The sequence below is a fragment of the Melitaea cinxia genome, chromosome 10 (assembly GCF_905220565.1).
Source record: "Melitaea cinxia chromosome 10, ilMelCinx1.1, whole genome shotgun sequence".
Classification (NCBI taxonomy): Eukaryota; Metazoa; Arthropoda; class Insecta; order Lepidoptera; family Nymphalidae; genus Melitaea; species Melitaea cinxia.
Genome location: NC_059403.1, coordinates 17,426,300 through 17,498,388, shown reverse-complemented (window position 1 = coordinate 17,498,388; position 72,089 = coordinate 17,426,300). Strand labels below are relative to the sequence as shown.

At 35.3% G+C, this 72,089-nt stretch overlaps 3 protein-coding genes across 3 annotated transcripts; all 3 read left to right on the top strand.

Moving 5' to 3' along the window:
• Positions 1–15,340: 15,340 nt before the first annotated feature.
• On the top strand, positions 15,341–17,176 carry LOC123657050. Its single transcript, XM_045592647.1, has 2 exons — positions 15,341–15,581; positions 15,915–17,176. The coding sequence occupies exons 1-2, from the start codon at positions 15,449–15,451 to the stop codon at positions 17,159–17,161; spliced, it is 1,380 nt and encodes a 459-aa protein (XP_045448603.1). The 5' UTR covers positions 15,341–15,448; the 3' UTR covers positions 17,162–17,176.
• A 15,954-nt stretch (positions 17,177–33,130) lies between these two features.
• LOC123657513 lies at positions 33,131–34,563 on the top strand. The gene is made up of 3 exons (XM_045593054.1): positions 33,131–33,218; positions 33,458–33,716; positions 34,417–34,563. The coding sequence occupies exons 1-3, from the start codon at positions 33,184–33,186 to the stop codon at positions 34,477–34,479; spliced, it is 357 nt and encodes a 118-aa protein (XP_045449010.1). The 5' UTR covers positions 33,131–33,183; the 3' UTR covers positions 34,480–34,563.
• A 4,249-nt stretch (positions 34,564–38,812) lies between these two features.
• Positions 38,813–39,973, top strand: LOC123657498 (alpha-1,6-mannosyl-glycoprotein 2-beta-N-acetylglucosaminyltransferase-like). The gene has a single exon (XM_045593041.1). The coding sequence runs from the start codon at positions 38,813–38,815 to the stop codon at positions 39,971–39,973; it is 1,161 nt and encodes a 386-aa protein (XP_045448997.1).
• Positions 39,974–72,089: the final 32,116 nt, after the last annotated feature.

The window sequence follows — 72,089 nt, the reverse complement described above, 5'->3', positions numbered from 1 at the left end:
GTAGTATATTAAATGGTGCGAAATTAGAAAAAGTTTTTTGGGGTGACGCGGTATTAACTGCTGTATATTTAATTAATATTACTCCAACAAAGGCTTTAAAAGAATTTCGCACACCATATGAGTTATGGCATAATAGGAAACCTACAATAAAATATTTAAAAGTATTTGGTTCCACCGCTTATGTCCATAACAAAACCAGTACATCGAAATTTGATGACAAATCTTGGAAAGGAATACTGGTAGGCTATGAACCAAATGGTTACAGAGTTTGGAATGTAGAATGCGAAAAATATGTTACTGTAAGGGATGTTATTGTTGATGAGACAACTTTTATGGAAACCAGGCCAGCTATAGGGCTTGAAAGGAATAGTAAAGAATATTCCTGTAATGAAACTGATGCATTTAAATCAGTGTTATTAAAGTCTCAGGAGCCTAGTAGCTCTAAATCAGATGCAAATAAATCTGATGAAATATATAACAGTCCCATAAAAATTCGCAAAGTTAATACTAAAAATGTAACTTCACAATTAAGTAACAATCAAAGTGAAAACGCAGTTGACACGCAGGAACTTAGAAGGAGTGATAGATTAAAAAATAAGCGCCCTATCCGTTATGATAGAATTGAAAATGATTATCTAATGTATGTAGGATGTAATATACCTAATTCATATAGTGAAATAGAATCTCGTGATGATAAAATCTTATGGGAAAATGCTATCAAGGATGAGTTAAATTCACTTTTAATCAATAATACTTGGACTTTAGTTCCTAAACCGATAGGTAAAAATATTGTAGATTGCAAATGGATCTTTAATATTAAAAATGATGAATTTGGACAACCTTTAAGATATAAAGCTAGATTAGTGGCTAGAGGTTTTAGTCAAAAATATCTTTGCGATTATGATGAAACTTTTGCACCAGTTGCCAGAATAGCTAGTTTTCGTTTTATCGTTGCCTTTGCTAATCAATTTAGTTTATTAATTCACCATTTAGACGTAAAAACTGCATTTTTAAATGGTGAACTAAGTGAGGAAATTTACATGAAAGTACCTGAAGGTATACAAAGTAAAGATAATTATGTATGTAAATTACATAAAGCTTTATATGGTCTTAAGCAAGCGGCTAGATGCTGGTTTCAAGTTTTTGAACAATTTATTAAAGAAAAAGGTTTCCAAAATTCATTAGTAGACAGGTGTATATACATTTTAGACAATAGGAATATAAATAAAAACGTTTATTTAGTATTGTATGTTGATGATTTAGTGATAGCTTGTGGTGATATTATTATAATGAATGAGGTAAAGAATTATTTAATGAAAAAATTTCAAATGACAGATTCACAAGATATTAAATTATTTCTTGGTATTAAAGTCACTAGAGAAAATGATAAAATAACTTTGGATCAGAGTTCTTACATAAAATCAATATTAAACAAATATGGTATGCAAGATTGTAACCCTATAGGTACTCCATTAGAAACTAAACTTAATTATGAAGCATTAAATTCAGATGTCGTATGTAATGCGCCGTGTAGAAATTTAGTAGGGAATTTAATGTATCTTATGGTATGTACTCGTCCTGATTTAAGTGCATGTGTAAATATATTAAGTAGATATACCAATAAAAATAATGAGGAATTGTGGAAATGTCTAAAACGGGTGTTAAGATACTTAAAGGGCACAATTAATTTAAAACTGACATACCGAAAATGTAGCAACTATGATAATATACTAAGTGGTTATGTAGATTCTGACTGGGGTGGCTATGATAATAGTGATAGAAAAAGCACTACAGGATACTTGTTTATGTTATTCGATCAATGTACGATTACCTGGAATACAAAGAGGCAAACATCAGTAGCTGCTTCTTCTACTGAAGCTGAATATATGGCTTTATATGAAGCTGTTAAAGAGGCATTGTGGCTCAAGTCACTGGCGAACAGCATTAATTTTTGTATTGAAAAACCTATACCGATTTATGAGGATAATAATGGGTGTATTTGTATTGCCAGTAATCCAAGTAATCATAAAAGATCAAAACATATTGATATAAAGTATCATTTTTCAAGAGAGCAAGTAGAAAGAAATATAATTAAACTAAATTATATTCCCACAGGTCAGCAGCTTGCAGATATCCTAACGAAGCCACTTCCAGCTGTGTCTTTTCAATACTTAAGACCTAAAATTGGTTTAGAATAATCCATTGATTTATATTGTTTAATTTATAATTACTGTTATAAATGATTTATGGTCTGGTCAGGTTTTCCCTGGTTTTCCTGATCCTTTGCAACAAATGTTGGACCATTGTAAATATATTTTACTCCCAGGGTAGCACTAGGAAGATAAGACTGATATAATATACAAAAATTGCATTGTAATAAATAAGGATTAATTTTTGAGGGGGCGTGTTGGTTTATATGAATAAAATATACAAAAATTAGCTCCTTATTAATATAGTTGTGAATATGACTTCCTTCAGAAAAATATAAATTCACTCTAATTTAATAATATCTGTTCAGTTTATAACTACGTCTTGAAGTGTTAACATTGCAATATTGTAACTTCCTAGTGCCTCGAAATTAAATCAAATATTTAAAAATTGAAGTGTTTTAATTAATAAGCCCAACAATATAGAAATACATTATCTGTACCGTCGAACTCCATTTTAGCTGTATGATATTTCAATTTGCACCGTTGTAGTCAATTAGTTAAAATAAAAAAAGACCTGATTAAAACAGACCAAGTAAAACAAAGCCCCTATTTAATCTCCTGTTGATAATGGCTATCTGTAACTTACGTGATTAACTTTTTCAGCAAAGGGTAAAACTTTAGTGTTATAATTTCATTTGTATAGATTTTACGTACTTTTGTAAAATAAAACATCTCAGTAACATTAGTTTGTGATACATTTTTTATCACTTCAGCCTATCGCAGTCCACCGCTGGATATAGGCCTCCCCAAGTTCGCGCCACACATCCCGGTCTTCCGCAATCCTCATCCAGCCTACACCGGCAATCTTACGCGGATCGTCGGTCCAACGGGCCGGAGGACGTCCCACACTGCGTTTGCCAAGACGTGGTCTCCACTCTAGGACCCGTCTACTCCAACGGCCATCGGTCCTGCGACACAGATGACCAGCCCACTGCCACTTCAACTTGCTAATTCTGTGGGCTGTGTCGGTTACTTTCGTTCTCTCGCGGATAGTCTCATATTTTTATATTTCATATCATATATTTTATATTCTCATATTTTCATTTTTTATAAAATTTTGTGTTTAAAACACTTGAGTTTTTATTTATATACATGCTTTTATTCCATAAACTATTCATAAGAATGTGTTTAATAAGTTTCTGTGCTCGCCTCTCATATAAATAATAAATAAATAAATAAATATCTACAAATTACACACACGGTCGTCTGTTGCTAAAGTAAGCAACTTAATGCTTGTGTTATAGGTAACAGCCGACTGGTATAGCTACATTTTTTTTTTCGATAAACATACATATAAATAATAAATAAATATTTACATTACACCCAAACTCGAGGTGGGAATCGAACCCGCAACCCGCGGAACAGAAAGCAGGTTCACTACAAACTGCGCTAACGGGCTAGTCACACAGAGTACATTGAATATATAGGTAGCTAGTCAAGTGTGTTATTATAGATATCAAGTTACCACAGTCTTAAAGTGACCGCTATTGGTTTAAAAGTTTTGACACGAAAGAATATTTTAATTTGTCTCTATAATATGTATGTCTGGTATAATATGTGTATTTATATATTTATACTAGCTGACCCGGCGAACTTCGTATCGCCTAACAGTGATTTTTAAGTATTATCACAAATCTTTTGTATGGGAGTATAGAAAAGTTTTGTATTTAGACTTTTTCAGGAAATTTAAATTTTTTTTTTTTTTAGAATTTTTCTCTCCGTAAGAACCATCCTCGTACTTTAAGGAATATTTTAAAAAAAGAATTAGCGAAATTGGTCGAACCGTTCTCGAGTTTTGCGCTTAGCAACACATTCAGCGACTCATTTTTATATTATAGATGTGTATTATTTCTATGTATATTTATCAAAAAAAAAGATATAACGCAAGTATTAAGTCGCTTAACATAGGAACAGACGACTGTGTGTGTCTGTTATATTTGTCTACGCTTATATGAATAATTGATTTTTAAAATTGAATAAAGTTTTTTACGTGTCAATGATATAATGGCAAATGTGTAAATGGCGGTACATAGAAAAATGAATATAAATATAATCTTCAAATGACGCGACGACAAAACGGCAAAGCGCCTGTACAAATTAAGAAGCAATAAAAATCAGAACTTCGCATTGGTTACAGATTATAAGACACTTGACAGATTATAAGATAATAATACATTATATTAATTCCTACAAGATGAGAATTTTCTTGAGGAAAACCGTTGGTACCATAATTATGTTATCTACATAGCAAATAAGGTCAATGTCGTGTAATTAGGACGAGAGTCGTGTGTGGGTCACGTATGTCCGTATTGTGATTATAATTAATTCCATTCTTGCATGCTCGCGTGGAGCGCTGTGCTAGTGATAGTGTAGTTGTGTTAATGAAAGCAAATGGCGGTAATTTTTAACCGACTTCCAAAAAAGGAGGAGGTTCTCAATTCGACTGTATCTTTTTTTTTTTTTTTTTTTTATGTATGTTACATCAGAACTTTTGACCGGGTAGACCGATTTCGACTAATTTTGTTTTAATCGAAAGGTGGTGTGTGCCAATTGGTCCCATTTAAATTTATTTGAGATCTAATAACTACTTTTCGAGTTATATCTAATAATGCGTTTTTACTTGACGCTTTTTTCGTCGACCTACGTTGTATTATACCGCATAACTTTCTACTGGATGTACCGATTTTGATAATTCTTTTTTTGTTGAAAAGGGGATATCCCTAGTTTGGTACCGTGATAAGGAAACTAGGATCTGATGATGGGATCCCAGAGAAATCGAGGGAAACTCTCGAAAATCCGTAATAACTTTTTACTGGGTGTACCGATTTTGATAATTTTTAATTTAATCGAAAGCTGGTGTTTATCATGTCTTCACATATAAATTTTATCGAGATCTGATAACTACTTTTTGAGTAATCTTTGATAACGCGTAGTTGCTTGACTATTTTTTCGTCGATCTACGTTGTATTACTTGTCGATGTAATTGAAGTCGGTTTTTTTTTCGTTTGCGAGCAAACACAATTATGTGGTACAACACTAGCTGTGACGTGTCGTTATTAAAATATTTAATGGAATACACAGCTCTTGTTATAAAGTAGTTCAAGTTGTCTTTGTTTGAAGTTTTTAATCTGAAATTTTTTTGTATCAAATATTATATTTTTTAACCGACTTCAAAAAAGGAGGAGGTTACTCAATTCGACCGTATATATTTTTTTTTGTATGTTCGAGGATAACTTCGTCGTTTATGAACCGATTTTGATAATTCTTTTTTTGTTAGAAAGGTGATATTCTAAGTGTGATATCATGATAAGGAAACCAGGATCTGATGATGGGATCCCAGAGAAATCGAGGGAAACACTCTAAAATCCGCATAATTTTTACTGGGTGTACCGATTTTCATGATTTATAATTTAATCGAAAGCCGATGTTTATCATGTGGTCACATTTAAATTTCATCGAGATCTGATTACAACTTTTGGAGTAATCTTTGATAATGCGTATTGACTTGACTATTTTTTCGTCTACTTACGTTGTATTACTTGTCGATGTAATTGAAGTCGGTTTTTTTCGTTTGCCAGCAAACACAATTATATCATTATATCATCGTTGCTGGGGAATAACAAGTTAACTACATATTTTTCTTGATTTCACCAACTGAACTAAACTGAACTGATCCAACCTTCAACTGGGCAAACCTCCTCAGATTTCGATCACGATCACAACTCAGCCTGTAACATCCCACTGCTGGGGATCGCTCTTTCTCCGTATAGGAGAAAAATTGGAGCTCAATCCACCACGCTACTTCACTGCGGGTATGATAACAATCAGGAGCGACAGCTTAACTTGTTCTCTGAGATACAGTGGAGAGAGCCACAAGGACAGACATCCGAACTAATCAAATTTATCAAATGAAGAATCAAAAATTAAAGTTTACTAACTACAAAAATTTAAGCTTAATACTGTTAATTTGTTGTAATAAAATAATACTGTTTTCAAGCAGTATTGTGTTCCTGTTGGTGAGTAGGGTGACCAGAGCTCCTGGGGGGGATTAGGGATTGGGTCGGCAACGCGCTTGCGATGCTTCTGGTGTTGCAGGTCTATAAGCTACGGTAATCTCTTACCATCAGGTGAGCCGTACGCTTGTTTGCCGAACTAGTGATATAAAAAAAAGCTTACTTGAATAAAGAAATTATCATTTTCGAAGTAAAACTTCTTTACCCACGCTTAACCTGGGGAGTAAGTCGCTGAATGCGTGGTGAGAGCGTTACGAAAAGTGTGATCGGGCAAGGCGAACGGAGTAAGAGACAGAGGTGAGAGTACATATCTTCTTTCTCTCATAGCTAGTTACGTTTCGTATATCTAAGAAACAGTGGAGGCCTATTGATATAGAAATTTCACTTCAGTCGTGTGGTCTAAAGCACACTCGTTTTTTTTTAATACATGGATATCAAACACCTCAAATTTCACGGCGTCCAGAAGGATAAGAATCTTACGCCGAACGACTGGAACTAAACCTCTATAAATATTAATCATTGAACCTGCAACCGTTAACGCATTATTGTGACCCATTCGCCAACACGTCCTTATTTACGCAAATGTCACCTTCGACTCCTTCAAATCACGATCGTCTGAATTAATGGAACGTTCATCTCAGCAAAATAATAATCTTCTTAAATAAATATAAATATACATGTTGCTACATTTCATGTTTCAAAACCACCGATCCCTTCAATCGTTTCGAAGACAAAATCTAATATTTGCTATTCAAACGGCGCAGCTGCGCGGACCCGCCGTACAAACGATAAGCAAACGAAAGACGAACGCTATCTTAAGACTGAATTCTCTGAATTTCTATTTTCATATCGTTCAGCATAATCTTTTTTAAAATTACTAAAAAATAAATTTATTTCTGTCGATTGCCTCAAAAAGGCTTTTCTCTGAAATAGGTTATGACCTATTAGCTATGGCTAAATAATACTGTTTTTAACTAGCATTGTGTTTCTGTGATGAGTTAGGTGACCAGAATTCCTGGTGCAGGTTAGGGGTCGGCAACGCATCGACAACGCACTTGCGATGCTTCTGGTTTTGCAGGTCTATAAGAAAAAGTAATTGCTTCCCATCAGGTGAGCCGTACGTAAGCGATTACCGTAGCTTATAGACGCCTGCAACACCAGAAGCATCGCAAGCGCGTTGCCGATCGAATCCCCAATCCGCCCAGGAGCTCGGTTACCTTACTCACCAACAGGAACACAATACTGCTTGAAAACAGTATTACTTTGCTGTGATCTTCTGTAAGGTCGAGATACTACCCCAGTCGGGCTGCTCCATATTTTGAGCAGGAAATTCCTGCTGTGCCCTACCTCATGTAACATAAAATAGCCTTAAACATTTTTTTTACTAAATTTTTTTCTTAATGTCGTGACGACGCTTAAGCGCGACGCATCGGCGCTGGCGGTCGAAGGTTGGATCCCCGCACATGGCACACGCTTGTATAGCCTATGCAAACGAATATGCAAACGTTGCATAGCTCATACAAACGTTTACTGTGATCACGGCGTTTCTGTATTGTATTTCGTATAAAGCGGTTTTTATTCATTTATTTATTTACCCTCTTAATACTAAAGTTAATACGAGTAGCTTAGTCACGTAATACTTTCTTAATTATAATAACTCTTTTTCGAAAGCTCAAAAGACCATCTCTATAAAATATTCATTATTTATCGTTGCGTCCATTTGCTATGAGTACTCTTTGACGGTTCGCAGGAAAGTGGACATAAGGTGCCAATCAAACCACTAATTGCAAATTCATGCGACGTTTCGATCCTTTATTGGACCATCATCAGGCATCTAAAATAAACATTGAAAAAAGCTGTACAACTAATTAAGCCCTACACATATACATTTGGTTTGTTGTTATATGGATTAATTAGTTGTACAGCTTTCTTCAATGTTTATTTTAGATGCTTAATGATGGTCCAATAAAAGATCGAAACGTCGCATGAATTTGCAATTAGTGGTTTGATTGGCACCTTTTGTCCACTTTCCTGCGAACCGTCAAAGAGTATCTATAAAATATGTTGTACATTTTGTCATTTATAACTTGAATGTCAATTGACTGAGTAGGCGGCGTAACTGGCAACGACCCTGTTTTCTGCTGTCGGGTTAAGGGTTTTATGCCCTCTTGAGTCTAGACTTGCTATTTGTTGATTTATCATCTTGATGTACATTCATATGTATATACATTTATCTTTGAAAAAAAACGAACGTTTATATGTTAAAGATAATATTTATTTAAAAAAAATTAACAAATATTTCGTCTTACACTCACATTATACCAATTTTAACCCTCCCGTGATGTTTTACGTCTCATCAAACATCGCTTCACAAGTGTTTACCTCATAAAACCCGGTCACATTTATCTTCCTTGAAAGCAGAAACTGTAAATCTCAACCTCTAATATTAGTAGTGTATTCCGCGCGCGTGCGTTGCCTCCATGTGTAACACAATATCAGGTATAGAGCGGGCGACAGTTTAAGGCTGACTAAGACGAATGGTTTTGTCTCTTCGACGCCGCAAAGGAAGAGTGATGAACATCGGATCGCTTCTCACATAACGCTCAACGTAAACACCATTAAGGAATTTTATAAAAAGCATATTTCTACGAAGTCTTAAAGTTTTAAATCAGTGTATAATATAATATTTTTATTTATGTAATCGTGATCACAAATATATATTAAACTCCGTCTTCCCAATGAGTTATCGGCGACACTTGCTATAGGAATGACTCGCAACTTCCCAATGAAGAAATAGTCAATTAAATACACATCTTCAGGAATAACTAACAAAATACTAGTTAGATCTCGTTCAATTTAAACGTGACAACATGATAATCTTCAACATTTCAGCATTCATAAGAACCTCATCCTTTCTTTTTGAAGTCGGCTAAAAAGTGAACAAATAACCATATTAACTGGCCCTCTTCATAACAGTACAGAATAGTTTGACTAGCCCGTTGGCGCAGTTTGTAGAGCTTTCTACTTTGGGAGCTATAAGATCGATTCCCTTCTCATCTTAGTGTGATATATTTATTTATTTATGTACTAGCGACCCGCCCCGGTTTCGCACGGGTGCAATGCTGATACTAAATATACGACAGAATGTCTTTATTTTTGGTGTGAAGCTAGCTTATAGCATGGTTATTAACATAATAACAACATTCAAATATGCGTCGCCGTCGTTAGATTACACGTTGTTACAAAATGCGTTGAGGAAATAAAGGTTCTCTGTTCCCCGTAGGTGATAGCGTGATAACATGTAGCCTATACGTTGACCCGACTTCTTGATAATATTCATGGCAAATTTGAAGTAAATCCATGCGGTACTTTTTGAGTTTATCTCGAACAAACAGAAAAACAGAAAAAAATTCTAAAAACTATATTTTTGGCTTCGGTATCCATTGTAGATCACACCCCAAGTATTCTTTAAAAAAAAATATTCAATGTACAGTTTTGACTTTCCTACAATTTTATTATATGTACTCGTATAATAGATGACTACGATACTGTGATAAGGACTTAATGAAATTTCTTCCAATCAAACTAAATAAAAATAATATTCAAGTTGACTTCAACGGTACTTTCGAATCACCATTTAACGAATTAAAATTGATTGACTTTTTAACCGACTTCCAAAAAAAAAAAGAGGAGGCTCTCAATTCGGCTGTATTTTTTTCATGTTACTTCAGAACTTTTTACTGAGTAGACAGATTTCAATGATTTTTTTAATTGAAAGGTTGTGCTTGTCATGTGGTCCCATTTAAATTTAATCCAGACCTGATGAGTACTTTTAGAGTTATATCTAATAGTGCGTATTTACTTGACAATTTTTTCGTCGATCTACGTTATATTATTTGTCGATGTAATTGAAGTCGACATTTTTTGGCGAGCAAACACAATTATCAAGTAAAATCGCTCTCCTGGGCATAGACCTATTTCTATATACGTAGGAGAAGTGAGCATATTCCACCACACATTTTCGCTTGCGGGTGGACGAATGTATATCTACTACGCGTAATGATCAATACCCAATTAAACTAAGACGTGTGTATGAAAAAAACCGGGAGCGATAACTTTACGTGTCTTTAATTTCAGCGAATGTAAAGCTACTATTAACACCAAGTATTATTTGGAGTCCCGATAGGCTATTTTGTCTCAAAGTAACGACGAGATATTTATTTCACAACAATATTGCGGTCCAGGACAGTCTCCCGAAAGCTGCGGTATCATCGGCTTGTCGACAGTGGCGGGGACAAGTGACAATGTCGAGATGAAATACGACGTTCTTAACAGACAAATCTTAGAGTTTCACTTTGCAAGATGAAGTATTTTTATTGTAAAGGTTTACTAATTTATTATTTGATTAGCCCGTTGGCACAGTGTCCAGTGCTTTTTGCTCCGAGGATTGTGAGTTCGATTTTCATCCCGAATCTGGATGTTTTTGTCATACAACTAGATCGACAACAACAAAAAACAAACAAGTTTTATTTTATTTACTAAAAGATATAACATTCATGAGTCACACACAAACAACATAAAGATTTCAAAGAGAAAACGTATGAGAACATTTAGCGGAATGCGTCTTCGGGGAGTCATTGAAGCAAGCGTGACCGTAAATAACCGTCCTCGGAGACGAGCGGAGTTGGATTGCAGGTTAGCGTAGCCGGCCTACGAGCGTAACGGTTACGTGCTACGGGACGCTACGCACTGCTACACAACGCTACGAGATTCACCATCTATGCTAGCCACATATATGTAAATAAATATCTTTTGATATACACACACTGGTGTTCCTTTCTACGGTAAGTAACTTAATGCTAGTGATAACAGACGACTGATATAGCTAAATATTGTTTTAGATATATACGTATACTAGCTGTGCCCGCGGCTTCGCCCGCGTTGAAATTAGTGTGTCACAAAGTTTTGCCGGCAAACTTCCAGTGAAACTCTCATCAAAATCGGCTTAGCCGTTCCGTAAACCTTCCTCTTGCCAATGGTGGAGCCCTCTACAATGGTGAAACTGCATGAAAATCCGTTCAGTAAATTTTGAGCGAATCGATCACATACACTTTTGGGAACTTTGTTTATAATACCCTAACTGTTGCCCGCGATTACGTCCTCGTGGTTATGAAGATATGTATTACTATTAAGATGTTTAACGCAAATTATTTTTTATTTCAGTCACTTGAAATGCTTATCAAACTGAGTAACTTTTTAAAAGGCACAATTTAGCATAATTTAATAGTTATTTTTATAAAACCTCTCTATACACCACATTTTTAGTTTTATTTTCAGGCTGCAGGATAAATAACCTATCAGGCGAACTTATAGCTGCTGTATATGTTTCATACAGACTGTCAACCCCAAATAAACCCCCTTAGCGATGGAATATCGTAAAATCCGTTCTTAGCGGACGTCTGCTAACTATAATCTACATCCCTGCCAAACTTTATCTTTGTCCAACCTGGATGGATAGACCATCCAGCGGTTTTTGAGTTCTCGTGATGAGTGAGTCAGTGACCTTTCTCTTATATATATATATAGATTACGATGCATTATTTGGACACCTCCTCACCATCTATAGAGCATATATTTTAAATTTCAAGTCTCTTACTTCAAAAACTACTTTCATACAAACTTCCGAACCCCGTTTTATTCCCTTAGGAGTCGGTTTTCGTAAAATCAGTTCTTAGCGGATGTTTACGCCCCATAAGGAACCTACCTGCCAAATTCCAAGTTTGTAGCTGTTATAGTTTCGGAGGTTTCGTGATGAGTGTGTCAACCTACCATCCCCCGTTTTAACTCCAAAAGAGAGTTGATTTCTAAAGATACATTATTTCGTCACCTTTCTACCATCTATAGAGCATACATTTTAAATTTCAAGTCTCTTATTTCAAAAACATAGGACTTTCATACAAACTTCCAACCCCCGTTTTATCCCTTTAAGGGTCGAGTTTCATAAAATCAGCTCTTAGCGGATGTTTAAGCCCTATAAGGAACCTACCTGCCAAATTTCAAGTTTTTAGCTGTTATAGTTTCGGAGAATTCGTAATGAGGGAGTCAACCTACCATTCCCCGTTTTAACCCCAAAAAGGAGTTAACTTCTAAAGATACATTATTTGGACACCTTCTCACTATCTAAAGAGCGTACATTTTAAATTTCAAGTCTCTTACTTCAAAAACATAAGACTTTCATACAAACTTCCGACCCCCTTTTTACCCCTTTAGGGGTTGAATTTCGTAAAACCCATTCTTAGCGAATGTTTTCTCCCTAAAAGGAGCCTATTTGCCAAATTTCAAGTTTGTAGGTGATATAGTTTCGGAGATTCCGTGATGAGTGAGTAAACCTACCATCCCCCGTTTGAACCCCAAAAGGGAGTTGATTTCTAAAGACACATTATTTGGACACCTTCTCATCATCTATAAGGCATACATTTTAAATTTCAAGTCTCTTACTTCAAAAACATGGGACTTTCACACAAACTTTCAACCCCTGTTTAACCCCTTTAAGGGTCGAATTTTGTAAAATCCGTTCTTAGCGGATGTCTACGCCCTATAAGGAGCCTTCCTGCCAAGTTTCAAGTTTGTAGCTATTATAGTTTTGGAGATTTCGCGATGAGTGAGTCAGCCTACCATCCCCCGTTTTAACCCCAAAAGGGAGTTAATTTCTAAAAATACATTATTTAGACAACTTTTCACCATCTATAGAGCTTATATTTTAAATTTCAAGTCTCTTACTTCAAAAACATAGGACTTTCATACAAACTTCCAACCCCCGTTTTACCCCCTTAGGGGTCGAGTTTCATAAAATCAGCTCTTAGCGGATGTTTAAGCCCTATAAGGAACCTACCTGCCAAATTTCAAGTTTTTAGCTGTTATAGTTTCGGAGAATTCGTAATGAGGGAGTCAACCTACCATTCCCCGTTTTAACCCCAAAAAGGAGTTAACTTCTAAAGATACATTATTTGGACACCTTCTCACTATCTAAAGAGCGTACATTTTAAATTTCAAGTCTCTTACTTCAAAAACATAAGACTTTCATACAAACTTCCGACCCCCTTTTTACCCCTTTAGGGGTTGAATTTCGTAAAACCCATTCTTAGCGAATGTTTTCTCCCTAAAAGGAGCCTATTTGCCAAATTTCAAGTTTGTAGGTGATATAGTTTCGGAGATTCCGTGATGAGTGAGTAAACCTACCATCCCCCGTTTGAACCCCAAAAGGGAGTTGATTTCTAAAGACACATTATTTGGACACCTTCTCATCATCTATAAGGCATACATTTTAAATTTCAAGTCTCTTACTTCAAAAACATGGGACTTTCATACAAACTTCCAACCCCCTTTTTACCCCCTTAAGAGTCGAATTTTATAAAATTCGTTCTTAGCGGATGTCTACGCCCTATAAGGAGCCTTTCTGCCAAATTTCAAGTTTGTAACTGTTATAGTTTCGGAGATTTCGTGATCAGTGAGCCGACCTACTATCCCCCGTTTTAACCCAAAAAGGGGTTGATTTCTAAAGATACATTATTTGGACACCTTTTCACCATCTATCTATAGAGCTTACATTTTAAATTTCAAGTCTCTTACTTCAAAATCATAGGACGTTCATACAAACTTGCAACCCCCATTTCACCCCCTTAGGGGTCGAGTTTCGTAAAATCCGTTCTTAGCGGATGCCTACGTCTTATAAGGAGCCTACCTGCCAAATTTCAAGTTTGTAGGTGTTATAGTTTCGGAGATTTCGTGATGAATGACCTTTCGCGTTTATATATATTATAGATAGATATAATACTTATCTATACATACGAGTATAATAAAATGGTAGAAAAGTAAAACTGCACATTGAATATTTTTTTAAAAGAATACTTGGGGTGTGATCCATAATCGATATCGAAGCCAAAAATATAGTTTTTAGAATTTTTGTCTGTTTGTCTGTTTGTCTGTATGTATATCCAGAATAAATAAAAAAGCACCGCATGGATTTACTTCAAATTTGGCAGGAATATTATTAAGAAGTCGGGTCAACATATAGGCTACATATTATCACGCTATCACCTACGGGGAACGAGCAGTGAACCTTTATTTCTTCAACGCATTCTGTAACAACGCGTAATCTAACGACGCATATTTGAATGTTGTTGTTATTATGTTAATAACCATGCTATAAGCTAGCTTCACACTATAAATAAAGACATTCTGTAGTATATTTAGTATCAGTATTGCACCCGTGCGAAGCCGGGGCGGGTCGCTAGTTAAAGTATAAAAAAATCTCATGTTTGGTGCTGGAAGAAAAAAATCGTGAAACGATTGCACGATTTGAAAAAAAATTCTGACACACGAATGTACGTTAATGTGCATTAAAATAAAGTCATGGATTAAGTTCTCAGCTCTGTGATATTTATTAAAATTAATTTATCGTTTGCCGTATATGCTTATTAAATAAAATAATTCAATTTAATAAACTAAATCCATTTTACATAAAATTTTTTAAACTTTCATTACAAAGCTGAAAAGTTCGATTATTATTGTAAGATCACATGGATTACCGTGGATAATAATTCATTGGAAAATTTAAGGTCTTTAGCAATATAAAAAAATCATTCTGGAAGGTTTTAAATGAAACATCCCGAAAACCATAATCATTCAACTGTAGAGCAACAGTGCAATATGGAGTCAAATCCCTTAGAGTGTCCATTTAAAGTTGTAATAATAATAATAATATAAGCCTTTTATTTCAGACACTTAAAATTATTTTTTTTTACTTAACTAACTTATCTCTAAATTATCGACACCGTGTCCGTTTGCCCTTGTTTGGCATAGGCCTCTTCCAGCTTCTTCCAACATTTTCTTTCTCGAGCTATTCTCGACCACATTAAAGTCGTAAGGGAATATGTAAATATGTCGCACATTGTAATTCTTAATCCTATTGTGAATGAACAAACTGAGTTAGACAAGTTGCCCAGCGTTTTAGACAAGAGCGTGATAGTGCTATCGGAATTGTAAGCATATTGCGAGCGAACACGTCACTGTAGGATTAAAAGTTATTTCTATTGTCCGTTCATCGTAACTTGACGCGTGACTAATTGGTAGCACTGTTTCCTCAGTCGCCATCTTACTTTCAGTTTGATAGCTTGCTGTTTGTGTGCTCTTTTGGTTTATAATAAGTTAATCTGAGTGTTAAAAATGCCGAAGGTGGTAAAAAGTGTTAAAAGACAAACTATTCTTCAAGTTTACGCATTTTGTGAGAAAGAAAAGACTGAGAACAAGCTGATTATTCCATTGCAACAAGTTCGTGCCCGAGTTGCCGCCATGACCGGTATGTTTTATAGGGTTACCAGTTAAAAAGATAATTAGCCCATAGTGGCGAGACATTTTTTTTATTAATTTCTTTAATCTCATTTCATAGATGATACTAAAATTAACAATAATATAATAACCTAACCTATTTGTACCTATTTAAGGAAGTAATTTACCAACTTGAATCGAGGCTCATTTAAGTTTGTCGTGATCTGCATTTTAAGCATATTTGATTACTCGTAAGTAATCAAATATGCTTAAAACGTCGCTTTACTAAAATATTCTAATTTTATAAACTAAGTATCTAGTAAAATAAAATTGCATTATTATTTATTTTTTTTGATGATTACAGATGTATCCGAATCTACTGTGACCAGGATTTTGAGACAAGAAAGAGAGTCCAGTTCTGTTTCGGGTGTGCCTGGTCCGTCAAAAGTAACGACACCAGGAAAGACGCGACCAAATCGCGATAAGAAGATCAAGATTGATGACTTCGATGCTAGTGCAATTCGACAAAAAATTATGTCATTTTACGCTGTAAGAAAAGAAATCCCTACATTAAACAAATTACTTGTCGAATTACGAGAGGAAATAAATTTTGAAGGTGGGCGTACTACACTATGGAAAATATTAAAACAACTTGGATATAAATATAAAAAGTGTCAATCAAAACGAAAAATGTTAGTGGAGCGAACAGATATAGCTACCTGGCGATTTAATTATTTAAGTGAAATTAAAAAATACCGAGAAGAGGGGCGGACTATAGTTTATTTAGACGAAACTTTTATACATTCGTCATATAGTGTGCAAAAATGTTGGCAGTCAGAGTCTGAAGAAGGTGCATTGGTCAGAGATTATGGTATGGGTAGGCGATGGATAATTGCACACGCAGGAACTACAGATGGCTTCATTAATAAAGCATTACTGCTATTCAAATCGCAAACAAAATCATCCGACTACCATGACGACATGAATAGCGATAACTTTATAAAATGGCTGGAAAAACAAGTTTTACCAAACCTGCCACCTAAATGTGTGATTGTGATGGACAATGCCCCATATCATACTGTGCAAACAAATAAAAGCCCTAATATGACAAGCCTCAAAGCAGATATGGTAGAGTGGCTTCAAAACAAGGGGCTGTTGTTTTCACCAAATTTGACAAAAAATGTTTTGTATGAATTAATTAAAAAAAATAAACCAGAGCCTATATATAAAGCCGACGAATTAATAAAATTACATGGTCATGATGTTTTACGACTGCCCCCATATCATGCAGATTTAAATCCGATCGAATTAGTATGGAGTGTAATGAAGAGACGGTTTGCAGAAAAAAATGTGGGCCAGAGGGATGATCAAGTGGAATCACTTATACGAGAATCATTTGGCTCAATAAGCAATGATATTTGGAAAAAAGAGTGCTCTCATGTAATAAAAATTGAAGATGATTACATACTTAAAGATAAAATAATAGACGAAGGAAGCGATCGCTTTTTATTGTGGGTTGGTAGTGAAGAAAGTGATAGTGACAGTGAGCATTCAAGCAACATTGAAGAAGATATGATTCCTTTACACCTTATTGATCATAATTATTATTAAAGTGGTTATTTTTTACCCTGTTTTGTTTAATTTATCCTGAATGCTCCTAGTGATGTATGAATAATTTTAAAGAGTACACTATCACCGAGTTGTGGGAAAAATCCAAAAATTTAAGTAGAGGTTAAACTAATAAAATAGCAAGAATTGTAAATAAGAAATGAAATCTTGTGAATAAATTAGTTTAATCACTACTTAAATTTTTAATTATGTTTCACACACTTAATAAGTCTTGTGTATACTTAAAAGTACGTCAGTAGTAATCGTAGTAACAGTGAATTACGAAATTAATGCCCTTACTTGTAGATATATGTACATGCTATTCCGGTTCTTTAGACTTGTCCCTACATTTCGGGATCGCTTTTCGTATAAACACATGCAACACTGCAAATTTCAGTGCTACCAATCAGATTACGCGTCAAGTTACGATGAACGGATAATAGAAGGCTTCCTGCTCGGAATGTCATTTGTGTCACTTCTGTATATAACAAAGAGGATTTATTACAAATTATTGCGTACAATTCCTCGTGTGCACTTTATATGGTGAAAATATTACTTAGAACATCACTTCCGGAGATTATCCTTGCATACATGTTGAAGTTATGCATATTCTTGTATATAAAATTCTCGTGTCACAATGTTAATTAGAATACTCCTCCGAAACAACTGGACCGATTTTTATGAAATTTTGTGTGCATATCGATTAGGTCTGAGGATCGGCATCTAATTTTCATACCCTAGAGTTATATAAGAGGGTGGGATTAAGGGGGTTAATAACAATATATATGGCAAAACAGCGTTTGCGGGATCAACTAGTATATAATCATATAATCCTCTTTATTACGCTTTTTTTTCTTGTAATAAAAATAATAATAGTTTACTGCAATGTTTATTATATTGAACTTATAAAAAAGTAACTGAGCTAGCTTAACAAAGTAGTAAAAATTTGTCATATTTTGAAATCGAACCGCGTTGTGTCACTGGTCTTACCTCTGAGCCAGTATAACACTTTGTATATAACATCTAACGCATTATGTTGGCCGTCGGAAACTAAAACGACTAAGTTTTCAAACGACTAATTATACTATTCCTTATTTAAAAAAAAAAAATCTGTTAAAAAATCATACGATATTCAATAAACCTGCATTTCTTACTGTTTTTACTTAAAAAGATCTACAAACAAGCATACGGCTCACCTGGTGGTAAAGGATTACCGTAGCTTAAAGACTCCTGCAAAACCAGAAGCATCGCAAGTGTGTTGCTGACCGTACCTCTAACCCTCCCCAGCAGCTCTGGTCACCTTACTCATCACAGGAACACAACACTGCTTGAGGGCAGTATTATTTAGCTGTGATTATCTGTAAGGTAAGCAGCCCGGCTCAGGGAAGTATGACGTACTTCCCTTAGCCGGGCTGCTCTAGATTTTTAACAGGATTGTTAGTAATATTGGAACGCAACCATTTTTAGTTTGTTATTTTTCCAAAGTTTTCAATCGTCTTTCCGTTTCCTTTTTAATCTGTAATGCGTTTTCACTGTTTGCCGCTCACTGTATGACCGCCAAATAAATAATTTAGTATAATTAGTGCTTTTATTACCACATCCACGCAATTTCCCTACAAGGATATATCCTGCTTTGCCCTACCACACCATAATTTTAATTTTACTATTATACAAATATTTTCTAATGTAATGCAGAACACGGATATTCTATTTGAGCCACGTCTTCATGTTCTATTTCAATAAGTTCAGGTTAAGTTAATACACTGACTTATCCTAGAATTTCTAAACATAAACGCCATATTTCGATGAAAGTCTACGCCACTGTAAGACATTACATCCACTGAGCGTCTGAGCTATTATAAAAGTATTTTATATCTTCGCGACGTACATTAAAAAATCCATTTATAAATTGAACACGAACAATAAAAGGAATGAAAGTTTGAAACGTAAGAATTTATTCGCAACATTAACTTTAGCTCGTGATTCCTTCGTCTGATTAATCGTAGCTGACGCGTCGAATTTCTTTCATACGCCCACACCGCCTGGAACTTCTTCTCAATTTTGATTATTAAATTTTGTCCTTCGACGTAATTACATTATATTTACTGGAAGACTGAACTTTGAATGAAATGTAATTCGTTCGTTTTATCTCTACCATTTCAATTATTGTTATTATTTATGAGAATGTCTAATTAATTCCCTCAAATGATTTTCGTACTCAATAAATACTTATTATATATTAGCTGTGCCTTAGATTTATTATTCAATCAATTTATAAAATTTCAAAGGCCAAACAACTTAACCAATAACATACTGAACAGACGTTAAAAATAAAATAATTGTGTTTGCAGGCAAACGAAGAAAACCGCCTTCAATTATATCGACAAGTAATACAACGTAGGTAGACAAAAATATAGTTTTTTTTTTCGTTTACTGGCAAACAATTATTTTATGTATATCTTTTGTCTTAAAATAGAAACGATATGAATAAAATAATAAAAGAAAATACGTGTATAGCCTCCTACCTATATAGCAACATGTATCCCGAGCCAGTATGGTACAATTTCTGTTCTGTATTTAATTAGCAAAAACGAACGTTTCATTTTAAACTATTCCCTTAATTGTTTTCATTAAAGAAGCTTGATGATAAAAAGGCCATTTATAGCCGAGCTTGTGCCCGAGCTCGCCTTCTTTTCAATTATATCGTCAGTTGTAAATGGGCCACTCTCGACCCTGCTTTAAATTTCATCGGAACGAGTTTCAAACTAAATGCATTTAGCTTCGATATCGAGCTGTCTCGGTGTTTTCATTAATTTTAAACTAGTCCCGCTCCGCTGCTATCAGTGCAGTCGGAGACGTCTCGGATAGATTCGTTCACAATGGACAGTGATACAGTATAAATAGTTTGAAGCGCTCTCGTTACGATATTAACTTATTTACACTTTATTGTACACCAAACAAGAAATAAAATAAACAAGCAACATCTATACATATAATAAAATGGTAGGAAAGTCAAAGCTGTACATTGAAGATTTTTTTAAAAGAATACTTGGGGTGTGATCTACAATCGATTCCGAAGCCAAAAATATAGTTTTTAGAATTTTTGTCTGTTTGTCTGTATGTATGTCCGGGATAAACTCAAAAAGTACTGCATGGATTTACTTCAAATTTGGCACGAATATTATTAAAAAATCGGGTCAACATATAGGCTACATATTATCACGCTATTACCTACGGGGAACGAGCAGTGAACCTTTATTTCTTCAACGCATTCTGTAACAACGCGTAATCTAACGACGCATATTTGAATGTTGTTGTTATTATGTTAATAATAACCATGCTATAAGCTAGCTTCACACTATAAATATCACGCAATATAAGTAACTTAGGCCGATAAACATAATTAAATGAATATAAGTAGTATCAAGACAATTTTAAAGCAGCGCCATCTATGAGATTTTTCTGTAGATATGAAATGTAAAGAAGAAACGGGTAAATGAATGTTATTTTAAAAGGTATAATCGTAGGTATTTTTGGTGCTTTATAGCGTTCACGCAGACGACGTTGCGGGCAGCAGCTAGTTAAGAATAAAATTAGTAGAAAAATGTTTGCAACCTTATTATGTTGTTATCGTATTATATATATGTAAGGGTCAGCGCACATTAATCAATATGATTGTCGTGCAAATATATAACCTCTTTAATTTAGCTTATTTATTACGAGATCGTTATTTGACTAATGCAGATTTCTAATGAAATTGTCATTTGTTTGCTACGAATGACGTCAAATGACGTCTGTACTTCTTCCTATATATACTCGAAATAATAATAATGTTAGATAAACTTAATGTTAGATCGACTTTCATTGGATTTGATTTCCCTCATACCTTCTCTCACATGTCATCTCTCACTCAATCATAGACTGTACCGTCATCATTGGCCTTAGTCCGTCTATTGCAGACGATTTAGACAGTGTCAGACAGACACTGTTTCGCCTAGGACAACTCTTCAGGAAAACGCAGAGTTGACCTGTGAGATTGAACCATACAATATATGATATTTCAATATCGTATTTCATTTTTAAACTTTATTGAAACTGCAGATATATCTCCGTATATTTTATTATTTTACAAATCTGTATAGATAGTTCTCATCCGCCAACCCGCATTGGAACAGCGTAGTGGATTCGGCTCTGATCCTTCTCCTACATGGAGAAAGAAGCCTATGCCCATTACTGGGCTATTACAGGCTGAAGCGAAGCGTGTAATTCTCATTTGTGATCTTATGCATGTAGACTTTATTCTGCTTCTCTAGCAAGAACGGAACACCTTAATAATCGATGTAGAAATGGTTCGATAAATATCCTAAAATAGTTATGTAATATATATATATATATATATATATATATAATTTTGTGTAAATTTTGTTATATTTTTTTTTTTTTGTTTGTTTTAATATTAAAATAATCTTTATATCGCTATATATACAAAAAGGATTAAAGTAGATAAATACAAAATAATATTCATACGCTACGCTTCAGCCTATAATATCCCACTACTGGGCATAGGCCTCTTTCCCCACGTAGGAGAAGGATCAGAGCTTAATCCACCACACTGCTCTAATGCGGATTGGCGAATATATTCCCTACTACGACTAACGATCGCTATCAGGTGAACATGATAACAACCGGGACCGACGGACCGAAGGACTGCACAAACAACCAGACCACAGCAAGAATTTTTATGGCCAATACAAATGTTTGTCATGTGCGGGGATTGAACCCGCAACCGCCAGCGCATCAGCCACAAAAAAACCAATGCTGTGATATTATATTATTAACACACAATAATATTCTTATATTTTATCTAAATTTAATTAAATATATCATAGGATAAAACTAGACATCTAAAACTACGCTGGCTGAAACTCGTTTGAGGTCTTTTTACAATTTTAAATACATCTTAAAACATATAATTTTCAATTTTCCTTGCGTATACAATGGCGTTTTCTTCAATAACATATTGTCAATTAACTCCATATAGGTTTATAACCTTAAAATTTGAAGATTGGATTTTGATTAACTGCAATTTTTTTTTTCGTTTAACCATCTTTTGTCTAACATACAACGCTAACGTTAAATTCACATCAAAATGAGATGTAATTATACTCGTAATTGAAAATGACTTTGAAGTAACGGTTTCAGAGTGGACCAGTAACGAAGTTAATATTTTATACATAAACAGGCACGAATCACTTCGGCGAGTAACGGTACATTAAGCAATTAACCTCTCGACGGGCCCGGAGACAAATGACGAGCGTTTCCACGGTGACCAGACCCAGCGTACAAAATGTAATATGAATATCTTTTACATACAAACACGGTCGTCTGTTCCTACTTTTAACAAAATAATTCTTGTGTTATAGGTAACTGCCAATATTATAACAACAGTTTTTTAATACACATACATACGAGCATACATAAAATAATAAAACAAATGAGGAGTGTACAAAAGGGGATCTCCACTTTATCATTTTTTTATTTTATTTTATTTGTACTTTATTGTACACCACATCATCATCATCATCATCATCATCATCACTTCAGCCTATCGCAGTCCACTGCTGGACATAGCCCTCCCCAAGTTCGCGCCAGACATCCCGGTCTTCCGCAATCCTCATCCAGCCTACACCGGCAATCTTACGTAGATCGTCGGTCCAACGGGCTGGAGGACGTCCCACATTGCGTTTGCCAAGACGCGGTGTTGGACACACCACAACTACATGTTAAACCATAAACACATTTAAAAAAAACATTTACAGACTGTGAAGTACAATGGGCGGACTTATGGCTATTTAGCCATTACTTCCAGACAACCCAATTTTTCCAGAAAATGAAAATAGCTATGTAGATTCTATGTAAAAAGATAAATAGAAAATATATTTTAAAAAAATATTTGACTTTCTAATTTAGTGGTACAAAATAAACAAAAAATGAAATATCACCTTTTGCACAGAAATCTTAATGATGTCCCCATCTGTTATGTTCTAGTTATAAATATCCCCTTAAGTTGTGTACTCAGAACTTTTGACTGGGTGAACCGATTTCGATTATTCTTTTTTTTAATCGAAAGGTGTGTCACGTGGTCCCAATTAAATTTAATTAAGATCTAACGAGTACTATTTGAGTTATATCTAATCATATATTTAAGTATTTATAAAAATCAAAAATGAAGGAGCTAAACAATAGACTTGTTGCTAGTAAACATTTAATGCGTAACTATATGTAATATCCACATCACAGCAGCCTTTCGCAGTCCACTACTGGACATAGGCCTCCACAAGTTCACGCCAAAAATGGCGCGAACTCATGTGTCTTGCCCATAGTCACCACACTGAATACCCACATAAAACATAATAATTTAATACAATAATATTTCGTAGTACTTGCACGTAGTACCAAGTTAACATGTAACTTGGTACTTACAAATGTATATATATCATCTAATAATGCGTTTTTGTTTGACTATTTTTTCCTCGACCTACATTGTATTATAACGCATAACTTTTCACTGAGTATACTGATTTTGATGATTCTTGTTATAATCATAATTGTGTTTGCTCGCAAACGAAAAAAACCGACTTCAATTACATCGACGAGTAATACAACGTAGATCGACGAAAAAATAGTCAAGCAACTACGCGTTATCAAAGACTACACAAAAAGTAGTTATCAGATCTCAATGAAATTTATATGTGACCACATGACAAACATCAGCTTTCGATTAAATTAAAAATTATTAAAATCGGTACACCCCGTAAAAAGTTATTGCGGATTTTCAAGAGTTTCCCTCGATTTCTCTGGGGTCCCATCATCAGATCCTGGTTTCCTTATCATGGAACTAAGCAAGCGATATCTCCTTTCCAACAAAAAAAGAATTATCGAAATCGGTAGATCCAGTAGAAAGTTATGCGGTATAATACAACGTAGGTCGACGAAAAAAGCGTCAAGTAAAAACGCATTATTAGATATAACTCGAAAAGTAGTTGTTAGATCTCAAATAAATTTAAATGGGACCAATTGACACACGCCACCTTTCGATTAAAAAAAAATTGTCGAAATCGGTACACAGGGTCAAAAGTTCTGATGTTACATTAAAAAAAATACAGTCGAATTGAGAACCTCCTCCTTTTTTGAAAGTCGGTTAAAAAGCTAATGCATGTTTTATAATCTCGTTAAAATTTGATCAAGATAATAAGTATTTTTTGAGTGATCTTTAATAACGCGGATTTACTTGACTATTTTTCGTCTACTTACGTTTAATATAACGTAAGTAGACGAAAAATTTTAATAAGTAATGTTCGTTTTCATTTATAGTCATTAAATATTACATATAAAAAAGATGGACGTAATTAATTAAACATTGTAAATATTTCAGAACTGCGTGTCAGGTATTACAATATTTATTTTATTTCGTGTTAAATCGAAATAGCTCAGATAACAAGCGTAAAGCGCTGCTCAGCGTAGTGTGGAATCAGGTAGGACACAAGGTAATCTCCGTTCAATCGCTGTTTCCGCTGAAAACGTTCGCTTCAATGCAAAGTAGCTTTGAAACGGTACGTGGACCAGGATATTGAATAAATCGGTATTTCAACTTTATCTTTTATTTATTTGTTCTTATGTCAATTTTATTTTTTCAAATTGAAGATATAAAATTATCTCTATAGACAAATTTAATTTTTTTATGAAGTAAGCACAATAATGTAGATTTGAAAATAAATACATAAGTACCTGGGTGACCGAGCTTAGCTCGGTATTTTTTAGTAAATCGTGTTTTTTGGAAATCATATTTAAATACGAATTACATATTGATAAAATATGAATAATATGTTTGGATTTTACATACATTATTAAATAAAAAAATAACGAGTGCATTTACAAAAAAAAAGAAAAAATAATAATCGATCGAGGAATTGAACCATGGTCTTTTCGGTCGATTGCGACCGACCGATTTTCCACCTGAGCTATTACAACCTTACCAACAAGTGCGAAATTTACCTTCGTATTCTAACGATATTATTTCATCGTCTAAAAATTGGGATAAAACGACATTTTCTAAAAATGATTCCTAGCTAGATTTATTTATCTCCTCTGAAATCCCCTGCATACTAAATTTCATGAAAATCGTTGGAGCCGTTTCCGAGATTCAGATTCTATATACAATGAATTGCTCGTTTAATAGTATGAGATACTTTTGGATTTGAATATTTTTGACACGCTTAGTAACCCTAAAAGTAAACACGGATAGCCGCGCGGATAATCTAGTCTTTACATTTAAAATCCACTACCAGTTACATCCAGTTAAAATCGTAAGTCAAACCCTGCATCAGTTACTTAAATTACGAAAAAATACAACCTAAAATTTTTAACCGACTCAAAAAAGGGGCCTCCCCCTTTTACTCAATTCGACCGTATTTTTTTTTTTTTTTTAATGTATGTTCGGGGATAACTTCGTCGCTTATGAACCGATTTTGATAATTTTTTTATTGTTGGAAAGGAGATATATGAAGTGTGGTACCATGATAAGGAAACCAGGATCTGATTATGGGATCTCAGAGAAATCGAGAGAATCCCTCAAAAATCCACATAACTTTTAACTGGATGTACCGATTTTGATGACTTTTAAAGTTGATCGAAAGCCGATGTTTATCATGTGGTCACATTTAAATTTCATCGAGATCTGATTACAACTCTTGGAGTAATCTTTCATAATGCGTATTTACTTGACTATTTTTCTCGACAAGTAATACAATTATTACTTGTCGGTGTAATTGAAGTCGGTTTTTTTTTTCGTTTTCCAGCAAACACAATTATGTATTCTTTGTTATCTCTCAAGCTATTCTGTAATAATAATTTAGTTACAACGGTAGGACGCAGGGCGCGGGACGTAGGGCGCAGGTGTGGATCAACTAGGAACAACAAACTCACAACACCGCCGAACTCGACAACATTGAGCAACTTATAGTTTATTGTTAGTTTTAATTATTTTAATTAATTCAGTTTCGTATTTTGATTTAATTTACTGAGCATGTTTTATAACTGACTAATGTGTTGTTTTCAGAATCAAAAGTTTGATTTAGTTGTAGTTAGTAATAGGGCTTAAAACATTACACATTCTATCATACCTAGGCAATGAGTTAATGAAATGAGTAAAGACAATTTAGGAAACACCTAAGTTGCACTAATATATGGTGTACAATCCTACGGTAGGATGTAAACAACTCGCTGAATTTTCTCTTTCTACCTTCATTGGCTACATAAAGACGATGAGTTCGTACGAATTTATCAACTGTATTATTATAAATTTCTCCTTCCTTTCTTCCTTTCTTTGTTTCAATACTATTGTTGTGATTTTTATTAATTTAAACGTAATTTACGATTAAAAGATTGTATTATTTCATTAAAACTTATAATTATTTTTAATTTTACTATTAAATATTGTAAGAATCCGGCAACTAAATTAATTTTCATTAAACCAATGGGAATCGATTACACATGTTAAGTGGGGATAATTTGTTGGTAAGCTAGAGGAAGGAACGGGGGATTCATTCTGGTTGCTGGATTTGAAGCGAGCACTAGTTCTGTCATTGGTTACTTAATCATATAATGTGTATCCAATCAATTTAATTACTTATTCATATACTGTATATCCAATCAATTGCATTAAAAGATCAGTCAGTCAGAAAAGGTGTTTAATTTTATCACACTATAAATACTAAAAACCAGTATCATCTAGTAAAACCTCGTTTAAAGTAAATTGTTTTCGACGGCTACGTACCCATTCTTAAATGGCGCCATATTGTTACTTTCGGCATTTTGACTAAAAGCAATTTTACAGCGGTACGAGAGTGAGCTTCGAACTAGTTCTTACAGAACGCAGAGCCGACTCGTAAATCTACATAATCCGCACACCCTGACGCTGAGCCAAATGAATAAGTGAAAAACTGCCTTTGTCGTGTCAACTTTAAAACCCTTTGAACGGAGTGAAGTGCAATATTTTAGAACAAAATTTTTAATAATAAAATTGCAATGGATAATTTCTTATTCATTTATTTTATTTTTACACTTTATTGTACATCAAAGGAGAAATAAAATAAATAAGCAACGTTAACAATAATTAGTAGAAAAATGTACAGCTGTAGTTGCTATGAACACGCGCATGACCAATTGAGCGAGCCTTGAACGTCGCAACGACATCCCCGCAAGAGTCTGTACAGTAAGAGGGAGCGGGCGGCGAGGAAGCTCGCATCGCGTAAATCATACTGGTCAACAGTGGCGTGCATAAAGTTTTTAAAAAGGGTAGGCAGTCAAAAAAATGTGAACAGCCACACTGCACTTACCTTCTCGCAATTGTTTCCTAATTTATTTCAATTTGGGATTATTGTGTCTTGTAACAGAGACGATACGCTAGATATGAAATCATTTTGAACCCTATTAAATAAAATTAAAAACATTACTTGAAGTTTGCAAATGATTTTCCGCGCCATATAACGCCATATTTTGATAAAAAATCTTGCATTTCTAAGTAATTACCTTTATTTAATGAAAGTGCGACTCGTCGTGTCCTCTGAAAGGTAATTCTTTTTTACTCAAAAAACACACTATATCAATTAACCGGCGAAATATGTTTCTATTTCGATCTACTTTCAAATTATGGCGTTTAATGTCTTATTTGATATGACTATTTAAGCTTGTTTCGATGCGGGTTTTGCCAAAAGTATGAAATTTTAAAGAAGATGATAGATGTTTTTCAGACTGATCATGTTTTTTTTACAGCATTAGTGAAATTGTGCAAATCTACGTACCCATTACAATTCCAAACAGATTTAGAAGTGTCGAATAACAAGCAAAAAAATACAATATAATTTGTTAGTATAAACACTGCCAGTTAACCAGCTATATTTTTCATAATATCTACTTATTACAAAATTTCCTAGTTACAGTTCCGTTTGCAGATTACTGTTTTATATCTAAGCTGGATCTACAACTAACAATTTTTAATTTGTCTGTAAAATCGAACGTGTTGAATTTAGAAGCACTAATTACTTTCTGTCCAAAGTTTTGGAGCGCCTTGTTCATCAACAACTTACATCATTCCTTACCTCACACAATCTCCTAAGTCCTTGCCAGTCCGGTTTCCGTAAAGGTCATAGTACGGCTACGGCTCTCGTTAAGATCTCCGATGACATCAGACTTGCCATGGACAATCAGAGTCTCACGGTGTTGACCTTGCTAGACTTTAGCAATGCGTTCAGCACTGTAGATTTCTATATATTGCTTGCAGTTATGAGTTCCCTTGGCATATCTCCATCGGTAATTGAGTGGTTTCGTAGCTACTTGTTTGGGCGTCGGCAGAGTTTGCGCTTCCAGGATATTTTCTCAGACCGATTAGACGTAAAAGCTGGCGTCCCACAAGGAGGCGTCTTATCTCCTCTCCTCTTTTAAATTTTTATAAATACCATCTGTCCCAATATATCTTCTCCCTACCAACTTTACGCAGACGATCTCCAGATTTACTCCCACGCCAAACTGATTGACTTACCAACATGTATTCAAAGGATAAATAGCGATTTAAACAACATACTTGTTTGGTGCAACTCATACAGATTAAACATCAATCCATCAAAGTTTCAAGTGACTATTATTGATAGTCCAAAACTAGTAAGCCGAATAGATTGGTCACACATACCACCTGTCATTTTTAATAAATCCGCTATTAGTTACAGCGACAAGGTAAAAAATCTCGGAGTCATTTTCGATAGCCATCTCTCTTGGGTGCCTCAACTGAGCGAGTTGAGCCGCAAGCTATTCGCAACCGTCGGATCACTTCGAAGGCTTCAATATTTCCTTCCACTACCCACTAAAATTGCGTTAGCACAGTCACTTCTTCTACCAATTCTTGACTATGCTGATACTTGTTATCTTGACCTCAACGAGGAGCAATTGAATAAGCTTGAGCGCCTTCAGAATCTTTGCATACGGTTCATATTTGGTCTCCGCAAATATGACCATGTCTCCTACTTTCGTAAGCAACTCAAGTTGCTCCCAATCCGTCTTCGCAAGAATTCTCATATCCTCTCGTTATTATAATATGTATTATTCCATCGTGACATACCGCGCTACCTCAAAGAACGCTTTGCGTTTCTCTGCGACACCCATGTTCGGTCTCTTCGTTCTGACTCAAATCAGGTCCTTAAGATTCCACATCACACTTCTTCGTTCTACGCCAACTCTTTTTCCGTAACAACTGTTAAGCTCTGGAATTCTCACCCTCTCACTAAAAGACAAGCTCAATCTGTCTTTAGCTTCAAAAAGTATCTTAAGGCTCACTATTTGTCACTAAATTCGCCATGATATATTGTCTTTTCACCTTTGGATGACATAAATATGTATGAATTGTTTATATTTATATATGAGTATATGTGTATATGTGAATATATGTAAGTGTGTAAGCATATGTATGTATGTATGTATAATTTTATAATCTATTGTAATGTATTCTAATTTCTATAACAATTATTTGTACACTTCCTAACCGCTTTTCTATACGCTGTCCTATACCCAAAGGTTGTCTGGAAGAAATCGCTCTTTTAGCGATAAGACCGCCTTTGTACATCTTCCTCTAATTATACTACTTTTGTTTGTATCTTTTTATGGTGTGGAATAGAGAATATTAATTTTATTATTATTACTTTCATCAAACACACAACTCCGTTACATATTTAACAAGTAAACTTATTCATCACTAATGTATTAATATTTTCACTAATAAAAAAACGCACAAACGAAAAATTCAAAGTAAATTGTCATAATATTACTCTGTGGAATGATTCGGCGGATGCGATTATACGACCGTGTCAAAAATCATAATTATTAGTACAAACGGTATCAAATTTAACAAAATTTTATGTGACACGTTATTCTTAGGCTGTGCCTAATTTTGTTGTTAAACCGACCAATGTTAAAAACACAATACTTTGTTCGTATTCCATATGACGCGCGCGACATTATAAAATTGTAGGATTATATAATGTTGTAAATAAACCATGTGTCTGTCCTAGTGTAATTAGTTTGTAATAGTTTAGTTACTAACAGTGGTTGTCTTAGTCTAACATTAAATGTTTGTGTTGTTTTAGGTTAAGGTGTAACAATGAAAGTCTTACTAATTTGCCTGTTTTCAAAATTAAATTGAGACTGTTATCTCAACTGCACCGATCAATCAATCTCCTACGTGTGTTCTCCACTCTACGTGACATTGGCGGAATCAACCGTGCTTCTCTGGCACAACTGAAAGCCATTAAATCAATCAATCAATCAATCAATCAATTATATAATGTCTTACTGTCATTGTTAACATTTGTTAAGCGATATAGGCAGAAGTTTCATAAAAGGCCCGTCGTCGTTGCGCATGAAGCGCTGATATCGCATATATGACGGCGGGTTTTTTGAAGCAGATTTAAATTGAATCTTTTTCAAAAATATGTATTCAGAAATATGTAATGTTCATGTTTTATATATCATTTTTAGTAACATGCCAGGGTAGGCAGTGCCTTTCTGCCTATATGAAATGCACGCTACGACTGGTCAATAAGATCGCCTACTTATTATTCAGCTGCTTGTTAGATATTTTCATCTACCTTCTTGTCAAAAGTGATTCTACTATTAATAGGTCACAATCAGAGGCAGCTCGTGAAATTTATCGAAAGGGGTTCACAAAAAAATACTAGAGTACTAGAACGAAATATTAGAGCTTACTAAATGGTAATATTCATTTTATTTGTACAGGAAATTCATTCTGTCAATGCACGTCGCGCGTGAGCAGCGCTCCAGGTTAGGCTAATTTCTCATACGAAATCTTTTGTTTCACGCTTTTGATGTTTCTCTTTCGCAGTCATACAATATAATTCTAGGAATCGTACTAAGCTTCGATTCATAGGAGCGCAATCGTTGGCGCTTCACTCGTTACAACTTGACGTCAAATGTAGGTACGCATATCTTAGAATATTGTATAGTCATAGGAGAATATAAAGAATGTAATGTAAGGATATTAGGATAAGGATATTATATTATATATTTTTAATATTATTTAATATTTTAATCTCATAAATGTAATAAAGACATATATTTAAGATTTCCTATGTAATTTTCATGGGAGTACACTAAACCAGCGCTATTTAGGATGAGCCGCCTCTGATAACAATAAAATATAATTATTTATATTTATCTTGTCATATTTAGTATTGTTTGTTGTCACGGGCAATAGTAAACATTTTGTAAACTTCGATTGGCGATTATTAGCGTCATAAAGTGTAATGTTTGACTTAAATTGTAATACATTTATAGTACCTACTTTTGGTTTCGGAGCGTTTTGAAACAATTTATATTAATTTACTACTAACTAACTTAATTTGAATTAAAAAAAATGAAAGACATGTAACCGATTTGGAGGCTTTAATGTCTCTGCTTAACTACTACAGTCTTGGGCCCAGCGGATGTCAGGGGGGGCCGACCAGACGCTGAGTTTGCGTCTCTTGCTTATTCTATGAATTATTTTATATATCTTATTCTATGTATCTTATTCTATGTATCTTAGTCTATGTATAATATATAAGGCGGATGGACGAGTCGTAATTATAACTACCTACTATTGCGTCATTAATCAAATAAATAAATCTGAAGAAAAAATAGAATATATACAAAAGGCAGCCTTATTGCGTTATCTCTTCCAGGCAATCTTAGAGCAAAGGAGATGATATTTTGAAGGTGTATGTGTACAGTTTAGGTTAGGATATGAGAATAGTACTTTCATAAAAAAAGACTATAACTGACGAGTGATTAAAAACGACATAAATAGAAACTACAAAAAAAAACAATAAAAAAGTAAAATATTTTAGTAAAAAAATAATTTTTTGCTTAATCTAAAAAAATACACAGTACTATGCTACATATATTGTTATAACAAAACCAATGACACTTTCGATTCGCATCTTTAATTATTATCCTACCTTAAAACTAACTGCAACAACTTCTTTACACGTGGGTACACAAAAACTTTATTAAATATGTTCTCACCACAATATGTAGCTATGCTAAAGTAAAAAAAGTATGTAAATGTTAGAAATTTGTTAAATAAAAAGTGTACAATAGTGGGGACATTGGGCAACGAGACAAAAATAGCTGCAAACATAGCAACGTTCGCAGGTAACTTATTTATTTCTCGCTGGCCTGCTGTAGGTGTAACTTCATCGAGGTAAAATAAGCATTCAGCCCTGTTGCGCGTCTGGAGCGAAAATAAAAATACAGCAATCGCATGTCCAGCACCTACTGACTCCAATCGTTCTCGAGCCGCCAAGAAAGCGTCATGTCACTGTTTGGTTAAAAATTCAGACTGACTTGACGGTTTACGAGAGATAGATTACAAGCAAAAAACGACATACACACACGTACATGTCATACAGAACTTTACATGGTTAGTAAATAATTATCTTATAACATACACACATACGGTCATCTGTTCCTAGGGTTAGCAACTTAATGCTAACAGGTAACTGTTATAGCTAAATAATATTTTTATTTTATTATTCGTGGAAATAAATCATAAATAAATACATAAATATAAATATTACATCCAGACTCCAGCGGGATCAAACCCACAACCTGCGGAGCAGAGAGCAGGGCCACTACGAAATTGCGCCAACGGGCTCGACTAAATAATATCTAAAAGAAAATTTTTAATCCCTTCAAATAACTGCCTTGTTGGCGCCTCATTGCCTGCAGTAATTATTCAACATATTCAAGGCTGGCCTTCTTATAATAATGGAATATATTTTTTCCCTAAAACCCGCCCTATGACATGCTTAAACAGGCAATCTTAATAATAATTGTAACATTAACATTTTCCTCAGCATCCCTGGTATAAATAGCGCAGCGCTCGCGTTGACGCCGCAGACAGCGAGAGAACTCTCAAGATGACTTTCCTCATGATGCTGCTCGCTTGTTCCTTGTAAGTGTGCCTTCTTCTAGAAACTATTTGAATTACCAATTTGTTAAAAAAATAATATTATACTTAAAACCCTTGATCCAGAGCAAATTATTATATGTGACCTATTGTCAAACAACATTTTTAAAATGAAATAGAAAAAGACATACATTTATGATTGTCTAAGACCATAGTTACTTTCAATATTAAATTCTATTATATTTACAAAGGAATTATAGACAAAGCATTGTGGTTTTTTTCAGTCTCATCGCGGACGCGTTTCAACTAGATCCGTATATGTCTTCCTTCGACAAGTTCGATCTGAAGACAAATGTGGAGAAGAGGCGCGACGATAACTACTGCGAGCGCATTTGCAAGTGCCCCGTAGGGCCGCCGCTTGAGGACATTGACAAAGAAGACGATGGCGTTAGCGGAGTATCGAAGCGCCGAGGAAAGAACGTGAACCTTGCGTATGAGAAGAGCAATGACGACACCGCTCCATCGAGAGCAGGGAGTCCTTACGTTAGTAAGACATTTATTATTCGATGTTAAACTGTTTCATTTGATTCTACAAACCTTGTTTAGTAATTGCGTGAAATATATCAACATAATGATAATAAATATATTATAATAAGTATATATACTATGGGCAAAAGACATGAGTTCACGCCATTTTTGCGGCGAACTTGTGGAAGCCTATGTCCAGCAATGGACTTTGATAGGCCAAAATAATGTGATAATGATATCTACATAAACCTAATACTAATGGATTTGAAAACTGATGTTTTACGCGTAAACTGCCTTTAGGCACACCAATCGCGAATACATTACCGGACTTTTGAACTAAGAAGAGAACAAAATTTATGATTAAAGAATTAATAATAAAAATTAAAAATGTTTTGCATCAAATTGGACTTCCATGATGTCAAATTTTCAATTTGATGTTTTTTGATTTTAAAACTGAAGCTAATAAAGTAGACTTACAACATTGCGTTTATAAAATAACATTGTATGTGTCAGGTAAATTAGAATGAAACCCCACTTTGGTCGCCCGAGTATCTTCATAGTTGTAACGAGCTGCTGTAGGAGTTTTATTCTGTTTGATATTTAACGAGAGAAGTTGTAAACACTATTAGCAAATAATTCAACAGTAGAATGATTTAACAGTAGAACACGGGAAGTAAATGGCGTAACAATGACCATTCTGTGGAACTTGTTCCAGGGTCCGTGGCAAAGAGAGGACTTCGACTATCCTTCAACTGCGGTGCGAAATTTGTTCAACTGAGCTGAGCACCAGCGACACACAGTAGTAGTGTGCAGTCGACACACGGCACGACGACAACGAACAAGTCTATGCTTATTATCCCTTAGCTGTATGTTTCCATAAATAAATGTACGTTTAAAATGTAGTTTCTTTTTAACCCTCTTTCCTAAAACTTCCTTCCTAACTGCAGTCAACAGACTACCGAATGGCTCATATATTATGTTTTGGAAAGTACATTTTAATGAATTTATTAAATAATAATTTCTCATCATTCATCATCATCATCATCATCATCATCATAAATAAATAATTTCTCACACAACATTAATTTAAAAGTTTCTTTTAATACTTTGTCATCATTTTATAGTCCTCGCAAAATAAGAGGCCCGACTGGACATTTGACAAATACCAAAAGGAACATACAAAAAAATAAATTAGCCTAATTGGTCGACCTTTTCTCGAATTATGTGCTTAGCAACATTCAATTTTGTTCATATAGATAATTTCTCATACAAAATTAATTCAAAAGTTTCTTTTGATATTTTGACAACATTTTATTAAATAGTATTGTTAACAAGGGTGAAAACACTGGATTTTCTTTTCCTTAATTTTAAGCAACTCAAGGGTTGTCGCACTATAGTAATCACCTTAGTACGAAGCAGTTTAGATTTCTGAATTTAATATTTTGTTTGTAAAGGATGTAATCGACACTGAAGTGTCAGACAAACATAGGGAAGTTAAACCCTTGAACGTTATGAAGATAAACTTAATTATTTTAAAACTTCAATCACTTACAACTCGAAGACAGATATCCTTGATCTTACTTTATTTTACGAACTGCTGGAGGGCGTAACTGACAATCCCAACTAGCCACGAGCCACTAGTTGAACTTATGTGCAACTCTGGTCTTATTTCATTACTACGCGAATATTGTTACATCACACCAGCTTTTGACGATTTTTTTTTCAATTTTCTATTATGACAATAACAAACCCAAAAAAAAGAATTATTCAACTTGATCCTCCGTTGAATTTTCTGCTCCGAATAGTCCACGAGCTATATTGCATTGCTTCAAACTAGGGCTCACAGGAGTCTGAATTTTTAACACTCAAACAATCAACAAAGTGCAATATGATGTGACGTACACAACTAGAAATGACCCGATATCCAGCAAAACCAGAAACACAACAAAATACGCCTAAAATATCCTTGTCCGTGTTAGGCTTGGTACATTTTTGTGTTTCTTCCTTATTTCTTATGGATCATGTGGCTTGATTTATAAAATAATTTTAAAACTTGTTTATTTTATTTCTCTGATACTCTATTAACCGACTTCCGAGAAGGGAGGAGGTTCTCAATTTGACTGTTTATTTTATGTACCTACCTTACCTTACCTTAGAACTTTTTACTAGGCGGACCGATTATGATGATTCTTTCTTAATCGAAAGATAGTGCGTGTCATGTAGTCCTATTTAAATTTGATCGAGATACAATGAGTAGGTACTATTTGAGTGATCTTTGATAACGCAGATTTACTTGACTTTTTTTCTACTTACAGTTTTCTTACTTGTCGATGTAATTGAAGTCAGTTTTTTTTGGTTTTACCAATTATTGCGTACAATACATAAATATATATATTTTTTTTAATTAAGTAACAAATGATTTTAGGCATCCTTAGGCCCGACCTCAATAAATCAATATGTAAAATTTTATTAATATATCATATTAGTTAACATTTCATTTTCACAGCTTAATGGCTTTTATAACGACCCTTTTTTTCCTTTGCTGCGAGACTATGTCTTGTTGGAATTAAATTAAAAAAAAAATGTAAAACTAAATTTTATGTTTAAGTCCAGAAAAGTGCCACCAATAACTAATTAATTATCTCTGAAAGCGAACACGGAGAGGATAATAATTGGCGTCCGAAAACGTCCCTAATGGAAAACCGTCATCGAAATGAAAAGAACAAACAAACATTAATGTTTCAAAGTTTCCAGCGTCGAAACAAATTCGCGCTTTCAAAATTTTATTTTCGGAAGAAAATTCAATTTGACTAAGTATATCACTTAAGTACTTTTCGCATTATGGGCTTACGATTCCCTTATTCTTTACGATCCAAAATAAAGTCCGGCCGATGTGACAGAGGTGGGAGGAGGGGGGTGGTCGAAGGAAGCGCTCGACCGACGAGACGAATAAGAGATTCATACTGATAATAATTTTGTATCGCTTATTTACTCGGTAAAGTCTGACGAAATTTCGAAAAGAATGCAATAAAGTACAATACAGTAACTACAGGTCGTCTAAATAAATACTAAACTAATCTACCTTTTTACTTTTAAAAGAGGTTTATTGATAGCTGAAAGTACACGAACACAATAAAAGCAATTAGCAATGTGGCAGGTGCGCACCGTCAGCGGTGTAGGTGCAGGTCGCAGACTGCAGCGCGATGTGTTTGTTCCTAGTTTTGTTGCTGCAGTTGCGCTGATTTATTGAAACGGCGCACTTAATGGCTCTTTTGAAAGGAAAACGGACTATCCACTCGAAACTCTCAACTGCCTTCGAATACCTAACGGAACAGAATCTGATTCCGTTGCTCGTTTCCGTTGGAACGTTCGACGGATTTAATTACATCATTTACAAAAGGATTACAGGAATTGCTTTATGTTTTTAATTGTAACCCCAATTATTATTTTTTATTTCAATAAAAGCACTTTAAAGTATTCGTGCAAAAAAATTAACTTAGTTGTAAAAAAAAATACACCACGAAGGTTGTAACATTAACTTTTCTTTTATTATCTTTATTGAAATTTTACATTGTACTTAAAGATAGCATTCGACTTGATTCTTATGAAAGAACATAGCAGTCACTGTAATCTGAACTGAAGCCTCAACTCCAATAACGGCAGTATTGTAACACATAACATAATATTATTCTGAGCTCCCTAAAGTTGATAGCGACTGCAAAAGAAACGACGCAACAAAAACAGTTTAAAAACGGTGCAGCCCAGTCTCTCAGTCGTACGCTCGTATTTCGCTGAAGTCGTCTCTCCTCGATCGACGTCTGCCGGATATTTACCGATCCTTCAGCCCCGATTTAAACAAACAGTTTCTCGCTGTGCCGTGTTTTAAAAGCTTTGAGCAATTTAGCGTGGCTATTGAATAACTGGCTTTTCCTCGTTGATTCGAAACAGCTTGTTATTTGATTCATGATTTGTCAGTCCAGCTGTTTCAGAGATTAGCTGGAACAAACAGACAGACAGACAGACAAACAAAAATTGTAAAAAATGTTATTTTGGTATATATACCGTTTAGACATCCATATGCATTTAGTAAAAAGCAGTTATTTTAATATTACAAACAGACACTCCAATTTTATTTATTTGTATAGATATAGATATATGTATAATGAAGAATTGACGTTCGTTAGTTGACCGATTAGAATGATTTTCATTTTGAATTTTATGTACTATTCCAAGGAAGATTCCAAAAATGGTGAGGCATCAATTAAATTTTTACATACAATCAGTTCGCATCCGACAAACGTCAACGCATTCTTCAGAAATTGTAAATTGGCATGTAAGTATGTCGTTTAAATACCTATTTTTAGTGAAATTCGGAAATGTTTTTTGCGTTCGTTTTTTTTTTTTTTTTTTGAATTTACTCCCTAAGAATCAATTTTCATGTAAGGGTATTAAAAAATATGAGAAGTCAAATCTACTGAACGAATGACCTCGTTACCTTTCTCGTAACGCCATCTATCGGAACCCTATTGAATAGCCCTATTGGGTTCTGATAGATGGCGTTACAAGACGACAACGTTTTCTTTTACGCGCTATCTAGATGGCGTTATTTGATTCGTTTATTTACCATTTGATATGTATATTAATCTTTTTTTAGACTATTTAGACTATTATGTGCCTATCTGAAGGAGTAAATTCCAGTCGTGCGTCGGAGCTGACATACACTTTTTTTTTTATTATTCAATAATGTCACATTATTTAATTCCGAGGCGGTACGAAGTTAGCCGAGTCAACTAGCATATAAACCAGCTTGATATATTCAGCGACTTTCGTTCCTTAACATAACAAATAGTTATCTAGTTCTGCTCAATAATAATGTTGATATATGAGAAAATGCTAGTGGAGGCTACCGGCAATCTTACGTATCTTAAATTTTAATATTTATTCTATATTGGTGCATAGTTTTGACATATTTTTCAATACCAAAGTGTCACTGTTTGCACATAAAAATATAAAATAAAATGATGATTAAATTCTTACATATTCATGTTCAGTTTGTGAAGACGCTTAGCATATTATTGACAGCAATCTTAATTTATACATTATACGGGTTTATGCGTCTAGGAGTTACTAATGACCTGCCACCACATCACCAAAAATATATAAAGATAGAAAATATTAGTAACCTCGACAACATTGCTGATGTTGAAGAGTTAAAAACAGCATTGGAAAAAATAAACTCAAAACAAAGTGTAAGTAACAAACGCAATTTCCGGCCGGTGGGAGATGACACACCGGTCATAGTAATACAAGTGCATAAGAGTGCAAGAGGTCTTCAGTACCTCATCCTATCTTTATCACAGGTGCAAGGAATACAAACAGCTCTTTTAATTTTTTCTCATAGTTATTATCATGAATCGATCAATCGTCTAGTAAGGAACATCGACTTCTGTAAAGTGATGCAAATATTTTATCCCTTCTCCCTACAACTTCATCCCTATAAACATCCTGGCGTCGATCCCGAGGACTGCAAGCCTGGCTATCCCACATCTAAGAACCCAAAATACTGCCTCATTCGCGACGCGCGCCTTACGGAACACAAGCAGCACTGGTGGTGGAAGGCAAACTTTATATTTCGAAGTTTGAAATGGTCCAAGAGATATCAAAGTCCTGTGATATTTCTCGAAGAAGACAACTATGTCACACCAGACTTGCTTTACATGTATCAATTTATCCATCGCTCTCTAGAATACTTTCCATATGTAGAAGTCGTATCCTTTGGTAGAACGTGGGCCAGAAACCCTGACATGAACCTGCTGACAGTGGAATCTTGGAGACCGCCTTTCGATGTTGGTCTGGCTTTCAATAAAACAACGTGGAAGAAAATACTGGAGTTGTCGGAAAAGTTTTGCATGTATAATGATTACAGCTGGAGTTATTCGTTGCTTCATTTGTTTGAGAACTTTCCGAGGGGTCATGTGGATATGGTGGCATGTATGGCACCACGTGTGCTAGCACTAAAAGAATTCGAGAACACAGACGACATATTTATATCAGTTTCGAAGTTAATAAGTAATTTAGAACTTTATCCAAAAAAAGTTCAAGCCGTTCACTTGTTCAGACCAGAGGGAAGAGTAGATAAAGTTACAAAAGGCCCACCTTTCGGTAGCGGGGGTTGGAATGACATTCGAGACCAACTCTTATGTCTCGATCCTCTAATGAGCACAACGACTGAAGAGAAACGATACGATTTTGCTGACGGTCCCAGATCATAGCTGCGTTCAAAACTCGTTCTCCAGCAGGCGAGTTATATGAAGCTGTAAATATCTGTCGGAGTTAGGAAATATTGTACGTATCAGAATGTCTTTGATATGAAAAACCGAACTACTGCTGAACTGAATGAACTTACACATCCTGTTTTTGTCGCTACTTTCTCACGAAAGCCACTTTTTATGCGAAAGCAGCTAGCTTAGTATTCATGGACGACGAAGTTGAATTTACCACGAATTTGATACTAAATACAGGGACAGGATGTCTTCATAGAAAAATTTATTAATTTGACTGATAATGAATTATTGTATCATTTTATTTTTATCAGTTTGTTATGTTATATACATATGATTGTTATTTTTTTTTTAATCTTTACAAATAAATAAAATCGGAGTGTCTGTTTGTAATATTAAAATAACCACTTTTTTACTAAATGCATATGGATTTATACACGATACATATACCAATATAACTTTTTTTTCAATTTTTGTCTGTCTGTCGGTCTGACTTTCTCTTTGTTCCGGGTAATCTCTGAAACGACTGGATCAATTTCGACAGGACTTTCACTGGTGGATAACTTATGTAGTAAGGAGTAACTTTGGCTACTTTTATAGCTTTGAGAACTGAACAAAACCTTTTTTGTTAAATTTCGCGCGGACGAAGTCGCAGGCACAGCTAGTTTAATATAAAGTAAGTATGGTCTTAGAGAATCATAAATGTATCTCTTTTCTCTTGAATATGTTGTTTGACTATAAGTATCAACTAAATAATTTGCCCCGTATTTAGGACTACAAGCATAATAATTTTTTTTAAATTGACATATCAAATACAGGTTGTAAATTATATTATTTTCACTGTTAATGATAAAAGTTTAAACAAACTTTCTTCCAACAAAAATTCGTAAAAGCTATACCATTCGTACCAGCTGCAAGAAATCAAATACTTCCTACGAAATCTTATAAAAAGGGACATAAAATAAATTAGATGCAACTCAATTTTGTATTTGACAAGCAAACAGTCCAGAATATTACGTTCAATTTATTTATTGTTCCTAGCGCATGAACCATTGAATTCAGGTCATTACTTATATATACATATAATAAAATGGTAGGAAAGTCAAAACTGTACCTTGAATATTTTTTTAAAAGAATACTTGGGGTGTGATCTACAATCGATACCGAAGCCAAAAATATAGTTTTTAGAATTTTTGTCTGTTTGTCTGTATGTATGTCCGGGATAAACTCAAAAAGTACTGCATTGATTTACTTCAAATTTGGCACGAATATTATTCAACATATAGGCTACATATTATCACGCTATCACCTACGGGGAACGAGCAGTGAACCTTTATTTCTTCAACGCATTTTGTAACAACGTGTAATCTAACGACGCATATTTGAATGTTGTTGTTATTATGTTAATAACCATGTCATAAGCTAGCTTCACACTATAAATAAAGACATTCTGTAGTATATTTAGTATCAGCATTGCACGCGTGCGAAGCCGGGGCGGGTCGCTAGTAGTAAAATAAGAGAATTTTACTTCACTCCAGAACAGCTGCTTCAACTATACCAAGCACAAGTTCGGTCTTGTATGGAGTATTGCTGCCATCTTTGGGATGGATCCGCCAAATACCAACTGGCAACTTTGGACTCGGTGGAAAAACGAGCTAAGAGACTCATAGGTGACCCTACTCTGACAGACACCAAGTTGCAGAGTCTCGATCATCGGCGTAGGGTAGCTCGTCTGTCGGTGTTCTACAAAATATATTTCGGTGAGTGTGCGAAGGAATTACACGATCTAATTCCCCCAACAACCTTCCGCCATCGGGACACTAGGCGCGGTCGATCGTTCCATCCTTATGTCGTCGATATGCCACCTACGCGCACAAAACGCTTTGGCTCTACTTTTCTGATGCGCACAGCTAAGGAATGGAACTCGTTGCCCGCGTCTGTGTTTCCCGAACGATACAATCTGGGTGCCTTCAAGGCCAGAGTGAATGGGCTGTTATTAGGCAGGCATGCTCCACCTTCGACCGCATCGTCACTTAACATCCGGTGAGATTGTGGTCAAATGCCTGCCTATTTGTCATAAAAAAAAAAAAAAAAAAAAAAAAAGAGGAGAAAAAATAGCACTTAAAGTTGTCTCATAAGTGGAGTCCTAAGTTTATTATGAGTATTGTGCACATCCTTGAATCTTAACTAAGGTAGGCCACAGCAGGAAAGTTTCTGTTTAAAATATGGAGCAGCCCGACTGGGGTAGTACCTTGATCTTACAGAAAATCACAGCTAAATAATATTGCCTTTAAGCAGTGTTGTGTTCCTCTTGGTGAGTAAGGTAACCAGAGCTCCCGAGCGGAATTCAAGATGGGATCAAAAACGCGTTTGCGATGTTTCTGGTGTTGCAGACGTCTATGAGCTGCGGTAATTGCTTACCATCAGGTGTGCTGTATGCTTGTTAAACCTACTTCCTAAAAGGAGGAGGTTACTCAATTCGATCGTATTTTATTTTATTTAGGAAACAAAAACTGATACATAAACCAATAAAGTTTCCAATAGTAAACAATTCATCGATGGGCTAAAAACAGAAATATAAATAATTCAAACAGTAGTAAATTTGAATAATTAGGTAAACTCATAGGAATCATACCAACTACAATACAATTATAATTAAGTTAATTTAAAACGAAATCAAACTAACCTACTAGAAATTTATGAATTGTGTAAATAATTATTAATAAATTAAAAATTTATTGCATATCGTACCTAATTCACTCCTTAAAGATTGCACTGAACAAGTAGCAAAATCAATGTGATGAAAACATTGGTTGTACATTTTACATGCTCTAAAAGTAAAATTATTCCGCGTATATTTAGTCCTAGTTTTAGATACATAAAATTATATATATATATATTTATTTATATATATATATATTTTTTTTATGTATGTTCGGGGATACATTCGTCGTTTACGAACCGATTTTAATAATTCCTTTTTTTTTTTTTGTTGGAAAGGCGCTATGCCGAGTGTGGTACCTTGATAAGAAAACCAGGATTTGATGATTGTATCCCAGAGAAATCAATAGTAACCCTCTAAAATAATAACTTAATAACTTTTTACTGGGTGTAACGATTTTGATTATTTTTAATTTAATCGAAAACCGATGTTTATTATGTGGTCACATTTAAATTTCATCGAGATCTGATTACAACTTTCGGAGTAATCTTTGATAATGCGTATTTACTTGACTATTTTTTCGTCTACCGACGTTGTATTACTTGTCGATGTAATTGAAGTCGGTTTTTTTTTCGTTTGCCAGCAAACAATTATTTTATATACGCTTTTTGTAGACGCTTTTGTGCTGACCTAGTAATATAAAAAAAAAACAATCCCGAGCTCCACCCCACCTTACACAGCGACCCTGCAAAGAAGTCGATCCTCACTCACGGCAAATATTTATTTAATTTTATGTAATTAACACAAGTGTATAATCGGGGCATTTGTACTCGTGTATTGTGTTTCCGAATCCCGACTCAGGGTCAGGGGTCATTGAGTGTGATTCACTTACGTTTATAATTTTGATTTAAATACCCGAACATACATTTAAAAAAATATAAACCTTTATTTTATTTATATGCAAAAAATTTTAATTCATTTCTTTTTAAAGCACTACAACTTAATTATTATATAGCATAGTACGTATATTCCATTATATGGTGTGACGATGCGACACCACGGCCCGTATCACACGCCAACATTCCGGTTTGCCCTTGCCTATAGATGTTTCAGATCAATATGATTCGAGTTGACTTGGTCCATCAGTTTTAGAACACTCAGTGTTGAAATAAATAGGATTCGTTGGTTGAATAATCAAAAACAACCCTCGGTTATTTATTTAAAAGCAATTCTTCCAAATAATCTCATCAGCTGTTACGCAAAAAACTCATCCAAACAGCGTCCTCGCGGCGTCATCTCAATTAACGTGAAACGTAACGCCCGTTGAACCGTCACTGTGTTTACGACTGCAGCCCGAAATAATATTTGGACGTTTGACCGGGAGAGGGTTTTAGTTATTTACATGTTTAGTTATTTAAATTTTAACTCAGGTAGCGCACAGCAGGAATTTCCTGCTCAAAATATGGAGCAGCCCGACTGGGGTAGTACCTCGACCTTACAGAAGATCACAGCTAAATAATACTGTTTTCAAGCAGTATTGTGTTCCTGTTGGTCAGTAAGGTGACCAGAGCTCCTGGGTGGGATTGGGGATTGGGTCGGCAGCGCGCTTTCGATGCTTCTGGTATTGTAGGCGTCTATAAGCTACGGTAATCTCTTACCATCAGGTGAGCCTTACGCTTGTTTGCCGACCTGGTGATATAAAAAAAAAAGAAATCTCCTCTACCGAGCATAGGGAAGAACGTTGATAATATTAGTGTGACGAGCTTTAATGGACGCCGCGTTGGCGCAACGGTCACAGCCATATATAGATATAGCATAGATTGTAACATGTTGCGCTGCGGTTGGCCATACAGGTGTTTGCCGTGATATCAGTGTTTGTGCAATCCTTGTGGGTCTCCCCACCGTGCCTCGGAGAGCACGTTAAGCCGTCGGTCCCGGTTGTTATCATGTACACCTGATAGTGATCGTTACTCATGGTAGGGAATATATCCGCCAACCCGCATTGGAGCAGCGTGGTGGATTAAGCTCTGATCCTTCTCCTTGTTAGCGACTGAGGGCTTTCCAAATAATACTCACGTATCAATCATCACTTTTGTATTTATTCTCTAAATATTTTCATATGCTTAAATCCAATACAATATATATTTCTCTTTTAACAGAAAATAATCTTTCTCACTACTCATTTCACATTCGTCTTGCCTCCTAATCACATATTACCCTCCCCAGTCCATATATATATTTTCTTTTTTTTTTTTATTTCTACCCACAAAATAATAATCATATATTTTAAAAAGTGTTGCAATAGTATAAATTTAATAAATATTCAAAACAATATTTGTAACAAGTATAAATTTAATAAATATTCAAAACAATATTTGTAACAGACGGCTATCCTGCATAAGGAATGTCCCCATTCCTTACAATGCTCGGCCTTCCTAAGTCAAGTATGACCTCATACTTAATTTTGTTTTACATGGACATAATCATCATTAGTGCCTCGTAAATTACATTAACAAATTTAGTTTGATTGATTAATTTGTATACACTAAAATATGTAACAATGTAATTTTATAATTACAAACAAACAAAAAAAAAAAAAAACAAGCTCGCCTTGGTCTATCATTTTCCATTCATAATAAAATTCGTATAAACTCGTATATTCATAATTTTACTTTACAAATCTCACTAAATAATATAGTTACACAAATTATAATTCATCAATTCGTATATCACTTGAGAGATACAATCTACTCGTACAATTACCAAGCAATCTGAAGTTTGCCACCCGAGGGCTACGATAAGCTTATTAACTTGCCAGATGGGTCACCACTTGCCATCCAAAGCTGCGGTCTGCTGATTAAATTGTCAGGTGAGTTACCGCTTGCCACCCGAGGGCTACGGTCTGCTGATTAATTAGCCATGTGAGTTACCGCTTGCCACCCGAGGGCTACGGTCTGCTGATTAACTTGCCAGATGAGCTACCGCTTGCCACCCGAGGGCTACGGCCTGATGATTAACTTGTCAGGTGAGTTACCGCTTGCCACCCGAGGGCTACGGTCTGCTGATTAACTTGCCAGATAAGCTACCGCTTGCCACCCGAGGGCTACGGCCTGATGATTAACTTGTCAGGTGAGTTACCGCTTGCCACCCGAGGGCTACGGTCTGTTGATTAACTTGCCAGATGAGCTACTGCTTGCCTCCCGAGGGCTACAGCCTGCATGTAAACGGCCCTCGACATTCGTGTACTAATCCGTCAGTACCGATCTGTCCGTAGCTACCTATGCTGTAATAGTTAGGGATAGGGGAATGAAGGAAAGGAAATAAAATTAACAGAATAGTTATTCTGTTGCTTCATTTTCATCACTATTACTATTACTTTGGTCGCTCCCCTGTGGAGACAAATGAAAATTTATCCACCGTTTTAACTGATCGGCAGAATATATGTTTTTATACCTTCTTTTACTATGACCTTCTATACTTGAAACTTCATATCTATCTTTATCCAAAACCGAACTAATCTTAAATGGCCCCCGAAACTTTGGTGCCAATTTCTTACTTTTTCCCTTCTCTGATGAGGGGTTAGGTATCATTACTAAGTCTCCTTCCTTAAATATTTTTGTTGGAGCTTTTTTTTTATCATAAGATACTTTCATTTTTAATTGTTTTTCCGCAATAATATCTTTAACTCTATCTCTCATTTCTTCTCTTTCTTTTTCCGGCACATACTCCATTGTATCTAAAGCTCCTTTTAAAATATTTTCAGATTCTCCCGATGTTCTTTGTCCAAAAACAATTTCTGCGGGGGATTTGTTAGTTCCTTTATTTATAGTATTGTTTAAACTCCACTGTAGTTTATTTATGTTTATATCCCAGTCTTTTTCATCAAGCCCGTAATTCATTGATGAAAGTGAATTTAAAATGGTTCTGTTGTAGCGTTCAATTTGCCCATTAGCACGTGGTGTGGCAACAGCATTACATATATGCTTGATACCCAACGTTTGCACAAAGTTTTTGAACTCGTTTGATGTAAAAGTAGTACCCTGATCTGAGATAATGATCTTAGGATATCCGAATGTTGCAAATATTTCCTCTAGTACTTTAATTGTTGTCCTCGATTTTGTATTTCTTACTGCTCTGATAAATATAAACTTACTAAAACCGTCAATCACTCCTAAGATGTAAGTATTTCCTCGTTTACTCTTAATAAATGGTCCTAGGTGATCCATATGAATTGTATGGAATATATTACTGCACTTAGGGATTGGATTTAGGTAACCAGATTTTTTTCCTACAACTTCTTTATTGTATGCACAATTTATGCAGGCGTCTACGTACTTCTTTACAAATCGTTTCATTTTAGGGAACCAATAGTCTGCATTTATTTTTTCTATAGTTTTCTCAAATGAAAAGTGTCCCGCTTCATCATGATTTAATTGACAAATGCGCCAGCGAGCACCGTGAGGAACAACCCATTTTAGTTTAGAACCAACACGCCTGTATAATTTGTCATCCTTGATAACGTAGTTATTTTTAATGTCCTTAACATCTTCATCAGTTGAATTGAGGATTGTTTTAATATGTTTTAATCGAGGATCTGTCATCTGCACGCTATGTAGCCAATCATGAGTCGTAATGTTTAACATTTCTAACTCTTCGTGTTCCTCTGGCGGTAGTACTGGGTTTCGACTTAATGCATCTACATGTTGCATATTCTGCCCGGGCTTATAATTTATAGAGAAGTTAAATTCTTGTAACATAAGCTACCACCTAGCAACTTTCGGTATTAAGTCTCTTTTTGTTAGTGTCGTGCGCAAGGCGTTGCAGTCGGTCAGTACTTTAAATTCCAGACCTATTAAATATACCCTAAATTTCCTTAGAGATAAAACTACAGCCATTGTTTCTAATTCATAGGAATGCCAAAATGATTCCTCTTGTGTTGTTTGGCGGCTGAAGTAGGCTACTGCCCGAAAAGGTGAGTCATTGTCAGGCTTTTGCAATAATACACCGCCGACGCCTACTTTACTCGCATCACAATGTACTTCGGTCTCGTATGTAGGGTCGTATAAGGCGAGAATCGGACGGCTTATAAGTTTTGTTTTTATGTCATTAAAGGATTTTTCTTGTTCACTACCCCAGTGCTACGAAACGTCTGATTTTGTTAAGATAGTTAATGGTTTTATCACAGAAGCAAAATTGTAAACAAATCGTCTAAAAAAAACTTGCTAATCCTACAAATTGTCTTACCTGATGAACATTTGTCGGTGTAGGAAATTCTGAAACGGCTAAGATTTTCTTAGTGCCGGGTCTTAACCCTGATTCTGATATTTCGTAACCAAGATAGTCTATTTGCGACTGAAAAAAATGACACTTCTTAAGATTTAAAGTTAATCCGGCCTTTTCCAGTAACTCTAATATTTCTGTCAGCTTATGAAATGCGTCATTAAAATCTTTACCTGCAGACAACAAGTCATCCAAATACGGGATGGCGAGTTCAAATCTTCTGTTACCTAAAGCCTTATTTATCATATTTTGGAATACGGCAGGAGCGTTTACAAGACCAAAAGGCATTCTTGTGTATTCGTAGTGTCCATCCGGCGTTACAAAAGCCGTAATGTGTTGTGATGATTCATTAACCGGTATTTGGTAATACCCCGATGCCAAATCCAAGCTAGTGAAGTATGATTTTCCACTTAAGCGGTCCAGTTGGTCATCAATAACGGGCATCGGATAACTGTCCTTTATGGTCTTTTTATTTAAAGCCCGATAATCGACGCAGAGGCGGTAATCATTCGACTTTTTACGAACAAGAACTATAGGACTCGCATAGGCTGAATTTGACTCCTTAATTATATTATTTGCTAGTAATTCACCCACCATCTCTCGAACAATAGCTCTTTCGCTATAGGGAAGACGATACGGCTTATATGTCACTGGATTATCATCATTAAGTCGTATAGTCATTTCACTAATATTTGTCAACCCTAACTCTTTCATGTTAAAGGCGAAGCAGTCTCGATGCTTATTTAATAAATCTAGTAACTTACATTTCTGTTCATCACACACTTTAGGTCCTATATTTAGCATATCCATAGTAATCGTATCCTTACGTTTTGCAAATTCATCAGTAGTCATTTTGTGTTCTGATAAATTTATATTATTAACATTAACTTTTGTAGTCTTATGATCTATACTTTCGGGTAATTTAACACCACGCGCTATAATTTTACCTTTATCAAAATGTAATGTGTTTCCTGATAAGCTGATAAGGATAACTTGACCAATTCCTTTTTCAAAATAAAAGATACCCTGTAATGTAATATATTCATGACCATTCTGGAAACATACATTCCCAGGAATAAATAAATTTCCAGTATATTCGTCTTCACTGTGTACAGTCAGACTCTTTAAGCCATCAACACTAGCATTATTTGAATTATACAGATTAATACGATCCGTTTTGGAATCATCACAATATAAGGTTAATTTAGAACTAGTTTTAAGTGCAGTTACTGTCGGTAGTTCCGTAAGTGACTGACCAATAAGAACATCCGTATTTAATAAATCATCAGGGACTACATATGCATCTACATTAGCTTTCACAGCATCTATTTCAATAGATACCTGAACCCTTCCGAAAGGTAAGACGCAACCTAGGGCAAATCCTCTAATTACCGGGAGACCACTCTTGTCAAGTATCAAACTGCTTTCAGAAGCTATTTTCTCTTTTATAAGGGTACATTGACTTCCGAAATCAACATACGCTGATCTCAAGGTGTCATTTAATTTAATAGTTTTAAAGTACTTTTTATTTACTTTATCGTCTTTAGTTATTTGTAATACCTTTTTCACATCGTTCTTAAGTTCCGGTGAATATTTAGCATTATTTGCCTGATTTCTATTTTCTTGTTGACATTCGTGACTTTCATGTCCTAGACGAGAACACTTGTCACACCTTTTAATTGGTTTTGAGCAACTTTGAGCCGTGTGTCCGACATCAGAACAATTGTAACAACGTACTAATTTAAGTCGGTTTCTGGAAACAAAGCTAGTTGGCCTATTAGATGCACTTGGTCTATATATATTACTCTCTTTGTTATTTTGTACAGTATATTTATTTTCTGGTAGTATTTTTCTTATATTCCCTGCAGTTTTCTTTGATATACGTCTCAAATATCTGAGTAACTGCGAAGGTTTCCTAAAGCTAGATCCCTGGGCATTTAGTCTTATGTAACTATCGAATACACCGTGAACTATACAGTCTACAGCGTTCCTACCGTTTATGCCACACATTTTTACGAGTCTCATTTTATCATGGAAATATTCTTCTAAAGATTCTTCCCGCTTACTCTTTCGTTCAAGCATTTCATACAATCGATCCGCATAATTTCTGTCATCAGGAAAAGTTTTTATAATCTTACGTTGCCATTGACGCCAGCTCAAGTCTAATGTACTTTGTCCCTGATACCATTTCCGAGCGTAGCCGCAAAGCTTAGGGATAGCGTAGTAAATAATTTGTTTTTCATTCCACTTATAAATATTTGCAGTTTCATTTACTTTGCGAATCCAATCTGCAGCCGTTTGAGAGTTTGCGTCCGGATCGAATTCCGGTATCACATTGTGAGCACCTTCAAACGTGTTACGTTTATTGTTGTCGATAAGTCTAGCGAATTTTCTAAAAAATGTATTGTTATAAAGAGATCTAGATATCGATCGATATCGCTTTCTCGGTGTTTCTGTATTCCTTTTGTCTCCGTGATCTTTTAAATAATTTCGAGGACTTCTTTTGTATGACAATGTACTATTTGAAGACGAGCTACTCGTACGCCTATAACGACGCCGACGTCTTGATCTTAAATTACTTTTATTATTATGGCTGTCTGAATCAATATTACTAGTAGAACTTGTCGTGCTGGACGATTCTATACAACTTCTGCGGTACTGGCGAGATTGACGTTTATGCTGTTTTGTTTTACTATAATGCTCATCCCGCGAATCAGTACTGGAATCCGTCGACTAGTAACGCAATCGGCTACTATTTTGTTTTTTAATATGGCTTGTGCGCTTGCTTCGACTTTTGTCGTATCTTCGCCTTTTTAAATTATCACGAGTTCGACTTCTAGAATGTCTTTTATTCATATTATCTTGCAGTGGTGGTGTATATGCCGATGTAGTAGACATATTCATAAATTGGAGAGACTATTGTAGGTATTAAACATGGGTTTAGTTAGTCATAATGAAATGTTAATTGTTAGGAAGAGGGTACAAAAAAATAAAAATGTATTAGAAATTCATATTGTAAAATTAGTCACTTAGTGTATAATTATTAATAAAATTCATAGCAACTTTTTAATATTAATTCAAAATCATTAATTGTTATGATTGCGTTATTTAAACACGTAAACATTTTATTATTATTATTATTTTTTTTTTTAATTTTATTATTATAATTTTTTTTTTTTTTATTATTATACAAGTTATATTACAGTTCGTAATTTAAATACATCACTTCAAATCATTTGTATTCATGAAATTAATATATTTTAAATCGTAAAATATAATATAGTTTTGTCATAGCCGTACAAAACTATCAAACTAATGTGGTATAATACACAGTAGAAGTAATGAAACAAAAGGATTTTAATTCCCCATTATATAGTAAAACTTACATACCTCTTTTATTTCTCTCGCGCGGTCTTACCACTTCTGATCTGTTAGCGACTGAGGGCTTTCCAAATAATACTCACGTATCAATCATCACTTTTGTATTTATTCTCTAAATATTTTCATATGCTTAAATCCAATACAATATATATTTCTCTTTTAACAGAAAATAATCTTTCTCACTACTCATTTCACATTCGTCTTGCCTCCTGATCACATATTACCCTCCCCAGTCCATATATATATTTTCTTTTTTTTTTTTATTTCTACCCACAAAATAATAATCATATATTTTAAAAAGTGTTGCAATAGTATAAATTTAATAAATATTCAAAACAATATTTGTAACAAGTATAAATTTAATAAATATTCAAAACAATATTTGTAACAGACGGCTATCCTGCATAAGGAATGTCCCCATTCCTTACAATGCTCGGCCTTCCTAAGTCAAGTATGACCTCATACTTAATTTTGTTTTACATGGACATAATCATCATTAGTGCCTCGTAAATTACGTTAACAAATTTAGTTTGATTGATTAATTTGTATACACTAAAATATGTAACAATGTAATTTTATAATTACAAACAAACAAAAAAAAAAAAACAAGCTCGCCTTGGTCTATCATTTTCCATTCATAATAAAATTCGTATAAACTCGTATATTCATAATTTTACATTACAAATCTCACTAAATAATATAGTTACACAAATTATAATTCATCAATTCGTATATCACTTGAGAGATACAATCTACTCGTACAATTACCAAGCAATCTGAAGTTTGCCACCCGAGGGCTACGATAAGCTTATTAACTTGCCAGATGGGTCACCACTTGCCATCCAAAGCTGCGGTCTGCTGATTAAATTGTCAGGTAAGTTACCGCTTGCCACCCGAGGGCTACGGTCTGCTGATTAATTAGCCATGTGAGTTACCGCTTGCCACCCGAGGGCTACGGTCTGCTGATTAACTTGCCAGATGAGCTCCCGCTTGCCACCCGAGGGCTACGGCCTGATGATTAACTTGTCAGGTGAGTTACCGCTTGCCACCCGAGGGCTACGGTCTGCTGATTAACTTGCCAGATAAGCTACCGCTTGCCACCCGAGGGCTACGGCCTGATGATTAACTTGTCAGGTGAGTTACCGCTTGCCACCCGAGGGCTACGGTCTGTTGATTAACTTGCCAGATGAGCTACTGCTTGCCTTACGTGTGCTAGCACTAAAAGAATTCGAGAACGCAGACGACATATTTACATCACTTTCGAAATTAATAAGAAATTTAGAACTTTATCCAAAAAAAGTTCAAGCCGTTCACTTGTTCAGACCAGAGGGAAGAGTAGATAAAGTTACAAAAGGCCCACCTTTCGGTAGCGGGGGTTGGAATGACATTCGAGACCAACTCTTATGTCTCGATCCTCTAATGAGCACAACGACTGAAGAGAAACGATACGATTTTGCTGACGGTCCCAGATCATAGCTGCGTTCAAAACTCGTTCTCCAGCAGGCGAGTTATATGAAGCTGTAAATATCTGTCGGAGTTAGGAAATATTGTACGTATCAGAATGTGTCTGATATGAAAAACCGAACTACTGCTGAACTGAATGAACTTACACATCGTGTTTTTGTCGCTACTTTCTCACGAAAGCCACTTTTTATGCGAAAGCAGCTAGCTTAGTATTCATGGACGACGAAGTTGAATTTACCACGAATTTGATACTAAATACAGGGACAGGATGTCTTCATAGAAAAATTTATTAATTTGACTGATAATGAATTATTGTATTATTTTATTTTTATTAGTTTGTTATGTTATATACATATGATTGTTATTTTTTTTTTTAATCTTTACAAATAAACAAAATTGGAGTGTCTTTTGTAATATTAAAATAACCACTTTTTTACTAAATGCATAAGGATTTATACACGGTACATATACCAATATAACATTTTTTACAATTTTTGTCTATCTGTCGGTATGTCTTTCTGTTTGTTCCGGGTAATCTCTGAAACGACTGGACGAATTTCGACAGGACTTCCACTGGTGGACAGCTTATGAAGTAAGGAGTAACTTTGGCTACTTTTATAACTTTGAGAACTGAACAAAACCTTTTTTGTTAAATTTCGCGCGGACGAAGTCGCAGGCACAGCTAGTTTAATATAAAGTAAGTATGGCCTTAGAGAATCATAAATATATCTCTTTTCTCTTGAATATGTTGTTTGACTATAAGTATCAACTAAATAACTGGCCCCGTATTTAGGACTACAAGTATATTATTATTATTTTTTTAATTTGGCATATCAAATACAGGTTCCTCGGAGGGGACTTGTCACTGCCGAGCGTTATCACCGCGATGCTCGGCGACGACGAGTCCTGGAAGGCGATGGTCTCCTTCTGCGAGACAGTAATGTCCCAGAAGGAGAACGACGAGCGGATGAGAGAGGGGGCCGCCGACGAGGTCTCCGTCCGCAGGCGACGAACGGGGGTGCGTAGGAGGCGCTACTTAATGCGTTTCCAGTAACGCCCCTGTGCCCATGTCGGGCCGGGATGGGAACCCGGTCCTGCTAGACATGGCGTCGTCGGGATTGTTCAGAGGTGAGCCAGACAGTCCCCATGGAGGAGAAGTCTGGTCTTTTCGCCGAGGCCAGCCTGTCGCTGGAGGGATCCTGTTGCCTGCAGATCCGGGACCCTCCAATTAAAGCGGCTGAAGGCTCCCGCAGGGGTTTTGGTCGGTAGTGCACCCCCAAGTGCTAAGCCGACATACGGTCTAGGAATGCCTACCCGGGCGTCCTGGATATCACCCGTAAATGGGTTACCCTGCGATATCAAAAAAAAAAAAATCAAATACAGGTGGCAAATTATATTATTTTCACTGTTAATGATAAGAGTTTAAGCAAAATTTCTTCCAAAAAAAATTCGTAAAAGCTGTAGCATTCGTACCAGCTGTAAGAAATCAAATACATCCTTCGAAATTGTTATAACAAGGTACATAAAATAAATTAGATGCAACTCAATTTTGTATTTGATAAGCAAACAGTCCAGAATATTACGTTCAATTTATTTATTGTTCCTAGCGCATGAATCATTGAATTCAGGTCATTACCTATACATATAATAAAATGGTAGGAAAGTCAAAACTGTACATTGAATATTTTTTTTAAAGAATACTTGGGGTGTGATCTACAATCGACACCGAAGCCAAAAATATAGTTTTTAGAATTTTTGTCTGTTTGTCTGTATGTACGTCCGGGATAAACTCAAAAAGTACTGCATGGATTTACTTCAAATTTGGCACGAATATTATTCAACATATAGGCTACATATTATCACGCTATCACCTACGGGGAACGAGCAGTGAACCTTTATTTCTTTAACGCATTCTGTACCAACGTGTAATCTAACGACGCATATTTGAATGTTGTTGTTATTATGTTAATAACAATGTCATAAGCTAGCTTCACACTATAAATAAAGACATTCTGTAGTATATTTAATATCATTGCACCCGTGCGAAGCCGGGCCGGGTGGCTAGTAGGAAAAAATAACACTTAAAGTTGTCTCATAAGTGGAGTCCTAAGTTTATTATGAATATTGTGCACATCCTTGAATCTTAACTAAGGTAGGCCACAGCAGGAAAGTTCCTGTTTAAAATATGGAGCAGCCCGACTGGGGTAGTACCTTGATCTTACAGAATATCACAGCTAAATAATATTGCCTTTAAGCAGTGTTGTTTTCCTCTTGGTGAGTAAGGTAACCAGAGCTCCCGAGCGGAATTCAAGATGGGATCAAAAACGCGTTTGCGATGTTTCTGGTGTTGCAGACGTCTATGAGCTGCGGTAATTGCTTACCATCAGGTGTGCTGTATGCTTGTTAAACCTACTTCCTAAAATAGGAGGTTACTCAATTCGATCGTATTTTATTTTATTTAGGAAACAAAAACTGATACATAAACCAATAAAGTTTCCAATAGTAAACAATTCATCGATGGGCTAAAAACAGAAATATAAATAATTCAAACAGTAGTAAATTTGAATAATTAGGTAAACTCATAGGAATCATACCAACTACAATACAATTATAATTAAGTTAATTTAAAACGAAATCAAACTAACCTACTAGAAATTTATGAATTGTGTAAATAATTATTAATAAATTAAAAATTTATTGCATATCGTACCTAATTCACTCCTTAAAGATTGCACTGAACAAGTAGCAAAATCAATGTGATGAAAACATTGGTTGTACATTTTACATGCTCTAAAAGTAAAATTATTCCGCGTATATTTAGTCCTAGTTTTAGATACATAAAATTATATATATATATATATTTATTTATATATATATATATTTTTTTTATGTATGTTCGGGGATAACTTCGTCGTTTACGAACCGATTTTAATAATTCCTTTTTTTTTTTTGTTGGAAAGGCGCTATGCCGAGTGTGGTACCTTGATAAGAAAACCAGGATTTGATGATTGTATCCCAGAGAAATCAATAGTAACCCTCTAAAATAATAACTTAATAACTTTTTACTGGGTGTAACGATTTTGATTATTTTTAATTTAATCGAAAACCGATGTTTATTATGTGGTCACATTTAAATTTCATCGAGATCTGATTACAACTTTCGGAGTAATCTTTGATAATGCGTATTTACTTGACTATTTTTTCGTCTACCGACGTTGTATTACTTGTCGATGTAATTGAAGTCGGTTTTTTTTTCGTTTGCCAGCAAACAATTATTTTATATACGCTTTTTGTAGACGCTTTTGTGCTGACCTAGTAATATAAAAAAAAAACAATCCCGAGCTCCACCCCACCTTACACAGCGACCCTGCAAAGAAGTCGATCCTCACTCACGGCAAATATTTATTTAATTTTATGTAATTAACACAAGTGTATAATCGGGGCATTTGTACTCGTGTATTGTGTTTCCGAATCCCGACTCAGGGTCAGGGGTCATTGAGTGTGATTCACTTACGTTTATAATTTTGATTTAAATACCCGAACATACATTTAAAAAAATATAAACCTTTATTTTATTTATATGCAAAAAATTTTAATTCATTTCTTTTTAAAGCACTACAACTTAATTATTATATAGCATAGTACGTATATTCCATTATATGGTGTGACGATGCGACACCACGGCCCGTATCACACGCCAACATTCCGGTTTGCCCTTGCCTATAGATGTTTCAGATCAATATGATTCGAGTTGACTTGGTCCATCAGTTTTAGAACACTCAGTGTTGAAATAAATAGGATTCGTTGGTTGAATAATCAAAAACAACCCTCGGTTATTTATTTAAAAGCAATTCTTCCAAATAATCTCATCAGCTGTTACGCAAAAAACTCATCCAAACAGCGTCCTCGCGGCGTCATCTCAATTAACGTGAAACGTAACGCCCGTTGAACCGTCACTGTGTTTACGACTGCAGCCCAAAATAATATTTGGACGTTTGACCGGGAGAGGGTTTTAGTTATTTACATGTTTAGTTATTTAAATTTTAACTCAGGTAGCGCACAGCAGGAATTTCCTGCTCAAAATATGGAGCAGCCCGACTGGGGTAGTACCTCGACCTTACAGAAGATCACAGCTAAATAATACTGTTTTCAAGCAGTATTGTGTTCCTGTTGGTCAGTAAGGTGACCAGAGCTCCTGGGTGGGATTGGGGATTGGGTCGGCAGCGCGCTTTCGATGCTTCTGGTATTGTAGGCGTCTATAAGCTACGGTAATCTCTTACCATCAGGTGAGCCTTACGCTTGTTTGCCGACCTGGTGATATAAAAAAAAAAGAAATCTCCTCTACCGAGCATAGGGAAGAACGTTGATAATATTAGTGTGACGAGCTTTAATGGACGCCGCGTTGGCGCAACGGTCACAGCCATATATAGATATAGCATAGATTGTAACATGTTGCGCTGCGGTTGGCCATACAGGTGTTTGCCGTGATATCAGTGTTTGTGCAATCCTTGTGGGTCTCCCCACCGTGCCTCGGAGAGCACGTTAAGCCATCGGTCCCGGTTGTTATCATGTACACCTGATAGCGATCGTTACTCATAGTAGGGAATATATCCGCCAACCCGCATTGAGGCAGCATGGTGGATTAAGCTATGATCCTTCTCCTACATGGGAAAAGAGGCCTATACCCAGTTGTGGTATATTACAGGCTGAAGCAAGCTTTTATACCGTTTAAATTGTATTATGACGTTATACATATGTTGATAGCAAAAGTTTTAAAAGAAAATTTTGTTTTACTCTCATATTATTCTTTAGCACATTTAGATAAAGTTTAGATAAAAACTTGTTTTTATCTAAATGTGCGACGTCTCTCTTTCTACCTTCACTAACTTATGTCTCCCTCACAACTTCCGTTCGCCACGCCTATTCACATTTGCGTGACGCTCTCGTCACGCATTCACCAGCTTATTCCTCAAGTCAAGCGTGCGTCAAAAACTTTTATTTCAAAAGTTTTTGTAGTAAATCTTCTTTAGAATCATTGTGATATGAAACTCGATAAAACAAAAATACGTCACGATAAGAAACAACAACACATCTCACTCTCGTAGGCTGCTTTCAAAAGTTTCATTTCTACCAGTTTTGCCGTGTGTGAATTGTACACACATATTTTTTTAACTTTTAATTTACTTAATATACTAAATATACTACAGAATGTCTTTATTTATAGTGTGAAGCTAGCTTATAGCATGGTTATTAACATAATAACAACATTCAAATATGCGTCGTTAGATTACACGTTGTTACAGAATGCGTTGAAGAAATAAAGGTTCACTGCTCGTTCCCCGTAGGTGATAGCGTGATAATATGTAGCCTATATGTTGAATAATATTCGTGCCAAATTTGAAGTAAATCCATGCACTACTTTTTGAGTTTATCCCGGACATACATACAGACAAACAGACGAAAATTCTAAAAACTATATTTTTGGCTTCGGTATCGATTGTAGATCACACCCCAAGTATTCTTTAAAAAAAATATTCAATGTACAGTTTTGACTTTCCTACCATTTTATTATATGTATAGATACATCCGCCAACAACTTTAACGTCGATTGTATTGTAGAGAATACTTGTTAACTGTTTACAGGGTTATAACGAAAATTCTCCTCGTATGTATTTCAAAGGACTTTAGTTTTTCGTCTGATCAGAAAGGTTCATATGATTAAAAATTGTTTCCCAAGAAATTTCCAATACTTTTTCTTATGTTACAAAGTTTCATTCACTCAAAGTTCCGATTATTAAAACTTGAACCGCAGCGCTTTTTAATGTATTCAGCGACGTCTTCCGAATTCGAACTTTATAAACGATCTACTTTCAAATTTGTACGATTTTATTTTTGTGTTACCCACACATAAAGAATTCCAAACATTTTTTAATATCATATCAAAAATCGACCGTTACAGCGGGATCGAACCTGCATCTCCGACTGACCGTGTCGGTGCTCTAGCCAATTAAGCTTAATTAAAAGCCATAGCTTAATTAGCTGTGGATGTATACATGGTACATATACCAAAATAACACTTAATAAAATCTGTGTCTGTCTGTCTGTCTCTGAAACGGCTGGACCGATTTTGACAGGACTTAGCAGATAGCTGATGTAGTAAGGAGTAACTTGGGCTACTTTTATTTTGTTGCGGTGCATGCTAACACAATCCCGTGGCGTCCCACTAGGACGATGAGGGCACCGTTGGTTTTTAGTGGGTAGTCAAGGTGGTAGGTAGGAGCCCCACACTCCCGTCGTCTCTGGGTCCCGGGGTCAGTGCGTAAAGGCATTTTCCAGCGTAAAGGCTACTTTTATTTTAGAAATTTATTTATTTTATAACTCTGCGAACTGAAAAATAACTTTTTTGTCAAATTTCACGCGGACGAAGTCGCGTTCACAGCTAGTTATTTAATACAATTATTAAAATGTACTTTCCAAAACATATTGACGACTTTAGTGTTTGATACAGCTAAGATTTTCAATTAATTTTGAATTGAAATAAGACGCAATAAAAAGAGCCATTCGGTAGTCTGTTGACTGCAGTTGGGAAGGAAGTTTTAGGAAAGAGGGGTTAAAAAGAATATATATTTTAGACGACATTTATTTATGGAAACATACAGCTACGGGATAATAAGCATAGACTTGTCCGTTGTCGTCGTGCCGTGTGTCGACTGCACACTACTACTGTGTGTCGCTGGTGCTCAGCTCAGTTGAACAAATTTCGCACCGCAGTTGAAGGATAGTCGAAGTCGTCTCTTTGCCACGGACCCTGGAACAAGTTCCACAGAATGGTAATTGTTACGCCATTTACTTCCTGTGTTCTACTGTTAAATCATTTGCTAATATTGTTCACAACTTCTCTCGTTAAATATCAAACAGAATAAAACTCCTACCGCAGCTCCTCTCAGTTACAACTATGAAGATACTCGGTCGACCAAAGTGGGGTTTCATTCTAATTTACCTGACCCATACAATGTTATTTTATAAACGTAATGTTGTAGATCTACTTTATAAGCTTCAGTTTTAAAAACAAAAAAAAATCAAATTGAAAAAACTGGACATTATGGAAGTCCAATTTGATGCAAAATATTTTTAACTATTTTTAATTTTATTTTATTAATTCTGTAATCTTAAATTTTGTTCTCTTCTTAGTTCAAAAGTCCAGAAATGTATTCGCGATTGGTGTGCCTAAAGCCTTTACGCGTAAAACATCAGTTTTCAAATCCATTAGTATTAGGCCTATGTAGATACCATAATCACATTACTTCAGCCTATCGCAGTCCATTGCTGGACATAGGCCTCATGAATTCATGTCTTTTGCCCATAGTATATATACTTATTATAATATATTTATTATCATTATGTTGATATATTTCACGCAATTACTAAACAAGGTTTGTAGAATCAAATGAAACAGTTTGACATCGAATAATAAACGTCTTACTAACGTAAGCACTCCCTGCTCTCGACGGAGCGGTGTCGTCATTCCTCTTCTCATATGCAAGGTTTGCGTTCTTTCCTCGGCGCTTCGATACTCCGCTAACACCACCGTCTTCTTTGTCAATGTCCTCAAGCGGCGGCCCTACGGGGCACTTGCAAATGCGCTCGCAGTAGTTATCGTCGCGCCTCTTCTCCACATTTGTCTTCAGATCGAACTTGTCGAAGGAAGACATATACGGATCTAGTTGAAACGCGTCCGCGATGAGACTGAAAAAACCACAATGCTTTGTCTATAATTCCTTTGTTAATATAATATAACTTAATATTGAAAGTAACTATGGTCTTAGACAATCATAAATGTATGTCTTTTTTTATTTCATTTTGAATATGTTGTTTGACATAGGTCACATAATAATTTGCTCTGGATCAAGGGTTTTAAGTATAATATTATTTTTTAACAAATTGGTAATTCAACTAAAGTTTCTAGAAGAAGGCTCACTTACAAGGAAAAAGCGAGCAGCATCATGAGGAAAGTCATCTTGAGAGTTCTCTCGCTGTCTGCGGCGTCAACGCAAGCGCTGCGCTATTTATACCAGGGATGCTGAGGAAAATGTTAATGTTACAATTATTATTAAGATTGCCTGCTGAAGCATGTCATAGGGCGGGTTTTAGGGAAAAAATATATTCCATTATTATAAGAAGGCCAGCCTTGAATATGTTGAATAATTACTGCAGGCAATGAGGCGCCAACAAGGCAGTTATTTGAAGGGATTAAAAATTTTCTTTTACATATTATTTGGCCTAGCCCGTTGGCGCAGTTTGTAGTGACCCTGCTTTCTGCTCCGCGGGTTGCGGGTTTGATCCCGCTGGAGTCTGGATGTAATATTTATATTTATGTATTTATTTATGTACTATTTCCACGAATAATAAAATAAAGCAGTCAGCTGTTAGCTGTTACCTGTTAGCATTAAGTTGCTTACCTTAAGACCGTATGTGTGTGTGTGTTATAATTTAATAAGATATATATTTACTAACCATGTAAAGTTCTGTATGGCATGTACGTGTGTATATGTCGTTGTTTGCTTATAATCTATCTCTCGCAAACCGTTAAGTAGTGAACTGGTACAGGACTTTCAGCTGTGGTAATAAATTATGCTCAGGCCCGAGCCGACCTCCGCTATGGTATGTGCACCTTGTTCGCACTAACTAATTCATTATTTTTGTTCAGCAATTACGGAAGGCTAACAATTTTATAGCTTATATACCGTTGGGTTTTGACGATATGTAAGCTTGTGACGTTAGGGACATGTAAAATTAACATCATATCCACGTGCCTCGTCTTTGGTATTATAGTCTCTTTTTGTTAAAAATAAATTAAAAAATTGAGAATTTACTACTCTCCTGGAACAATTAGATGACAGTAAACTTTTTTTTGTTTTTTTTTTGCAGTCGAAACACTTGGACCTTGGAGTAGCAATGATAATTTTTTTTTAAATGAGATAACTCCTCGCCTATTGCCTCCACTGGTGACAAGAGGGCTGGTGCATTTTTTGCCCAGATAATCGACATAGCGATTCAACGGGGAAATGCTGCCAGCATTCTTGGCACGATTCCACGCGGACATGATTTATACCAAAACTATCTGTAAATATTTAGTTCTTAAATTGTGAATTGTAAATATTTATAATGTTTAATAAAAAATAAAAAAATAAAAAAAACAGTAAACTATTGACTGGTTAAAGTAAGCTCTTTATACAGGCTCATGTTATCAACTCGTTGAGAGTCGCTCGCGAGATAAAATGAGCCACGATTCTCTTAACAATTAAATACGCGTTATCACTACATAGTATAAAACAAAGTCGCTTTCTTTGTCCCTGCATATGTATGTACGCTTAAATCTTTAAAACTACGCAACAGATTTTGATGCGGTTCTTTTTAATAGATAGATTGATTCAAGAGGAACGTTTATATGTATAATAACATCCATTAAATAGTGGAGAAATACTGTTATTTTTGAGTTTTCTAATGTTATGTCGTAAATAATTATTTTTTTTTTCGCTTAGATTGCAAACGCAGGCTGAACCCTACGAGATTTATCAAAATAATGTACTAAGTATTGTACACATTGAAAAGGTCTACAGAAAACTCCGCAATGGTATATACCTATCTCTTATGGATATCCCACAATAACATTTTTTTGTCATTTACTTTTTACGACAAATAATGGCTAATTTTTGAAGCGATTTTAACCAATACAACATTAATCCTTATCCAATTAAATACCTTAAATGTATTTTTTATTTAATATAGATCTATATGGCCCTTTACAGCATATGATTTAAATGAATATTTTCGAAGATATTACAGATTTAAAAATCGCGGTACGTAGCGTTTGCGGCGGTTCCGGCCGGCTTTTATTCTAAGTTAACGCGTGCGGGCCACGGGCAGTAATGAATAAATCAAAACTACTGGATCGATTTTAATCATTTTTTCAGTGAATGACATAGGCTATAATTATATTTTATACCCGTGCGAAGCCGGAGCGGGTCGCTAGTTAGAGATAAAACACTCGTCAGATCTCGAGCAAATATACCTAAATAAGATCTTATGGCAAGCGCCATCTTTCGACTAATAAAAGAATCATTAAAATAAAAAATACAATCGAATTGCGAACCTCCTCCTTTTTAAACTCAGTCAAAAATAAAGCGCTTTATTACTACGAATTGATCGTTTCAACAATTAACGCAAATGCGTATTAACCCGCTAGTCTTAAAACAAATCTACGTACAATTAATACGTAGCAGATTGAGGTCTATATTATTTTAATAATATTCGAATAAATGAAAAAACAAAGTATTTTCAATATACATCAGTTTTTGCGCAGCAATAAAAAAATAACGGTTTCTTCGCAGCAGGTGTGTTAAATAAAGCTGGGAATTAATCTAATCTGTGCTAGTGATGTAAATCCGAAAGTAGCTCTCTGTTGTAATGTTCTTTTAACATACCGCTGAATAAATCTAAGTGTATTCTCTGTCCAAGAGAATAATAATAAATAATATTCTTATATTTCGTTCGATCCCCGCACACGACAAACATTTGTATTGGCCATACAGGTGTTTGCCGTGGTCTGGGTGTTTGTGCAGTCCTTGTGCGTCTTCCCACCGTGCCTCGGTGAGCACGTTAAGCCGTCAGTCCCGCATTGGAGCAGCGTGGTGGATTAAGCTCTGACCCTTCTCCTGAAAGAGGCCTATGCCCAGTAGCGGGATATTTCAGGCTGAAGCGTAATGTTTTGATCGTTAACCAACAGAAAGTAGTGTGGTAGATTAAGTGGATGCTTAAAGGTTGAATCGTGTCCAAAATAAAAATTATGCTCATAATTGACTAGCCCATTGGCGCAGTTTGTAGTGAACCTGCTTTTTACTCCGGGTGTTCGATTCCCACCTCAGCCATGGTCACCACTACCAGTCTGGGTGTAACATATTTATTTATTTATATATGTATTATTTATATGTATGTTTATCGAAAAAAATGTAGCTATACCAGTCGGCTGTTACCTATAACACAAGCATTAAGCTGCTTAGGTACTTTAGGAACAGACGACCGTGTATGTATTGTGTAGATATTTATTTATTTATGTGATTAACACTTTCATGGACAGTACGTCTATTTGCGTGATTTAGTGAATACGTAATTCGACACAACGCCTATTTACGTTCATTTCTTTTTTCAATTCTTTGCCACCACGTAGATAGGCGCCTTTTTTCCGATGCAGGTATATTAAAATATGTTCCTACTGTCATAACACAAACACTTTCAAGCTTGTACTGTCACATCAGAATATTATAAGTACACAACATAGGTGACGTTACACCTACCTACATAATATACCATAGAACGCGGGCAGCGGCACAACGGCAGTTGACGTTACGATTTCTTTGTGTGGCGGGCGAGCCAGTCGCGTAGTGTCACAAGGAAGGTTCTCTCTGTGCATGCGTTCTCGGTGCGTCGGTTGAATTTACGAGTTTTCAGTGGTAAGTAATATATTTCGTAATGTGATATTTATGTAGATAAAGTTAGTTGAGTTGTATTTTTATTTTCAATTATTGTTTTGGCACATGATTTGTTAGTCAAATACTTCCGAAAAAACTAAACTTAGACTGAATAAAATGGCCCACGTTTTATGTTGTAGATATGTAATCATTGTACGTTTATTTCAAATGAAGTGAACTTATTTTATTTCTGGTTATTCGTTGAAACGCCCACTGTTTAGACTAAGTAAAAAATTCAATGTAAAAGAACTAACAACAAGAACTAAGTATTTGCTTTTTAATCAAAACCAAGCGAAATGCAATCAAAGGGACTCAGCCCCCATTACGTTGAGTCTAAATACGCTGGCAAAATGTGAGCGTGTAATACACCTATGCTTACTCTTTCGGAGGATACAGGTGCAAGCTTGTGCATGTATGTGTGTAATTATTGTTGTCCTTTTGTTATTTGTCTTATTTTTTTCTGTTTCATTTATTTGTAGATGGCTTCAAAGAAAAATAAGACATCGCTGTTTAGAAGCGATAGTGAACACGATCCATTTTCTGACGAAGATGGGGAATATGGGTCAGATCAAAATTATGAACCCACTGGGAATAGTTCGAGTAGCAGCAGTGACTCTTGTATCATATTTGATATTCGCGAAAGACGAAGACATCGTCCAGGCATTGGATCCGAGAGTGACCATAGTTCTGCTAATGATGAGACGGATAATAGCGAGGAGAAGGAGCAGGGTGAAATAATTGGATCAGCGGATGACGATGGATCTGAAGGTTATTGTGATATTTTTGTCAAACCTAGAAAAAACGCTGAAAATAATCCAACTACCGTGAGTACAACAGAAGTTGACGAACAGACATTTGAAAGTGGAGAACAAGCAACTGATGTTCACTTAGAACAGCAGATACAAATACCATCTCAGGCTTTTATACAAGACAATGTAGAAACTAGCATTAGGAACGAACAGATGGAAGCACCTCCTGGCCAACAGGAAGAAAATGCCACGCAATACGAAAGACCTTCTAGTGGGGCTGGCCCAAGTCGGCAGAGAAACCCAGCACGAGGTGGATCTCCCCAACCAATGGATATAGCTTGGGAAGAAACCGTCTTCAATATTACTCCTTACGAATTTAGATCCACGGCAGTGGGTCCGACATTTGAGATTGATGATAATTCCACATGTGAATACGTATTCAATCAACTTTTTGCTGCAGATATGATAGATTATATGGTTGAACGAACAAATGCTTATGGAGCAGCAATTACTAATGCCAATCGGCCACATACACGCTATGCACGCAATTCTGTATTTCGAGCAACGAATCCGGATGAGATGAAAAAATTTTTAGGTCTCACTTTATTAAATGGTCATATTCGTGTACCCAACAAAGGAAACTTTTCACATATGACGATCCTTTATATTACCACCCAGTCTTTCACTATACAATGTCTTGTAGAAGATATGAACAAATTTTGCGATGCCTATATGTTGCTGATTTGGGTGCGAAGGGGTCGTCAAAAATTGAAGGGTTTATAAACACAATGACTCAAAATTTTCGTTATATGTTCAACCCAGGTCAAGATCTGTCTCTGGATGAGTCTTTGTTACTATATAGGGGTCGTTTGATATTTCGCCATTATATTAAATCAAAAAAAGCTAGATATGGCATAAAATTTTACATATTAACGACAGCGGATGGTTATGTTCTAAATATTAAAATGTATAGTGGAGGAGAAGTCGTTGAAGGCAATGAAAGAAAAACTGATAGGTTGGTTCTTCGTTTAATGCGTCCATACCTACTTAAAGGGCATAATCTATACATGGACAATTATTATAATTCAGTGACCCTGTCTCAAAAATTACTTGATTTAAAAACACATACGAACGGCACATTGCGAAAGACAAGAAAAGATAACCCTAAATTCGTTGTACAAAAGAAACTAAAAAAAGGACAGCATGTGTGGGCAAGGAAGGGCAAAGTCTACGTAAGTGCGTGGAAAGACAAGCGAGAAGTGTATATGGTGACTACTATGGACCATCCAGCGCTTATTGAAGTTACAAACCGATTCGGCAAAAAGAAAATGAAACCTAAAGAAGTTGATAAATATAACAAATATATGTCTGGAGTGGATCGATCAGATCAGATGATCAATTACTATTCGTCACCAAGGAAAACGATAAGATGGTATAAAAAGGTTTTATTTCATATAGTAGACACTGCAGTTTGGAATTCTTATTACATTTATAAGAAGTATGTGAAAAAAGACAACAAATATGAGTATATAACATATAGAGATGAGTTGATAAAGAAATTGATTGGCCTGAAAGAAGAAAAAGGGAAAGATTTGATTCGAAACAGTAATAAAAATGATAGCAGGCGGCATGCACTTCAACTCACGTCAGAGCCTGAACAACACAATACACAGAAAGAATCGTCTCAGCCAGCAAACCATGGACACTGGCCGACTCGCATGACTCCTTCCACAAATTCAAAGAAGAAATACGCATTTTTATCGTGTAAACAATGTTCGAAGAATAAAGTGCGACGTGATACAAGCTACTTTTGTAAGGGGTGTTACAAGTCTCCAGCGCTTTGTCCATCATGTTTTGAAGATTGGCATAAGGATATGTAATTTTAATTGATAAGAGAGATTTTTTGAATTTATAATTACTGAGATCCTATATTTTCTAATCTTTTTTAAATTTATAACTACTATTTTTTTTTCTAAATTAAAGTGAAACCATGTTCCTACGATGTTCATAAAAAATTTAGTCATTTTATTACTTTTAAGATATTATATAGGTGCAATGTGATACTAAATGTTTAACAATATTCTATTAGCTGAATACGCAATGCCATAATTTGATTTAGTTCATAATAAATAACAAGACTGTTGATATTAATTAGAGAGTCAAGACTTATTGTTAACTATATATATTTTTGTAAAAAATGGAAGACAGAGTTTATTTGTTTTAAAAATAAAGAAATTTATGATTACAAATGTTATGTTTTTGAGTTCCATATTACGAACTTTTTGTGATTTTAAGATTGATTGAAGATATTTGATTTTCTTTATTCTGGTTTCATTTATTTTTTACTAACTTACAGGCTATAATTATTATGAATGTATGTCTACTGCTCAGTCGTTAACTGACGTGCTGCCCTAACAAGAGTGTAATTTTAATTCATATGCGACAGTACGCCTATTTCGTGGTACGTACATAGGCGTACTGTCATTACGAATACCACAACTGTGATCACGGCGTGACAGTACGCCTATTTCGTGGTACGTACATAGGCATACTGTCATTACGAATATCATAGATTCGATCACGACGCGACACTACGGCTATATCGTGGCACGTACAAAGACGTACTGCCACCCATGTACATCGAATATGTCGCTATGTGGCACAAAGTCTATATACGTGGTGATAAATTGTATGAAAAATTTTAGTGCGAAATTGGGTATTCTAATCAGTACTCAGTGTCCGTGAAAGTGTTAATCAACAACCTCATTAAATAGACATCAAAAATAAGCCAATAGCTCTGTTTATAAATCACAAACCGTTCCGAACTAAAGCCCGGTTTTTTCAACGCACACGCTAAATTGCTCAAAGCTCTTAAAACACGGCGCAGCGAGAAACTGTTTGTTTAAATCGGGGCTGAAGGATCGGTAAATATCCGGCAGACGTCGATCGAGGAGAGATGACTTCGGTGAAATACGAGCGGGCGACTGAGAGATTGGGCTGCAACGTTTTAAACTGTTTTTGTTGCGTCTTTTCTTTTGCAGTCGCTATCAATTTTAGGAAGTTTAGAATAATATTATGTTATGTGTTATAATGCTGTCGTTATTGGAGTTGTAGCTTCAGTTCATATTACAGTGACTGTTCTTTCATAAGAATCAAGTCGTATTACTATATGTAAGTACAATGTAAAATTGCAATAACGATAATAAAAGTAAAGTTAATGTTACAAATTTCGTGGCGTATTTTTTTTTTTACAACTAAGTTAATTTTTTTTGCACGACTACTTTAAAGAGCTTTTATTGAAATAAAAAATAATAATCGGGGTTAGTTAAAAATATTAAGCAATTCCTGTAATCCTCTTGTAAAGGATGTAATTAAATCCGTCGAACGTTCCAACGGAAACAAGCAACGGAATCAGATTCTGTTCCGCTAGGTATTCGAAGGCAGTTGAGAGTTTCGAGTGGATAGTCCGTTTTCCTTTCAAAAGAGCCATTAAGTGCGCCGTTTCAATAAATCAGCGCAACTGCAGCAACAAAACTAGGAACAAACACATCGCGCTGCAGTCTGCGACCTGCACCTACACCGCTGACGGTGCGCACCTGCCACATCACTAATTGCTTTTATTGTGTTCGTGTACTTTCAGCTATCAATAAAACTCTTTTAAAAGTTAAAAGGTGGATTACTTTAGTATTTATTAAGGCTACCTGTAGTTACTGTATTGTACTTTATTGCATTCTTTTCGAAATTTCGTGAGACTTTACCGAGTAAATAAGCGATACAAAATTATTATCAGTATGAATCTCTTATTCGTCTCGTCGGTCGAGCGCTTCCTCCGTCCTCTCCCCCTCCTCCCTCCCACCTCTGTCACATCGGCCGGACTTTATTTTGGATCGTAAAGAATAAGGGAATCGTAAGCCCATAATGCGAAAAGTACTTAAGTGATATACTTAGTCAAATTGAATTTTCTTCCGAAAATAAAATTTTAAAAGCGCGAATTTGTTTCGACGCTGGAAACTTTGAAACATTAATGTTTGTTTGTTCTTTTCATTTCGATGACGGTTTTCCATTAGGGACGTTTTCGGACGCCAATTATTATCCACACCGAGTTCGCTTTAAGAGATAATTAATTAGTTATTGGTGGCACTTTTTTGGACTTAAACATTACAAAAAAAATACCTTTTTTTACAACAATATTTAGGGTTCCGTATTTCTAAAGGAAAAAACGGAATCCTTATAGGATCACTTTGCTGTCCGTTTGTCTGTCAGAGCCCTTTTTTTCAGGAACGCATGGAGGTACCAAGCTGAAATTCATATCAAATACACAAGTCTACTGTCCCTTGGAGCTGTGAAAGAATCACACTTTTAAGCCAACGCAATCAAAAGATACAGCCGTTTATGTTGCAAATTTTTGACACTTGCAAGGGAATCAAAACCTACAGGGTACTCCCCGTGAACTCAGAATCTTGAAATTTGGTACGAAGTGTTGGACATATAGCACAGATAAATAAAATTGCGAAAAGCATTAGTTTTTAGTTCCATCATATAATAAAAATATTTTAAATAATTTTGTTTGTACGAAACCCTCGGTGCGCGAGTCCGACACGCATTTGGCTGGTTTTTTCGACGTTATCATTTTAAAAACAGGATCCCTTTCAAAATTAAATTTGTACTTTATTATGCTCTGACAGGTTCGTATATCCAATATGGCCTCAGTACCAATGATCGTATCTACCAAAGATACTTAAATTTGATTTTTTACAAATCACAACTAAAATCGAAAAACTTTTCATCAAGTATTAGGGCTGAAAATTCATTACGATGAAATTGCACTTTTTACATTATAAACTATTACCACTACATATAAATTTTCAGTATAGTTTCTAAAAGAAATTTTCAAAAAATGGAAAACTAAGCTTAGGCAGCGTGTTGAGCACCCTATATTTAAAAGGATCGTAGCGAGACACCAGTTCAACACAGCTCGAGCCAACAATGTGTTTAGTGTGAGAACGGCCGCTTACATTGTCCCTCGATTAATAAATCTACTACCGGCGAATTTGATTGATTGTATCAAAAACAATAATATTAAACAAAACCTTAAAAAGGTTTATTTTCGACAAAACCATTTGAGAAAACTGAAAATTCTTAAACCAACTGAAACTGTAACCGAGGTTGTTTTTTAACTACGTTTTTTACCATTGTGAAATGTAAACTGTGGCAATGTACAAACCTTAGAGGTTTTCTATTGCTACTTATAATTATGAATTTGTACATCATCATCATCATTACAGCCTATCACAGTCCACTGCTGGACATAGGCCTCCAAAAGTTTACGCCAAAAACAGCGTGAACTCATGTGTTTTGCCCATAGTCACCACGCTGGGCAGGCGGGTTGGTGACCGCAGGGCTGGCTTTGTCGCACCGAAGACGCCGCTTCCCCCTCTTCGACCTGTGTATTTCAAAGCCAGCAGTTGGATGTTTATCCCGCCAACGGTCGGCTTTTTAAGTTCCAAGGTGGTAGCGGAACTGTGTTATTCCTTAGTCGCCTCTTACGACACCCACGGGAAGAGAGGGGGTGGCTAAATTCCTTAGTACCGTAGCCACACAGTACAATTTCGAATGTGTACATATCGTTTCTTTATTTGATAATTAAATAAATAAATAAATATAAATAAACTGAGGTGCGGTGGAAAGCGAGAGAAACTGAAGGCAATGAAATAAAATAGATAGTATTACATAACATTAAAATATGTATTCGCTACCGTTAGCTTACTGAATGCACTAAATTTTAGTTTTTAGTCATAACAATTAGGTAACGTAAAGTGACACAGTTATCAAGAAACTAATATTCATTTGTGTTTATTTAGTTCTATTATTAAAAATATGAGACATAAAATCCAGTTTTTCAAAAAAAAAAGTATCTGTTTACTCATGTACGCACGTAAGAAGCTATACTTCATTGGCTAGCTAACTTCACGTAACCTCTTCTTCGTTGACTAGCTAACTTTAGGGTATCGGTTTTTTCGTGACGGTGTGCGCGCGCATCGTGAAAATTTACTCTAATATTTTTTCCATAACACGCCGAAAGAAGTATAACTTCAAAAAATCTTTTAAAAGACTTTCTTAATTTTTAGTATTATTATTGTTATTATTATTTCTACGTTATATAATCTCGGCTAGTAACCATTAAGCCGGGTAGTCGATGACACGGGCCTAGGCCAAATGTACATCAACGGGTTAGCAAATAAAGGGTTATTAAATTTATATACATTATATTTCATAATCGTTAGTGTGACAGTTTATATAAGTGTTAGTCTTTAGTCGGATGGGTTGGGCTCACTTTGGAGAAATTTTCTTACCAATCTGCATGTGTTTAGAATTGCTGCTTTTTGTAATAATTGGTAAGTGCTCGCTGGTAATTTTAGTGTTTGTAGAGACGTATGTAGTTGAGTAGGTATAACTCCTGTTGTGGAAAGTACTATTGGGACTATTGTAACTTTTTATAAATGCCAAATTCGGGTTATTTCATTTTTAATTCGGTATATTTAGATTATTATTATTAATTGTTCGCGACTCACAAGCATCTCCTCCAGTCTTTCCAACCCAATATTTGTGCCCTAGCAGTATTTTATGTAATCCATCCATCAGTCCAATTGACTGTTTTTTATGTATGTTGTACCTCATAGCTTTTTACTGGATATACCGATTTTGATAATTATGATATTATGAAAGCTGTTGCTTATCATGTGGTCCCAATCAGATTTGACAGAGATCTGACGATTACTTTTTAAATTATGCCTAGTAATGCATATTTAATTGACTGTTTTAACAACTACGTCGTATTATTTGTAGATGTAATTGGAGTCGGGTTTTTTTTTATATATGCAAGTAAACTTACTAAGTTCTTCCTTTTAAAGTTTAGCAACTTTCAATTGTTCCAAAAGAGCTCAGATTATTTTGACAATGTCAGGTAAAATAGGGAATATGTGAAGTTTACTAGAGTTGCTATGTTCATCTGTCTCTCTTAATTTGTTAATTAGGGAGTATCG

Coding starts and splice junctions, on each gene's coding strand:
- LOC123657498 (XM_045593041.1), top strand. CDS start 38,813: ATGCGTCTAGGAGTTACTAATGACCTGCCACCACATCACCAAAAATAT.
- LOC123657050 (XM_045592647.1), top strand. CDS start 15,449: ATGCCGAAGGTGGTAAAAAGTGTTAAAAGACAAACTATTCTTCAAGTT. Junction 15,582..15,914: donor CCGAGTTGCCGCCATGACCG/GTATGTTTTATA, acceptor TGATGATTACAG/ATGTATCCGAATCTACTGTG.
- LOC123657513 (XM_045593054.1), top strand. CDS start 33,184: ATGACTTTCCTCATGATGCTGCTCGCTTGTTCCTT. Junction 33,219..33,457: donor ATGCTGCTCGCTTGTTCCTT/GTAAGTGTGCCT, acceptor GGTTTTTTTCAG/TCTCATCGCGGACGCGTTTC. Junction 33,717..34,416: donor CGAGAGCAGGGAGTCCTTAC/GTTAGTAAGACA, acceptor AACTTGTTCCAG/GGTCCGTGGCAAAGAGAGGA.